This window comes from Xyrauchen texanus, chromosome 4 (assembly GCF_025860055.1).
Source record: "Xyrauchen texanus isolate HMW12.3.18 chromosome 4, RBS_HiC_50CHRs, whole genome shotgun sequence".
Lineage (NCBI taxonomy): Eukaryota > Metazoa > Chordata > Actinopteri > Cypriniformes > Catostomidae > Xyrauchen > Xyrauchen texanus.
In genome coordinates, this window is record NC_068279.1 from 22,153,350 (window position 1) to 22,224,755 (window position 71,406).

At 37.9% G+C, this 71,406-nt stretch overlaps 4 protein-coding genes across 5 annotated transcripts in view; 3 read left to right on the top strand and 1 right to left on the bottom strand.

The window, feature by feature from the left end:
- Positions 1-8,240: 8,240 nt before the first annotated feature.
- tescb (tescalcin b) lies at positions 8,241-16,203 on the top strand. 2 transcript variants are annotated; one of them, XM_052124860.1, is made up of 8 exons: positions 8,241-8,597; positions 11,830-11,899; positions 12,334-12,414; positions 12,936-13,075; positions 13,219-13,280; positions 13,387-13,494; positions 13,645-13,692; positions 13,813-16,203. In XM_052124860.1, exons 1-8 carry the CDS (start codon positions 8,558-8,560, stop codon positions 13,888-13,890), a joined length of 627 nt encoding a protein of 208 aa, XP_051980820.1. In that variant the 5' UTR covers positions 8,241-8,557; the 3' UTR covers positions 13,891-16,203. The 2 variants fall into 2 exon arrangements, with proteins under 2 accessions (XP_051980820.1, XP_051980816.1); XM_052124856.1 differs by lacking the exon at positions 8,241-8,597 and adding an exon at positions 9,409-11,236.
- A 6,754-nt stretch (positions 16,204-22,957) lies between these two features.
- LOC127642142 (uncharacterized) lies at positions 22,958-26,360 on the bottom strand. The gene is made up of 3 exons (XM_052124849.1): positions 26,290-26,360; positions 25,739-25,887; positions 22,958-23,543 (listed from the first exon to the last, which is right to left on the bottom strand). The coding sequence occupies exons 1-3, from the start codon at positions 26,345-26,347 to the stop codon at positions 23,085-23,087; spliced, it is 666 nt and encodes a 221-aa protein (XP_051980809.1). The 5' UTR covers positions 26,348-26,360; the 3' UTR covers positions 22,958-23,084.
- A 3,767-nt stretch (positions 26,361-30,127) lies between these two features.
- On the top strand, positions 30,128-36,963 carry LOC127642085 (serine/threonine-protein kinase TAO3-like). The gene is made up of 8 exons (XM_052124822.1): positions 30,128-30,384; positions 31,429-31,665; positions 32,252-32,380; positions 33,263-33,466; positions 33,863-34,102; positions 34,336-34,548; positions 34,876-35,058; positions 35,252-36,963. Exons 2-8 carry the CDS (start codon positions 31,480-31,482, stop codon positions 35,411-35,413), a joined length of 1,317 nt encoding a protein of 438 aa, XP_051980782.1. The 5' UTR covers positions 30,128-30,384; positions 31,429-31,479; the 3' UTR covers positions 35,414-36,963.
- Positions 36,964-61,483: 24,520 nt separating this feature from the next.
- The window catches only part of LOC127640082 (myosin heavy chain, fast skeletal muscle-like), a 12,072-nt gene continuing 2,149 nt past the window's right edge, over positions 61,484-71,406 (top strand). The window contains exons 1-34 of the mRNA XM_052122479.1: positions 61,484-61,521; positions 61,605-61,641; positions 62,221-62,439; positions 62,537-62,680; positions 62,765-62,921; positions 63,021-63,048; positions 63,151-63,262; positions 63,372-63,464; positions 63,632-63,695; positions 63,780-63,878; positions 63,966-64,069; positions 64,148-64,286; positions 64,582-64,700; positions 64,795-64,944; positions 65,038-65,208; positions 65,292-65,592; positions 65,731-65,795; positions 65,877-65,964; positions 66,070-66,187; positions 66,275-66,398; positions 66,491-66,627; positions 66,701-66,956; positions 67,052-67,294; positions 67,388-67,564; positions 67,758-67,903; positions 67,991-68,081; positions 68,162-68,551; positions 68,632-68,758; positions 68,980-69,098; positions 69,192-69,388; positions 69,473-69,656; positions 69,754-69,919; positions 70,019-70,143; positions 70,280-70,588. Of these exons, the coding sequence (XP_051978439.1) occupies positions 62,233-62,439; positions 62,537-62,680; positions 62,765-62,921; positions 63,021-63,048; positions 63,151-63,262; positions 63,372-63,464; positions 63,632-63,695; positions 63,780-63,878; positions 63,966-64,069; positions 64,148-64,286; positions 64,582-64,700; positions 64,795-64,944; positions 65,038-65,208; positions 65,292-65,592; positions 65,731-65,795; positions 65,877-65,964; positions 66,070-66,187; positions 66,275-66,398; positions 66,491-66,627; positions 66,701-66,956; positions 67,052-67,294; positions 67,388-67,564; positions 67,758-67,903; positions 67,991-68,081; positions 68,162-68,551; positions 68,632-68,758; positions 68,980-69,098; positions 69,192-69,388; positions 69,473-69,656; positions 69,754-69,919; positions 70,019-70,143; positions 70,280-70,588 (4,950 nt within the window). The 5' untranslated portion in view covers positions 61,484-61,521; positions 61,605-61,641; positions 62,221-62,232. The remainder of the gene's footprint in view (positions 61,522-61,604; positions 61,642-62,220; positions 62,440-62,536; positions 62,681-62,764; positions 62,922-63,020; positions 63,049-63,150; positions 63,263-63,371; positions 63,465-63,631; positions 63,696-63,779; positions 63,879-63,965; positions 64,070-64,147; positions 64,287-64,581; positions 64,701-64,794; positions 64,945-65,037; positions 65,209-65,291; positions 65,593-65,730; positions 65,796-65,876; positions 65,965-66,069; positions 66,188-66,274; positions 66,399-66,490; positions 66,628-66,700; positions 66,957-67,051; positions 67,295-67,387; positions 67,565-67,757; positions 67,904-67,990; positions 68,082-68,161; positions 68,552-68,631; positions 68,759-68,979; positions 69,099-69,191; positions 69,389-69,472; positions 69,657-69,753; positions 69,920-70,018; positions 70,144-70,279; positions 70,589-71,406) is intronic.

The window sequence follows — 71,406 nt, forward strand, 5'->3', positions numbered from 1 at the left end:
ACAGGTGAGTTGCATGAGCTAAAACAACCCTTACATAATAGACTGTCAGTCAGACATTCTAATCAATGTGGCTTTGTTTAATTTCTACAAAGTAGCTTTAAACAGTGCTCAATTATCCATGTTTTTATCGGTATTGATGTTGTTCTAAATTAATAATCTAGAGATGAGGAACACACAAATAAGAGTTATATATTGGCATATCATTCTTGATTGGCAGAATTACGTGAAATGCACTGCATAAAAAAGGACAATCCTTCTTTTAAGCAGGCATTGTAAGTGGAGTTAATATCAGTGCCGAGTCTTAATTAAGTTATGCTTTTACATTGGCTGCATCCAAAACCAGGATAATGCTGCCTGCGGAGGCTGTATACGGAGGTAGGAAGGCATCAAGGCATGCCCGAATCCAGTGTTTGCATCACATCCTGTATACTGAGATACCTTCACCTGATCGATTTTGAAGGCAGCATAGATGTATCCTTCGCTGCCTAATATGAAATTAACTTTTTTTTTTTAGCAGTTTCTCCACTGATTTTGAGGGACAATTTGCAGAATTCCGTACCGTACAAACGCTCTGTGTTTGCATCAAGTGCGAGAAAGCGTAATTGAGCTCCAAATAATGATTGCGCCATTATTACAGATGGTTACATTTTGGTCTGTTCTCACCCAAAGCTGATTGTCTCACTTCAGAAGACATGGATTAAACCACATAAATCATATGGATTACCTTTATTCTGCCTTTATTACCTTTTTGGAGCTTTGAAGTGTTGGGCCCCATTGACTTGTATGCATTGTATGGATCTATTCACATCATATCTCCATCAAAATATCTTAATTTGTGTTCCGGAGAAGATAGTCATATGAGTTTGAGATGGCATAAGAGTGAGCAAATGATGAAAGAATTATCATTTTAGGGTGAACTTTAGGCTCAATCGACAGTATTTGTGGCATAAATGTTGATGTATGCATTGATTACCACAAAGATCCTTTTCAAATTGTCCCTGCCCAAAAAAAAAAAAAAAAAAAAAAAAAAGAGATTACAGTGGGGCATTTACAATGGGAGTGAATATGGCCAATATTTGGAGGGTTTAAAGACAGATATGAAGTTTATAATTTTATAAAAGCATTTTGATCTGTAAAGTTTGAAATTGCAATGTTTATGGTCCTTTTAGGGTTTATAGCGATACATCGCCATGGCAATGAATTTGTAAACTTGGATATAACTTTACAGAGAAAAGGCAAGTTAACAATTTTATTAAATTTAAATAATGTTAACAGGCATATTGTTTTCGTCTTGTTTTAAAGACTGGTCCCCATTCACTTCCATTGTTAGTGCCTCAATGTAACCCTGTGGAAATTTGAGAAGTCGAAATACATTTTTGTGGTACTCAACATTATGCCACAAATGCTGTAGTTGAACTTTAAATGCAGAATAGTACTTTAATACAGCGATAATGCATTAATGTATCAATGTAGCAATCAACCTGTTCAAGGGGACAACAAAATTATTCAAAATTAAATGAAAGCTCATGTTTAATATAGTGGACAAATCCATACAAACTTTAAAATAACCGACAAGTAGTGTAAAAGTATAGAAACAATTCCATGCCACATATATTTGCAAAAATATAAAGTATTACAAAATAAAATAAAGTTTTGCAAAAGAAAAAAAGTATTGAGCAAACAAAAAGAAAATTTTTTAAACAAAAATTAAGTATCACAAACATAAAATAAAGTATCGAGAGAAAAAAAAGAAAGTTTTGCAAACAAAAATTAAGAATTGCAAAATATAAATAAAATATAGCAAAAATCAAGATATAATTAATTGCAAAAATCAATGACTGTTGTAAAAGAAACTAAAGAACTTTTATCCTTTTTTATCTTTGCAACAGATTTTTAGGCAGCAATTATTTTGCCACACATCTTTTTCTTTGCAATGCCTACTAATTATATTGCAACGCTCCTTTTAATCTGCATTTCCATCACGTGTGAGCTCGTGATACCGTTTTGCCGTTGCGCTTCACTTTTCTCTGCGTTTCACTTTATGGCACTGTTTTGACGTGGGGGTGGAGTCAGGGGATTGGGGCGTGTACAACGGGCTCAGTGATGCCTCTCTGGAAGTTACGTCATTAGCTTGAGACACGGATCAAACATCATGGCTGAGCACAGGCATGCAGGTGGATCTCAGGTATATAAAGTTGATTGTTTAACCTGTTAACCTGCACCCCCACTCAGGGGCTCACAGCTGAAAATGACATACCTGAATTAAAATAAATATAGCTCCTGAGAACAGTGTACCACAGGCACAATTAAGGTCTCTTTGGAAAGAAGACACTTGGCACTCTACTAACAACAAATCAGAGTTGATAATGCTCAAACAAATAAAAAGTTATAAAAGTTGAAGTGCCTCATAAGTAATGTGAACTTCAAAAAATGTTTTATTATTTCATGTACAAATATATAAAAATAGACCTGGAGGAATCCAATTACGTAAAGGATTGAAAGCCACAAGTCTCATCAGTTTATATTTCAAATTTGAGGAAGATATAATGAAAAATGGGGTTCCTGCAAGCTTTTTTCCAAGACTATGTCGGTTCCCTTTCTACCTCCCCTGCCTGAGGCACATCCCCAGAAATGACATCCCCAAACTAAAATAATTGTAGTTACTGAACAATTTGCTCTACATGCACAATTTAGACATATTTAAAAAGAAGACACTTTGGAGTTTATTACCCAAATGTAAAAGTTGAAAAAACTTACACAGACAAAAATTTATAGAATTTAAAGTGTCTTGAAGATAATTTGTACTGCAAGTAACATTTCATTATTTTATGGAAAAATCAATGAAAACAAACCTGGATGAATCCAGTTAGGCAATTGATTGAAAGCCACAAGTCTCATCAGTTTATATTTCACATTTGAGGAAGATATTATGAAAAATGAGATTTCTGCAATATTTTTTCCAAGACTATGTCCAGGTACCAAGAAGCCTCCTTGGATACCTCAAAAAGCAACCTAATGATCAAATGTTATGAAGGGTACTGCAAGCTATTTTAGTCATATACACTATTCATACCGATAGTCGCCCATTCAACATTCAATGGCTGGTGATGGCCAGTGATACAGACAGCATTCATATGGATGGTCAGACATAGAACCAGCAAACAATCACACTGATGGCCAGCCATCAGACAAGCCATTTGTTTTATATTTGGTCTTTTCAGACCACAATGCATTTACCATATAAATCAAATGGGAAAACAAACACACACACACACACACACACACACACACACACACACACTCTCTCTCTCTCTCTCTCTCACACACACACACGTATAATGTGTGCATGTTACATAGCAACTCACCGATGTAAAATTGGACCATCTTTTCCGTCCTCAAGTATATCACCGTCGTCGCTGTATTCACTCCTCAATTTCGTCATCGCTGCTTCGAGTGATCTCAAATAAAACATCTTCAGCAGAAAAAACTTCTTTTGACGATCCATTTGATGAGATAATCCGTCCAGTAAGTAAGACGCGAAAACAGATGTTGACTGGGGAACCGTCTTTTTACTATGGCTCGTTTGTTGTCAAATGACGGGGTGTGGTCACAGCCTAATTCGCAGGTTAGAGTGGCTGATTCAAATAAATAAAAAACATCTTGTTCGCGAGGAATTTAAACTTCCCGGATATCGTTGGAATCGTGCACTGCTTGGCTACATTTCCTATCAGTCATATCATTTCAATTCTTTCATTGGCTTTCGTTGTAAAGACAAAACAATAGGATCAGCATATCATGACGTCAAAAAACTGACCGCAGTGTTTGGATATTTCGACCTATATATTGCCTATCTTTGTATTTGTGTGTGTGTGTGCGGTCTTAATTTGTTCATTACACTCTAAGCAACACACCCATATAACGTTCGGCTACCGGAGTCTGTTTTTATGCATAATTTTATTGCATAACCGACAAGTATGATACTTCACCCTGAAGAAACTTCGATGTAAACAAAGGAATAACCATCAATGTTACAACGTTATTGTTTCTTTGGACTAAAAATGCTCTATGGGATGTTATTCAGTGGACCCTCACCTTTCCATCCAATCTGGAACTTTTAGCAGTGGATGCGTGTGTGGCTCGTTATTACGACACTACTGGTAAGTACTCCGTTTTTGATTACGTTTGTTTGATCTGTATTGCTTACATAAATGCAAGAAATACATTCGTTATAAGCTTTTCATCGAAAAACAGAGCTCTATCATCGATGCTTGAGGCTTACACCTTTAAAATGATATATAGTTTGCCAAGATTAATGATGTTCTTTCACGTTAAATCTATTCATAAACATTAAACTGGGGGGACTCTTCGGTGCGACTGCGCACTGGTGCAGGTTAACAGGTTAAGGAAACTCATTTTAAAATATTAAATGGGGTATACCAGTCAAGTGAATTTTTAAGACAACGGTTTAATTTTGAAGAAAATGCCTGTACTTTTTGTCAAATTGATAGACAACTGATCATATTTTTTTTTCCTTGTTTTTCTTCAAATACTTTTTGGGAAAATATGTCTTATTGGTTGAATCTAAGATTCACTCACTGCCCACTTTTGCTAGGAAACATGTTATGTTTGGCGTGCTGTTGGACGAGAAAAGAAATTAATTTCTTATTAATGTAATGTTGATACTGGGCAAATTTTTCATTCGTAAGTCCAAATGTATGAAGACGAAACCTTATTTTTCTGTATTTAAAGGTGGGGTATGTGATTTGCAAAACGGCCGGCAGATTTTGAAAATACACAACTCATAAGGTCCTACCTTCTCTCCTCCAACGCTGGCCCTGACTCCACCCATTCGAAAAACATGGACGCGCAATCATGCACGAGCGAAAACTCAGATGCGCGAGAGCGAGCCAGGCTAGCATAGGTTGGAGTTTCTGCATGACGTCACCATTTACCTGCTAAGACCGACAACATGGCACAACATTCAGCGTTAAGTTGCACCAGATATTATTAACATTCAACAGTCACATAAATCATTAGTATTGTTAGAAAATTGATGTTTTTGAAATGTAAATATATATTGTATAAATATAAAATATATAAAAATATATTGGACGTCCTGGTTGTCACCGAAGTTTATGGCTAAATATAGGGCTGACCGATATAACGTTATCAGATGAGATTGTTATGCGCATCTCGTCAGTAAAGCACATAACATAAAGTGCATTCATTGATTAGTAAATCGCCATCAGCTGCTTTCAGATGGAGCGGCGTATACTACACAGATCCGTAGTTCACTAACAAGCTGGGCCGTGATAATGAAGGGTAAATTGCCCAGCTTGTCAGTGATGAACTACAGCTCTGTGTAGTAAATGCCGCTCCATCTGAAAGCAGCTGATGACGAACGGGACACGCGCGCCAGGGTGGTGGGGGGAGGGGGGCATGGTACGACCGTTTGATTGACACATTTTCTGTCCAATGATTCTAGATGGTCTTGAAAATGATCGGCTGGAGTTTTTCGAGTCCTGCCCGTTCCACAGATGATTAAATTGCTTAATTTTCATTTCAGTGCTTCTAATTTACAGCCAGTAAGTGGGTTAGGAATAGGATTTCAAGTTATTTTGAAAAAATGGTAAAAAAGAAAATCACATACCCCACCTTTAAAAGAGAATTGATTTGTAATTTCTTTCCAGCGTTGGAATGTATGTAAAGTAAAAAGGCCCAGAAATTGGCTGGAATAATAAGATACCTTGAGCTCTTAAGAGGAATAAAGAGACCCCTCTGTATTTGTGTTTTTATTTTATACATTTTATTTATTTTATTTTAACTGATATGTGCCTTAATACTCATTTACCTGTACTTACCAATGCCGTTGTAGATGTACATTCTGTTTTTTGTTCTGTTCTTGGTGTTCAATAAAAATAAAAAAATGATTGTTTCCTTTTATTTAATTAGCATTAAATGTGCTTTAACAGCGTTTGCTTCAGATAAAGAAGCTAGAGATCAGTTAAAGTGGTGGATTTATTAGCCATACTCGCTAACATAGCCAGCATCTGCAGTTTTTTCTCTCAATTGATTGATTCCTATGTTTACTTTATAGATTATAATTGTCTATACCATAGTATGTTGTCTTCTAAAAAAAAAAAATGTAAACTCCATATTTAAAAATATATAAATAGATGTTATATCATCACTGTTAAAGGAGACAATAAATAGATTACAAATAAAAAGTTAAACGATCGTAACAAATAAGCATCCCAGGAAACGATCTACAAACAATAAAAAGAACATCACTTATGTTAATTGTGCAAAAGCAAAACAAATTTAACAGATTGATTCTTTAGAGTAGGTGCTGATAACCTGGTTATATCCTGCGGAGTATACTCGAGGCAGAGAAACAGCAAGAGAAAGCTGTTGTTGTTGCTGCTGACCCTGAGCTGCCTGAATATGACCGAAGCTTTGAGTCAGAACACTAATAAGATTCGTCACGACATCTGGATATTCTCTCTGCTAAATGTGACAAGGCAAATCATTACATGAGATTACCTAGATACACCTACATTTACTGTGAGCATTGTAAGAACTTAAGTAGCTTGTGAACAGGTTAGTTGAGCAATGGAGGAGTCAGGAGACAGCGAAGCAGGTTTGAAATCAGCACTTTAATTTCTTACACGAACATACGACGGTCACCGCCGTAGAAATGTAAACAAACAAACCAATATCACACTCAGTCTGTGGAGCTTTCTGGATCCACTCTCCCTCTCGACACTTGGCGTCCCTTTAAATGTCTCTCTCCATATCACTACAACAAGACACAGGTGTTAGAGATAATTACAAACCAGGTGACAAGCCTTACCGCTCTCTCTCTCTCCCGCAGACTGACACACGACCACGCCCCCCATGCCACATAGCTGTATAACGCAGGGTTAAGAATATAGGGGATGTGAACATTTTATATTTCAAAACTTTATTTTTAAATACAGAACACATGCACGTTTGTTACGATCGTTTAACATTTTATTTGTAATCTATTTATTGTCTCCTTTAACAGTGATAATGTTACATCTAAATATGGAGTTTACATTTTTTTTTAGAAGACAACATACTATGGTATAGACAATTATATTCTATAAAATAAACATAAGAACCAATCAATTGAGAGAGAAAAAACTGCAGATGCTGGCTATGTTAGCGAGTATGGCTAATAAATCCACCGCTTTAACTGATCTCTAACTTCTTTATCTGAAGCAAACGCTGTTAAAGCACATTTAATGCTAATTAAATAAAAGGAAACAATCAACTTTACATACCTGAGATCCACCTGCATGCCTGTGCTCTCCATGGCTGTTCCATCAGTTTGCTGTCGCTGTTATGAAAAGCCCGCGGAAAGAAGGCACTATAATGCGCATTTGTTTTATGTCATGGCCACGCCCCTTGTGCGTCGCTGTACTGAAACCCCTGTACTTTAGTGAATGCCGTGCTCGGCAATGATGTTTGAGCCGTGTCTCAAGCTAATGACGTAACTTCCAGAGAGGCATCACTGAGCCCGTTGTACACGCCCCAATCCCCTGACTCCACCCCCACGTCAAAACAGTGCCATAAAGTGAAGCGCAAAGGCAAAACGGTATCACGAGCTCACACGTGATGGAAATGCAGATTAAAAGGAGCGTTGCAAAATAATTAGTAGGCATTGCAAAGAAAAAGATGTGTGGCAAAATCATTGCTGCATAAAAATCTGTTGCAAATATAAAAAAGGATAAAAGATCTTTAGTTTCTTTTACAACAGTCATTGATTTTTGCAGTTAATTATATCTTGGTTTTTGCTAAATTTTATTTATATTTTGCAATTCTTTATTTTTGTTTGCAAAACTTTCTTTTTTTTCTCTCGATACTTTATTTTACGTTTGTGATACTTAATTTTTGTTTAAAAAAAAATTTTTTTTTTGCTCAATACTTTTTTCTTTTGCAAAACTTTATTTTATTTTGCAATACTTTATATTTTTGCAAATATATGTGGCATGGAATTGATCCCATACTAAAGCCTTATATTTGTTTAGTCAAAGTGCCTTTCATTGTCATGTAGCCTAATATGCATTCTGTTCTTGCAAAGTCAAGAAAAATGGTATTGTTATCGTTACCATGATGAGGTAGTTTAATGATCTTTACTGCCATCATGTGGTATACATTCCGAAGTGAACATCAGGCGTCAAACAAAAGAAAGCAAGCTGTACTATTTGTCTCTAACTTCCTTTTCTCTTTTTCAGCTGTAGTAGCCTATGCTTAGGATCGTTCCTCCTTTTTAAGCATTCTGGCCTATCATTAAAACAGCAAAGTTTCTTACCTCAATTTAGAATACGTATTAAGATAAGAATTCAGCTAAATGGCGCTACTCTGAATAAGGTCTTGCTTCTCCTTAGGGTGCTCAATCGAGAGGGGTAAAGTTGGTTACAATTTCGATATTCGTTGGATATTTGCCTATGGTGTTTAAGGGACCGTCTAAAAACTCCACACTCTGCGCTAAAACGTCACGGGCGTCCGAGCATTCATTCAATTGACTTGAATGTTCTATCGTGAAAAACTACTGTTGGAGATTACTACAGGTGAGATTACAGTATGCCTTATCATATGAGTACAGTATTCAATTATTTTGGGGAAAAAAATCACAAAAATTAAACTAAATGATATTTTCACATTTCAAAGGTTGTAGTAAGCTGCTATTGGACAGACTTATTATAGTATTACTTATATGAAGTGAGAAACAGTTCATGCTTCCTGTTCTACAGGCTCAAAGGTAGAGGTGGTATAAAGAATTCTGATCGAAGTGGACAGGAAAGATCTCAAATATAATTTCCAAAAGCAATGTGCTCTAAGAAATGTTGTTCAGAGGATGCCGTAACAACCTCTTATCTTCCACTGACTCCAGTCAATTTAAGTCCAATTGTGCAGTTGTCTTTCCTCATCATGTTCTTCACACTTTCTGAGTCATCTGCTCTGATGTACTGTTGCCTCCTGTGTCTGGCTAATAATCAGACTCAGGTTGACTTTTTCACTTCAAAATCCACCACCAGCACTTTTATGTTTATGATATTCATCTACTGGTGGTTCAAACTAAAACACTAGACATAGTAATCTATCTACCTCGTTTTTGTTTTCAGAGTCGGCTCCATTTTCAATCATGCATCCTGTTGAAGTGTAATATTAATACAAAACTTAATACAAGAGCTTACTCTTCAATACAACAAATAAGTGTTGTTGTACGATTAGTATCTCTGTATCTGGATATTTCACAGGTCATTTAATTTTACTTCAAGTAAGATTTCACATAAAAGTTATTTTACCGACCGAGCCAATGCGGCCAGTGCCCAGGGGCCCTTGGCTTTAAGGCTGCGCAATCTAGTTTGGTGACCCCCTCTCTTCTTTTTGGGCATGAACAACGAACCTTTGTGATTTTTTCCCCTAAAGTTAATTATTATTAACATTCAGTAATAATTTCATCTTTAGTAAGTCAGTCTGTCCAATAGCAGCTTACTACGTTTGGAATGAGAATTGTTTTTTTTTATATAACGTGCACGTTAACGGAATGAACTATTAGACAACACCTATGTTTTAGTGTATGGGGGGAATTTGCAGACGTTCCCTTATTTACGCTAGGCAATGAAAACGCATTGGAGCGTTTTTAAGCATAATTATCCAGCCACACCAAGCGTTGACTGTTCCGAGTGCAATGATTTATGAAAGTATAGTGTTGTTATATACCCTTTAACCCAACTGTGCTAGTGATATCTTTGTAAGATTGTCGCCTTCAGAGGTATACGGAAGCTCAAAGAGGCCTTGCGTTATCATTTTTCTGTCTAGTTTTCTCGTGATCTCGACATAACAAAGGTAGTTTTCTCGTTATCATGACTTAATTTTCTCGTGATCTCGGCATAATAACATTTGTTTTTCCTCTTGATCATGACTTAATTTTTTTCGTGATCTCGACATACCAAAAAGTTGTTTTCAATAAGGCTATCTGGAGGCAACAGCTAAAAGCACTGTTGCATAATGGATGACTGAATACGTCAGAAAGCACAGAAAGACGTGCTTCTTGACCACTGATCTACATAAATAGATCAGTGTTCTTTACACCTGTTGAGTGCAGAAGAAAGCGAGTCTTACTATTGATGAAAAAGCGTTTATTACGTGGTTGTGACGTGCTGGTGTTTATTAATATGTTTGATTTAGCCTTTGTGAAAGGTGACTGGTTTAGAAGAGGATAGGACAGGCGAATATTTTATAACCAAAGTGTAATGAATTAACATAACTTTTTATACAATAAATTGTACTTTTCTGCCTAGGATCTCTCATTGTCCTTCATACCTTGTAACTTTGAATGGTAAGTCCGGTAGGTTAATTAAAACTATAGTTTAAAGGCAAAAATAACTTTTTGTTATGTCGAGATCACGAGAAAATGAAGTCATAATCACGAGAAAACCTTTGTTATGTCGAGATCACGAGAAAACGAGACAAAATAATAATAACGCAAGGCTCTTGAGCTTCCGTACGGGTAAGAGAACCTTAATCTAACTTTACCCTGCTGCTCAATCGGTCATACTAATCCAGTTTATGGGTTAATTATATACCAACGTGTTTTAAAATGAGTTGTCAAATACTCAGAGCAATCATTCTGAATGATAAATGGTTTGAGTGACAAAATAAATGGATCCCCTCCCTTTGCAATTACCTTGTCAGATCATTTTAAAAGTATAGTTTCTGTGGCTTCTCAGAAACTCCAGTGTCTCATTTCTGTTTTTGAGAAAGCTCGCGGGTGTTGTTGCAGTGGCATGTATTATGAATGAACGACGCAGAGATGGCTGCCGTTTGAAATAGCCTATATTCAGTCTGAATAAAGAAAATGTTCGACATTTTAATATCTGTTTTGGTTCGTGATCAACTTCAAGAAAGTGGATTATCAAAATAGGAGTGGGTTGCATAAGCAGCTACGCGCCGGTTGTTTATTTGGCGCTAGGACCCCGGGGAGATCTTCTCATGCTCCCTAAAGCACAATGCGGATTTGCATGCTTTTGTTCAGCAAGGCAAACACGGGTGTATGTGAGTGAAACCTAAACCACCGGAAGACTACACACTCATACTCGCTGTGCAAGAAGCTCTTATTGGTGCAGAATCATTGCCGTGATGGGAAGCTTTCAGTCTTTGCCCGATGATCATCAATACAGAACTCTGTCCAAGAAGACAGGCTGTGAGTATAACTATTACGAGGAGAGGATTCAGTTAAATTGGTTTATGTATGGTTTTGATAAATCAATTATATTGTACTGTTTAAGAAACGCAGAACAACTCAATAAAAGTATAGTCGGACTCAAATGGTGGATGAATTATCTTCTCTTCATAAATAAATAATTAGGCTACACATTTTAGTTGTTAATGTCACCTTAGTTTTATATTAAAATAAATGGTCTAAATAAGAGTTCATATCAATATGAACGTGTTGATGTTGAAAAAACAGAGAATAAAGCAGATGCTATTAACATTCATAATTTCTGATGTGGACAAAGGATGACAAAAGTAAGGTAACCTGCTTGGTCCATTTGCCTTTACGAGTGGTTATGAATGTTTGATTGAATAATAATAATTAAAATTAGTTTGAGTTTGCTGCATGACTTATATGATCATTCATAATTTAGTTAAGTCATCAAAAACAACAAAAGGTTATTAGAATTTCTCCACCTGTGTGAAGTCAAAACCATGTTTTAAAACGTAACACAGTGCATAACAGCCAGTCAGTGAGCTCATCTGTTTAATGAATACCTCCATTCTTGTGCTCTATATCAGTTTCACTGGAGCAGATCACAATCCTCCACAATCGTTTCAGGCAGCTCAGCCAAAATGAGGAATCATTAAGGTAAACCAACAGTTTCATCTGCAGACTGTTTTGTTTTGACAGATCTTTCTTTAGAGTTGTTCCAGACAGAGTGTTTCAAAGAATGATTCTGGCTTTTGAGAATGAAATCAAACCAGTTGTGCGGGTACTTACTATTAGAAGAATTACTGCTCTGCTTGTTTTCTTGGTTATTGGATGGGTGGTTTGGTTGGTTTCATAACATATAGGCTTAAATGCTACTATACGGGTTCTCCCCTCGGAAAAAAACCCCATAGAAGATGGTTCTGCCATATGAAATTGTATTATAGGTAAAATAAATCACAAGTGACAACAAGTACAACATGCATTCACACTCTTTATATACATACAGTAGTATACAGTGCACAATCGCACACAATAATGTCTGCCTTTTACTGTTCATATCACACCTGATCATTTTGTGTTCTCATTTAAAGGAAAGATGACTTTAAAACAATCCAAGACCTAGAAAGCAATCCTATTCGGTTCCAGATTGTAGAGGCCTTCTTTGATAAAAGGTTTGTAATTGTCAGCATTTAGTCTAGAAGCTTGAAATCATCTCCCAGTTGATACATCTTGTCAAAGATGAGATTCCATTTGAAACCTAGGTCAATTTTTTTAGTTTTATTAGAAAGTCACAAATGTCAGTGGCAGTGTCTTTGTTCAGTAAGGATATGAAACTAACCTTCATGGTAAAGGGAATCTTTTTTAACTACCACAAACAAAATCGGTTACACTTTATTTTAAAGTACGTGTAAGTATACTTATAGTGTACTTAGCCAAGAAAGTATTGAGTAATATTATGTAAATACATGTTAAATACGGTTTAAGGTTAGGTTTAGGGTTAGTACCAAGTAAGAACTATAGTTATTGTAATTATATTGTACGTAAATGTAGAACAGTTCTGAAAAATAAAGTGTTACCACAAAATCTATGTAAGATGAGTAGTGGAGTTCAAGCCGTTTGTTAAACAATTCTGTAACAAAGCAGTTGATATGGAACAGTAACCACTTTTAATCTTAAGTTAGTATACTTCCAGGAACTTCCAGAAAAATGATGTTGGATCTGTGGAAGAAATTGGTTTTGAGGAATTCCTTACAGTCATGTCATACTTCAGAGCACCAGCCCTTCATATAACAGAGGAGAAGAGAGAAGAGATACGGAGAGCCAAACTTCGTTGTAAGAGCATGTTAAAACCTGAATGAATCCATGTGATATTCATAACATTCTCTGGATCTTTATCACTGCCAAGAAACATGGAAATGAAAGGTTCCAGTGAAAAAGCATGCATTAACAATAATGTATATTCTCTTTCATGGTAGTCCTGTTTAACATGCACGACACAGACAATGATGGTACCATAACACTGGAAGAATACAGACATGTAAGGCTCTACTCCAATTTGTTTAATGACACCATCTGAATAAATAGTTCATGATTTGCATAATTCTAGAATTTTTTTCCATCTACGTTTGATATCTCTTTTCTAGGTAGTAGAAGAGTTGTTGTCCCGTAGTGGAGCACTTGGAAGGGAGACAGCCAAGGGCATTGCGGATGCTGCAATGCTGGAAGTTGCCAGTATTTCAGTTGGTCCAATGGTATGTTATCTAGAGGCTAAATCACCAACATGGTGCTCAATCAATCAATCAATCAATCAATCTCTCCTGTCTTTCTTTCTTTCTTTCTTTCTTTCTTTCTTTCTTTCTTTCTTTCTTTCTTTCTTTCTTTCTTTCTTTCTTTCTTTCCAGGCACCTGATGAGTTCTATGAAGGGATCACATTCGAGGATTTTGTTAAGGTTTGTACATTTTTACAATTTGGATTTGAAAGCCAGAAGGTCAAATTTTCTTTTAGGCAAATATACTACATTAAAATTGATCACTTACCATATCTCTGTTTCTGAATCTCTGCTCAACAGATTCTTAAAGGAATTGAAATAGAGACGAGAATGTACATTCGCTTCTTGAACATGGATACAACTGTGATGTGCAAGTAATGTTCTATCTAAATATTGCTGGTTACAATTTTCTTGTAAAAAGAGCTCTCTTTGCACTTTAATGGATGAAACCAGTTTAGGGTTGTTTGAATAGATATTTAGTTCTATAAAATATTTATTGGATCCAAGAGTGTTAGTAAAAAATAAAATAAAAGTTAGCACTAACAAAAGTGTCCATTGATACCAGCTCTTGATACTCTATTTGCAACTCACCTAGCTTTACGTGCACATTTATAATTGTGGTACTATGCAGACGTTTAATTATTTTATTTTATTGTTTTTTAAAGTTTAATTATTAATTTATTTAATTATTGAGTTGTTTGTAGTCATTTATTCTAAAAGCATATGCTTATCAATACAATAATCAAATGTAATCAAAATTTATTTTCACTAGAAAATACTAAAATGAGCAATCATATTGTGACCACTGTGTTTTATCAATATTGTCCTTTTGTGTGCTCTTTTTCCTCATATTGATACGCAGTGATGGGTAGTAACAGATTACATGTAATCTGGATATTACAAAATAGAATACTTGCAGTCGTATTACATTACATTTGAAAATAATCGTAATCAGACTACAGTTACTTTTTATAGAGTCCATGATTTCATATGACAAGGCAACAACATTAAATAGTTTATTGATCATCCTAATCATTCTCTTTTTTCAATCTTTTAAATTGTACATTCTAAATCAGCACCATACGTTTGGTAAATCTTTGTGTATTTTTGGAAGTGGGGGGGGGGGGGGTATTTAATTCAGAACTGATACTTACTAGCCAGTCAGGTGGTGATGGAGTGGTCTACCTCAGCATTTAACCACTGAATCTATAGAGATCATTTCATTTTTAAGAAGACATGGGGCAAAAATATCACTGTGCAATGAAAACTATTCCTTCCAAAAGTTAATATCATGTCAACTGGGAATGATTCTATGTCAAATCTAAAGAAGCATTTGGAAACTTTGCATCGCAAATATAACTAACTCAAACACATTTTTTCAATTATTATTTGAATGATCACTCAGTGTGCAATATAACCATGTTGCAATGTCTTTGGAATGGTTTTGTTCATCAAATGCATAAAAATGCACAAATATACGTAATTTCATATTCAATTGGATTAGCGCCATAAAAATACTTTTAGTTTCTTAAATTGCTTTTGTAGTCAGCTTTAAAAATGTATACGATTGCACACAGTGATAACTTTGAGACGTTTTTGTGATGCCAATTCTCAAATATAACAGGTTTGATCTCTAACCATACGTGAATGGCATTTGTAAAATGGCAAAATTGCATGACTACATTCGTGTTAACGTGCCCTGGGAACTCCAATAAGAAAATGCCTTTTAAACACAAACTTATTTGTGTCTATTATTGATGGAGGGCCTATACTGCTATCAGCATCACAGGGGAAAATATGAAAACTTCCTTCATATTTTTACATTTGATATCATTAATCTGAATTTGTGGACATTAGCACCACTCAAATGATTAAATCACGCAGAATTCGGTTGAATGTAATCTGAAAGTAATCCAAAAGTAATCATATTGGATTACTCAAAATGTAATCTATTAGATTACATTACTGATTGCATTTTTTTTACATGTAATTAGTACCTGCTTACAATTCACAATTAATCCACCCAGCACTGTAATGCTAATAAAATAAACGGTACTTGAAACCATATTCACAAATAAAGAACTGCAGTTACTTCTATCAACCAGCAGATATCACTAATGTCATGGTTTTGTCTGTGGGTAGAAATATACTCTACCATTTAAAAGCAGATTTCAGCAGCTTTAATGGGCAGTTATAAATATATTTATCAACAAACATTACAATAAAACAATACAAAGGTACTCTATGACTATGACCAAGTGAATTAGTATATCAATGATAACCATATGATACACAATGTTAATCTGTAATTGCTAGTGGAAAAAAAACTAAGACATACAATGTCATGCATAATTATGTAATAATAGATTTTATATGTTGATATACAGAGCTCACATTTGAAGTTCAAGTTGTGTCAGCAGTTATGGATTGTACTTGTATTGTACAAGCACTATAATATAATCGGTGTACTTTATTGAAGGGGAGGAATATGCTTTGCATAGAGCATTAACAGCTGTTTTACTTGCAAAAATTAACCTACCTGCTGTATGTCCTATGTAAAGGGGCCAAATATGTCCCAAAAATAAAAATTAATGAAAGTTTCTACTGTTATCCTTAAAATAAAAAAGACTGCACATGCAAACAATGTATTGAATTTGTAAGCTGCATATACCACAATAAACATTTTCTTGTAATGCACTGGTGTTTTTTTTCTCTGCTTTTTCTTGAAATAATTCAAAGCACTTCTTAGATCTCTTCACAATTTGACGAGAAAAAGAAAGTAATCACTTTCCTATTTCGTGTGAAGGTGCCATGTGAGGTTGCCACACAAGACAGGAAAGAAGCTCTCACACAAACACACAGACTTTGATTGCACATAATGTGTAATGTGATTAGGGGGTCTCCCCCACCACAGGCTTTTGTTTTATTTCATGATAAAATATGCCACTCCCTTCTGCTTGTAAGCAGTGCACTGCTTCAAATTCCCCATCTGTGTTTCTACAGAAATAAATCAAGCAACTTTTCAGATATCAGTAAGTTTGATGCAAAGCCTAATTTCAAATATCATTGGGCTTTTCTGGAAATGTTTTGTTTTAAAAAGCCAAGTCTAAAAACAGTTAAACAGCTGGCACACATTCACAATTACATATAAACTTAATTGTAATAATAATATCATATATATATATATATATATATATATATATATATATATATATATATATATATATATATATACAAACAAGTTTGAAAAAACTGTTTCACAAATTTTCCATGGTAGGCTATTTGTTCCAAAATGACAAGATTGCCATGTCTTGTGTTGGTTGGAGAGATGTAAAGCCCCTTGCTGTTAGTTCTGGGACAGCAAGAAAATTCTCTCTGGATGATTATGCTGAAGACCTGCATAATGGATGAATGGGTTGAAAATTCTGCTAGCTAATCGTAACTTGTCTTCAGTGCCAATATGCTTAATAGGAGTTATTACAATAAATGGTGATGTTACAGAGTGGTAAACACTTGACTGTCACAACTTTTTGGCAAAAAAAGTTAAAACATCAGATAATATGTTGTTGTAATGCTTTCAATATAGCACGGGGAGAACAGAATTTACAAATCACTCCTTTTTGTTTTTATCAACATTTTCTATACTGTCCAATGTGTATTGGGAAAAGCACAAATAAAAATTATTTGACTTGATTTTACTTAAATGTTACAATGGTTTTTTTTTGTACAATGGAAACAAATTCTCAATGTTCTCTCTTTGCACTGTCAAAGTGCAAAGAAAGTAAGGACTATCTATGAATTCATAGCCAGTGCTTAAGTATTTTATCAATCAGAAATTAGCATAATTAATGGTGATACAATTAATGGCCAGCATCATCCAGTCACTGCCAACCATACTAAAATAAAATGATACATAATACATTCTGAATCTACAGTGTGTACTGATTACCATTGTCCCATGTCTGCCAAACATGTTGAGTGGTCCAAACAGCATCTGCAGCCTGAAACTGAACTTTTGGTCAGATTTAAGTAGTGAAGGATCTTGCTTGCATGGGAAAGCTATAGGATATTTCCTAGCTCCATATTAAGTGAATGACTTAATCTCCAGTGTGCTGTCTGTCTGCACTGGTCTCAGAACAGTTTGAAATGCGCATTATTTTCATAACATCATATAAAGCCTCTGAAAGCTACATTTTTCAGCTTTTGGGTGAACCCATTGATTCTCAGTGTGATATTGCACAGTAAATACATTATAGTGTTTCTAAGGAAAACTAGCACTATAGCCCACTATAGTAGTCATTGTGTTTCATAATGTACTGTTTCACAATATATTGCTCAAAATTTCAAAGTAGCATATCGCGTTAAACAAGAGATTCTGATCTTTTGACTCAAACAGGTTTCAATGAAAAAACCTAATTAGGTTTCTCACCAGATTTTGTTGGCGTTTCACTTAAAGACAAACTTCACTGAGATTGGTGCCATGTTGTTTTGTCACATGATTCGGTGCGTAAAAAGATAAATCCTTCAATGACAGCCCAGAGTGTCCTGAACTGATATCAGTCAGTCTAAATTAAATTAAATGATGCATAGCGTATAGCAAAGACAAAAAACACTGTCTGCACAGAAGGACATGGGGTTGCACGAGTTTAAAGGTGCCCTCACAGATGTGCAAGTAACCCATGCCATGGGCACTTCCACACACCCATACCATGGCATTAAAGACACTGGCTTTTGGACTAGACGATGATAACAGCTTGGATGGTCCTTTTCCTCTTTGGCCCGGAGATCACAATGGATATTTTTTCCAAAAACTGTATGAAATTTTGACTCAAAACCACAAAACACGATTCCAATATTCTACTTTCAATCTCAGATGAGACCAAGCCCAGAGATGTCGGCAGCACTTCTGAACAGTGTTGATGTAAGTCTACTGCTTTGCATAGTAAAGTCTTAACTTGCACCTGTGGATGCAGTGGCAAATGGTAATGACTGACAAAGGTTTGCAGAAGTATTCCTAAGCCCATGTCATAATATCATTACAGACACATTACAGTGAGGTCTGAGGGATCAGAGATCAGGCGCATTCAGAAGTTGTTTTTGGCCTTGGCCTTGCCCTTTACACACCAAGAGTTTACAGGATTCATTGAATCTTTTAAATATATTGTGCACTGTAGAGGGTGAAATGCCCAAAATCTTCTAATTTGACTTTGGGGAACATTGATGTCAAAGTGCTGGATTATTTGCTGATGCATCTGTTGGCAAATTAGGAAGCCTTGACCCATCCGTGCTCTTAATGAACTAGGCTCTTTTTGGAGGCTCCTTATATACAATGACATGATTGCTTCACCTGTTAAACATCTCCTGTTCACTTAACCCTGTTATTTCAATGCATCAATTTGTTATTAATCCTAAATTGCCACTGTCTCAACTTTTTTGGTGTTTGTTGCAATCATCTGATTTGAAATGAGTGTATATTTTAAAACAACAACAACAACAACAAAACAGTTAAATTCACTAAGTAAAACCTAAATTAATGTGTTGTTTTAGTGCTTTCACTACAGCACAGGGTTAATAAGATGTACAAATCACTACTTTTGTGTGTATTTTCCATACTTTCCCAAGTTTTTTTGAATTGGGGCTGTGCTTTGTGATTACATTGTCAACAATATATATGGATTTTTAAATAAACGTTGGGGAGGATCTTTTTCATCTAATCATCTCAAGCTGTTAAAACTCAGCACTATCAAACATTCATTACATTTGAAATATTCATGAATGAAACTGTTTACTTACGGTTTTGCGATCAGGTCTTAGTCTTAGAAGTATTCATAACTGCCCTTTCTTCAATAACTGTTCCTTTGCTAATCTTGAACCATATTATGACTGGTTCACAAGCAATCCACACTGATATGAGCAGAACGCACATACATAGGCCTAGTCTAAAGCACGGTGAACTAGATGCACACTCATAGGTGCACTGAGGCGAACATCGCCGGAAACCAGGGGTGTATTATGACTAGCAAGGGCCCCGGGTTCAATTTTATTTTATACAAAGAATAAAGCTAAATCATATAAAGTCTAAATTAAATAACTGTCATAAAATTATGTTTTTAAACCTGTTTAAACCTGTTTTTCTATAACATAATGAAAATTTAAGAACCAACAACATGTTGTTGAATTCAATAAATACTCATTTTGAAATATAAGTAACAACATAGATTTTCAATTTTTTAAACCTGTTTAAACCTATTTTTCTATAAAATAATGACATTTTAAGCACATGTTTCTTGAATTAAATAAATACTTGTTTTGAAATATCAATAACAATATAAAAATTTTTGTTAAATTTACTTGATCAAAATCAGCAAAGATTTTTTACAGTGTATCAAAATATGAAGGTAGCTATTTTGGAAATTACTTTACAAGGTCTTGTACTTCCAGATGGGCATGGAAACTTTCACCAGGCTGCGTTATAAGATTAAAGAGCGGCTCAAAAAAGTCAAAAGGGTCCTATGAAAGACCTGGGTCCCCTCAAAGTCACAGGGCCCTATTGAGGGGGCCTTTATATAAGCATATACAAACATTTGTTTTCAAAGTTGATGGTCTGCATGCCGTAAACAGAAATGGTCAAAGTCATCCATCTAGTACATATTTACATACACCAGCAATTAAAAAGAGTGCATATGGGTGCTAGAAGTTGTCCAGGTTGTGTTTGAGCTCAAAACAGCAAGAGCAGAGCAGCTGAATGAAATAGAATAGAGTCTCCTTTCAGAGTTCTAACTTGACAGTGCGTCTTTTAAAAGCGGTGCGAGATACATGGCAATGGTCAAAAACGTCTGTTTAGAGGATGTTTATATACAAAAATAATTCAAAACAGTCCAGATTGGTCCCCTTTAGTGTTCAGGAATAGTTAGGCCACACTAGGCCTGATTGCTCTTTCTCTCTGTTCATGAACTGAAGTACAAGTGGGCAGGGCCAAAGGTGTAATGATGTAAAGTAGGCATTGTTGTTGCTGTAGAGGCGGTCAAGAATTAATGGGCCCCCAAGCAGGGCTGGACTGGGAAGAGAAATCGGCCCGGGATTTGCTGGCCCAAAACTTGTTGATCAAAATATATGTATAACGCGGCAGCTCCTTTTTGCTTGTCGCGGCCCATTCGTTTCCCTGCATGTTTCACGGCCGACCCACCGGCCCACTCGGTTCTCCCGATGGCCGGTCCACCCCTGATCGGCCCCAAAATGCGTCGGCCCACCGGGAAAATACCCGGGATGCCAAATGACCAGTCCAGCCCTGCCCCCAAGTGATGTAGAGAAGTCACGGAAGTAGAGAATGAGGCATTTTTGCTGCTTGGCTACACTAATTTGTTTTTATTGCATTGGGGATTAAGTTTTGAGTTCTAAAATTAAAGAATCTCTCTACTTCCATTAACTGCATCCTTTTCTCCACACAATGAAAGTGAAAGACGACATTCTGCCTAACATTTCCTTTTGTCTTCCACAAAAGAAAGTTAGTAAAATAGGTTTGAAATGACATGAGGGTGAGTAATTTTTGGGTAAACTATCCCAGAATGTAAGACATTTAGATACAAAGAGTAACAGGTAAACAGGTAAAAGAGTCAATCATCTTTTGAATACAGAAATCACCTGTCAGTTAATTCAAGAACACTCATGCGCATTCGCTGGATCAGCCTGAAAAAATAGCCGTTTTTCTTGTGTGTGTGTGTGTGTGTGTGTGTGTGTGTGTGTGTGTGTGTGTGTGTGTGTGTGTGTGTGTGATCTGAGCAAAAGAAGCACAATTTATGATAAATTATTGTCAAAATGTACTACTGATTTGAACCACCTTTTGGATCTTAACCAATCATTTAGGAGATTAGATAGAAGTAGAAGTAGATAGGTGTTGTACTTGTACTCTATGCCACTTGTATCCATAAAAAATAGCAGCCTGGCAGCATTTCCAAGATGGTCGCTGAGTGGACTGACTTGCATTGAAAGGGACTTTGGTTCAGATTAAACAAACAAAATTGACCTCTAGTAGACAGGTTGAAAGAACAATGTATCTTACCCTCCAAAGAATATGATTCCAACAGGAAAACATGTTGGTGATTCTCTTCAACTGGGACTTGGGCACTAGTCGGCAAAAAAAAGTTGTTAATGGTACAAAATACTGGTGTATAGGAAACTTTCAGCCTGGAAATTGAAAATTTGATGATTCACCAAGATAACACTGACACACTGTTAAAGCTACTGCATTTGATGGTTTTACTTTTCTACAAAATTTTCAGACAACTTGCTTTCCTTTTCAAGATTAGTATTTGCTACAAGGTTAAACTTGTTTAACAAAAAATATAAAAAATTGAATAACAAATAAAATGCTGATAATGATGCTTTTGTCATTTCCCTATTTTTTCTGATAAACATGGTAGGCCTCACTTGACCGACAAAGAACCTCTCTACTTCCATTTCCATTTGCGACTAGGGCAAAGTGCAGGAGCTGGGATTTAAAAATTTTTTTTGGCGGTCATCCATTCACAACATAATCAACACATCAGATTCAAATATTAAATATTACTGTCTGTGTTTGATTTTGTAGTAACTGTAATCCGCTAAGCAGCTTGGTTCAAAGTGTTAGCAATAGGCCTATGCTAAATGGACACAGAAAGAAAGCCAGACGTTTTTAATTAAATACAGTAATGTGTGTCTGGTTTGCAACATTCAATGTGAGGACAAGAACTAAAGTTTCTTTCTGTTTAATTTCATATGTATTCTGACGTTAATATGATGGAATGCAATGTGATTACACGATGAGATGAGCATACAGTTTTCATAGAAAATACCTAAATATGTACATACATTCAGAAATGAAAGGGCGAACCTTTGAAAGTTGTGCTGAGCAAAAATAACAAGCCATATCCATTAATTAACAAAAGAACAGCTTGTGATTAACTCACATACACACGGACATAAACAAAGACTCATACCTTGTGACAAGGGAGACGGCTAGTCAGTATTTTTTTCTGATGTGGTGATATGAATGCGTCATTATGGGCTGATATCACAGTCTCTTGCACTTCCTGTCTTCTAAAATGCGCAAGGCTATGTCTCAGACAGTTCATACATTTTACTAGGTTATTCCATTACTACCATATGTTATAGCATTCTCCACAATGCGTAACATCACAGTCGATCACTGTAAACATAACCTCATAGATTGTTGTTAAGAAATTTGGAGTAACTAAAGTGGCTTTGAGCCTTCTTTCTAGGAAGTCAAAAGGCATCATATGTAATCAGATACAGTTTTTATTGCAGCTGATACTTCATAATAAAAAGTATTTTTACAGTCTAATAAATAAAAACACCAACAAAACAATGACAGTCAAATGAGATGATCCATTCTAGTCCCAATGGATATAACACAAATCATATAGTAAAACAGAAATAAATTACATAAATAAATATATCCACACTAAACATAATAATCTGGACATCTTTTCTACAGAAAAATATGTACAAAAATAAATAGTAATAAATTACATACACATAATTTTGTGTTGAGATTTTCACTGTACACTTTTTATTCAAACAATGTTTTTTGTCCTTTTTCTGCAGATTTTACTCCTAATAAACTTCTGTTCATGAACTGCTTGACTAAGGAGCTCCTGAAGCCGAGACAAGACAATGCATCCATAGGCCTTCTGCTGGAAAATATTTTGTGCAGGGGGAATTCCTATTGGACTTTCAGCTGGTTCAGGAACAGGTATATTTGGCTGCAGCATTTGTAAGATACAGTTCACTGTCACAGAAAAGTGACGGACATATTTAATCATACTGTGAAGTCCCTCAGCCACAGGGTTAGTTGGAGGATCTAAGTCTGTCTGTTGCTCCATCACTGTTCTTAGATGCGGAAGAAATTCATTCAGGTGGGTATAAACGCTCAAGATGCGTTCGGGTATGCTCTGGCCTGAGATGGTTGATTCTGGAACATTGTCCATTTGCATTTCACAGATCAGGTCTGTGGAGTCCCCTTGACTGGCTCTCTGAATGAGAGAAGACATGAATCAAGATGAGGCATAAACCATGTAAAAATGGTAAAAAAGCAAAGTTTTTAATTTCTTACAACCTTTCTTACAACCTTTTAGCCACAATTAACAAAAAATTATTGCAATTGTTTCTTTAATTGTTTATTAGATATGCTGTTCAAATTGCTTTCTGTACATCAGCTATTTCAGAAAAAAAAGTTAACTAAACAGACAAAAATAATGGTATTTTATTGCTCTGTTCTTGTTAACATGCATTGTCATAAACTAGTTTTGGACAAAATTGGACAATGTACATTTCTGTGAATGAAATGTCCATCATAAGATAATGGTAGATAGTTGCCCATAAAATTGTTTTTTGTATGGTAGGCCAAGGCTATTTTTCAGGGAAGCTGTCACAATGTCTGTATCTCAGTAATTATAAAGTGTTGGGTCAAAAGTCCAATTAGACAAATGCAGTGCAGTCTGTCACATTTACCTTGGGGACAATTTTATAATATTAAACAAATTATTTATTAAAATATTTCTATGCCAAAACAATGGTTTTATATTTTTGTATGTTACTTTTGAAATTTTTGATGATTTGTGAATTGTTTTGTTCTTTGTAATTGTTAAACTGTTTAACATTTTCATAAAAATATATTAAATAGCCTATTAGTGACATCCAACCACCTGTAGGGTGACAACATGCAATTCTATTGGGGTATGTTGTCACAATTGGTCAATGTGTGTTAAATGAACTATTTACTGTATTTTTATATGGCCACCAGCATTGGACATGATTATAGCTTTTTGTAGTCAAGACTTCAAGTTATATGCCTACAAACATTAACTTTCAGAACTAAATCTTCCCAAAGAAATATTCACTGCAGTACATAAGTGTGACTACTTGGCCCTATCTTCCCTATTTTAGAGTTGCCACTGTCTAATGTAATTATGGGCGCTTTCATTAAAAGAAAGGGTTTCTGTTTTTTTGTAATTAATTGATGTTTTGAATAAGGGCATATACAATTAAATACATATTTATAAGGATCTCTTAAAATTTATGTGAACGAGACAACATTTTTGCAATTCAAAATGTATGTGCTTTATAACACATTTGGCTGCAGTTTTCTAGTGAAATGTCCAGCTGGGGGCACCAAAAGCGAGTAAAATGGTGTCGTGTTCAGACAAGGTTTTACGATTCATTTAGATTATGTTTTTAAAACATACCTCCCTAACCTAAAACTTTTGCCTGAACCTAACCATTAGTGTTTTAAAATATAAATGAGACTTTAAAAAAGACATCCTTACCAAATCAATGCCTAAACCTAACCATTAGTGTTTTAAAATGCTGAAACAAAATGAAAAAGCACATTTTGAAAAACCAACCACATAATTTCATGCTACTTCTATGACATTATTATTTTACATGTCAGCTTGAGTTCATGGCTGAACTTGAACCACAGTCCTTTAATTCTAAGATCAACACCCTATCAGGTGAGCTACTGCACAAGCTAATCATTTTGGAATAGGTGTATATATGTAGGTGGGTCTTAAAATTTATAGTTTTTCAAAAGATGCATTAGAGTAGACGTGTATCGATATCTTAAAATAGAAGGGTCTGAGTAATAGAGAGAAAAATAACTATTTATGAAGTCATAATCAGCCATTAAAGTCATGATTTGAGTGAAAGTAAATAAAGCACACAGTTGTTGTAGCGCCTCTAGTATTCATTTCACGTGGTAACTGCAGGGAATTGTACCTGGAGACACGTATAACAAGTTTTGCAAAATTGTATATAGAGTCACGTTTTCAATATGAGACCAGGAATCAGCTGATATGTGTTTTATCAAATGTTCTTTAAGTCTGAATTCGTCTGGCTCATATCTAAAATTAGATATTTTTATGAAAAACAAAGTATGCTCATTTCCACATTTTATTTCTGTTCACGTACAGTATACACTGTCTCAGAGCTAAATTTACAGTTCCCACATACCCACAGACACCCACCCACATCAGTTTCGTCAATGGGAGGAATCACCACATTGAATGTGGGAGCCACCCAAGCAACTGTTGTCCATATTAGGCATATCTTGTCAGAGCATCTCTTTTCATGTACCAATCACAACTAAACTTAAGCAATAGAATCAATGACTTTAGATGTCATCTGCGTGAATTCATCCAAAAAAGGTAACTACCAAGAGTGTACTTACATAAGTTTTTAAGAGTTCTGAGGCGCTCCAGTTCATGAACTTGGTGAACTTCAGACTTCTGTGAAGATGGCTGCAGTCTTGGTTCTTGCATGATATTGTTGGCTGCATTAACTCAATGGCAATTACAAAGAGGATAAGAAGGAATATTCCTGAAAGAGCAAACAAACAAGCAAACAAAATAATTACATTGAAATTAAAGCCGCTTTCTGCAAATCAACTAAGCTGAGGTCAAGTTCACAATCAAAACAAGCATAACTTAATTATATGAGAAAAAATTCAGATTACACATAGTCTATAGCCCTGTCTATTGTTCCACACTCTGACTGTCTACAATTCACTGGGGCCATGTTGACCAGGTGCAGTCCCAGTGACAGAACACTCTTTGAGTGCATGTAGATCAATTATGTGCAACATACTTTCACAAATATGTTCATTTCTTGTATGTACATTGTAATTTGGTCACTAATTGAATCACAACATTAACAAAATTCAATTTTTGACCATTAAGCATGACTGTAAGGTTATGTGTGCAGTGTGGTTGTAGTACTTACTGCATTTTTCTTGTGATCTCTGAGGTAGACAAATCATGTTCCTAACATGACAATTCATTCTCCGTTCACAAAGTTTCATACTGGTCATGATCACAACTCTGAATTACGTTTTTAAAGACCGAAACCACACATTTGTCACTAAAGGAAATGACGTGGCATTCTGTAGCAACAAGATTTCCCAGAATTAATTTTTTCTTTTTGCGTCTTCAAATCACATGTACTATGTGTAATGTTCCCTCCTTCTGTAGTTGCCTCCCAAACTTTATTTACAGTAGATGCACGCCAGTCCTCTTGCAAAGCAGGGTCTGTTTAGATTGAGCATGTTTGCATGTTCATTTGCTCAATTGTCCTTACATCTCCTTTCAAATAAGTTTATGAATAAAAATGCCAAAAGTTTGTACTGTTGCCTTTCAGCATAAATAAACATATATTTTTATATTGCACAATGCCATGAATCAACAATGTTATCTATATATCTATAAGTGCAGACTTTTTAAAATGTACAGTAGAATACTTGTATTTGACAATAAATTGTAAGCATTTATATGCAAGTGTATATATTGAGATCACCTTTTAATGACATGTTTTACACTCTGTTACAATCACTGCCATGTTCAGGCAATCATATTGCTCAAAAGTCGACAATGCCATGCTTAAATCATGAATAATAATAATAAAAAGAAGAAGCTTGGAATATTAGAAAGGGAACCGCAATCCAGCACAGCACCCTTCCACTCATACACTGAACACTGTGCCTTTTGGTTCAACAGGAAGCTGCCTTGTAATAGGAAGGCAGTTTCTCAACATTAGATTTTCACTGACACATTTAGATCTTTTTGATGCAAAAGCACAAACTTGGAAATGTTTCTTGCCTGGTCACCCTCAAACAAGGAAGGAAATGACAGAGTTTGCTGCGTTTTGATTTTAATGCACTTTAATTCAACTTTTGTGTGATGCAATTGTATCTTTATTGCTATACATGCAGGATGATGTCTTAAGTGGACCAAAACATGCCTATGATGTTAACCATGAGCTAAGCTTTATCTCGCCCTCTTATGACCCTGGCACAAGGGAAATCCCCAAGCTAAACATTTTTAACATGCACAAACTTAATAATATAGTCCCCCAACTGATGTCACAGCTGATTTCACAGCCACATCTGTAAAAATACATTAACAGGCTTAGACAAATAAATGTAATTTCATGTCATGGGTATGCATCCTGTCTGTTTAAGCAGCTTGATGCTGACATAAGCAAGGGTAGTTTTGGCATCACAGGGGAAATCAGTGTCATCTCAGCAAAACACAGGTAGGCCTAACAGCAGTTCAGTACCTGGTACTTTCCAAAATTCTTACCAAATGCATGCTATTCATGGTATGAGGGAATGAGGATAAACTGGGAGCAGTGCAGTTGCCCTTTCATGCTGACTGTGGTCATTTTCTCCTTTATCTGTATTTTAGTTTTAATCGCCAGAGGCCAAGATGTGGCTGAGCCTGTGATGGCCCAGAATAAGAACAGCATAAAGAGGGATCTTTGCCAAAGAATTCCCTTTACTTGTTTATCAATCATCAAAATTTCAATCAAGTCTAGGAATTGTGTCTGCGGTAATTCAGCAGCATTACTGCTTTCGCGTATCAGACAGGTTTTATCTTTATCTGGGGCAAAAAGATAAAAGACACTTTTTCTTATCCTCCAAACCACAAAGGAAATGCTTTGTTTGAAAGTCTAAGGAAATCCCCCAGTCTCCTTTATGTATTTCTCATAATTATGAATATAGCTCTTTAGAAGTCTTGGTCTTACATCACCTTAAAATTCAATAGAATCTGATACTGCTAAAAGTGAGCAAAGAATGAGGACAACTGCCACATGAACAGAGAAACACAAAAGCTTATGTATTGTTGGACCATCATATCATAATTCCATAAATGAAATATTTTGATAATGTTTAGGAACTAAAAATGGTTCTACAGAGAGTTCGAGTTTTAAGAGGTGTATAGAAAAAATAAATAACAGTTCAGATCGAACGCATTCCTGCGCGTAAAAAACCTAGACTCAGCGGAATGAATGCAACAGAACATTCTCGAGACGCGTTTGTAACAGTAGAAGTTCTTTTTAACTTGATACGCGCCTAAAAATGAGGCGCTCCGCAAGACGATGAAAACCAGCGATCTATCTATCTATCTATCTATCTATCTATCTATCTATCTATCTATCTATCTATCTATCTATCTATCTATCTATCTATCTATCTATCTATCTATCTATCTATCTAGCTATCTATCTATCTATCTATCTATCTATCTATCTATCTATCTATCTATCTATCTATCTATCTATCTGTCTATCTCTGTCTGTCTGTCTGTCTGTCTGTCTGTCTATCTATCGTAAGAAAAATTCTGTTTTTTAAGTATAAAGTATGATTTTCCTTCAAATGTATGAACCATCACAAGGCTAAATTTTATGGGAATAGTAGGTCAAAGTTCCTTCATATTTTTAATATGTAGGATGTTCTGTGAAATATTTTCGTTTAGTTAATGTTTATTGCATTATTTTAGTGTCACATGATGTGTTACCCTGATGTTTTTTGTGTGCTTGGGTGAGTGACACTGTGTATTTCTCTCAGTTTATTAATTATTGCTCCAGGAAGGCCCACTCTTGATGAACTTTAAGTCATCATGTGGCCTTTTGTTGTACCTACAGTGATTAACAATACATTTTAAAGTGAAAACCAGACTATTATAGTTCCAGAAGTTTACTATATCAATATAATTTAATAATATAACAGTGTATAACAGTTTTTACAGTGTGGCGCAATGGTCAAATGTGAAAAGTGCGCAGACGTGCACTTTTCGGTGTGAACGGCTCCTTTCACACACACACACACACACACACACACACACACACACACACACACACACACACACACACACACACACACACACACACACACACACACACACACACACACACACACACACACACACACAAACACGTAGTGTTTCCATGTTTTATGGGGACTTTCCATAGACATAATGGTTTTCATACTGTACAAACTTTATATTATATCCCCTAAACCTAACCCTACCCCTAAACCTAACCCTCACAGAAAACTTTCTGCATTTTTACATTTTCAAAAAACATAATTTAGTATGATTTATAAGCTGTTTTCCTCATGGGGACCGACAAAATGTCCCCACAAGGTCAAAAATTTCGGGTTTTACTATCCTTATGGGGACATTTGGTCCCCACAAAGTGATAAATACACGCTCGCACACACACACACACACACACACACACACACACACACACACACGTTGGTGTGGCTATCCTTATGAGGACTTTCCATAGACATAATTATTTTTATACTGTACGAACTATAGATTATATGCCCTAACCCTACCCCTTAACCTAACCCTCACAAAAAACATTCTGCATTTTTACATTTAAAAAATAAAAATAAAAAACATCGTTTAGTAGGCTATGTTTTTAAGCTATTTGAGGGACACTAGAAATATCCTCATATTGACGCACACACACACACGCACGCGTCACACACACACACACACACACACACACACACACACACACACACACACACACACACACACACAGTCGGTAGGCATTGCGTAACTCACTCTATCCCACCGGATCTGTTTGCTTCCTCCTCCTCCTCTTCCTTCTGAGGAAGTGCAGGCGCTAGTAGTCTGAAGAGAGCCTCCTGACTCCCGCTCTCCGCGTCATCCATCGCGATGCCCTGCCCGTTCGTGCAGGGACCTGTGAGCATCATACGCCAGTAGCCTAACAGATGCACGACGTAAACGATGAGCTGGAAGCAGGCGGCTTTGTGCGGGCAGCAGGGAGACGCAGCGGCATCATCCTCATCCTCAGCAGCAGCAGGGCGCTCGGTTAGCGCCCACCCCCTCTCACTTCGTTTTTTCCTCCCCCCTGCAGAAGCATGCTTGCGTGAGGGATGAGGCTGGAGACAGGGACATCAGGCCAGAGCTGCGGCCTTCTTCTTTTCACAAGAGCCGGGCTCGCCATCATCGCAGCAGCAGCATCCGCCAACTCTTTGCCATCATCACACCAGCATCTTTGGTAGGCAGCCTATCTCTCCGCTTCTCCTCTCCGATTTTGCATAAGAAATGCAGGCCTGCCATGGTCATCCACTCAACCCCACATCAGTAGCCATGGCAACCACATCTTGTTAATAAGCTCTTTTCTCCCCCCCACATCTTCTACTAATGTGAACATAACTGAGACATCGCTTCATTTTGAATGTAGTAAAAGCATTCCTTTTGTTGTGATGTACATGATGTACAGTTTTTTATAATATAGCCTAATCTATCATTTCTTTTTTTTAGAATGCACGCTATGTCAGTCCATTTTAATGCAATCTAGTATATAAAAAAAAGGATTTTTCTTAATAATGCATAGTAAGTCTTCAACACTGTAGTCGAAATAGAACAGCCTATAATGTATGTCGATGAAGCACAGTGTATTCACCATATCAGCTCTGAACTTCTCGTCAATGAAAAGAGATATGAAGCATGCTAAATAGTATAAGCCATCATACTGTATGTATTCTGTAGCTGTTTCAGAAATGTTTTTTAATTTTGCCATCATGTGAATTGTGGACAAGTAGACAAACTTTAAAACAATTAATAAAATAACAAATGTATTCAAGCAATGGGCTTATACTGTATATATCAATCAGCCCAGATCATATATGCCAAAATGCTCCTATACACTTATTATTGCTATATGACCATATTAGTGGCTAGGTCCAAATTATACCACCATTATACTAGACCTATATGAAATACACAGTTCTAAAGTAAAGTTTTAAATATTAATCATTAATATTCAATTAGTTACAAAAGTCACTTACTTTACAGTTTTGGTTTGCTCAGTAATGTTAATGATAACTAAAAAACAATGCATATTACAGCTTTAATTTGATATCTATTAGAATCTTTGCACATTTCTGAATTTAGATTTATTATACATCTAAAAGTACCCCACAACGATCTCTTGGACTGTGGTTTAGTGAGAAAAAACAGAAAAAATTATACATTGTATTTGTTTAGTCTGTTTCTTGGCTTACCTAATCTTTGACCCCAAAACACTGTGTGTGTGCAGGTCAGTGGGCAGATCCAGGAGCATGAGCAGGAAGCTGTGTGGCACGAGCAGATGTCAGGGTATAAGCGCATGCGGCGGCAGCACCAGAAGCAGCTGATCGCCCTGGAGAACAGGCTAAAGGCCGAGATGGATGAGCACAAGCTCCGGCTGCAGAAGGAAGTGGAGACACAGGCCAATAACACCTACATTGAACTGGAGCGGCTGGCCAAGAAGCAAACTGCACAACTGGACAAGGAGGTGTGTGGTCCTACTTTCCACCAGTGCCGGCACTATGGGGGGGACATAATCTCCCAGATTTTCACTCTCACTCACAAAAGTGCATACATTTTTTAATAAACCAAGGTAGAGCAAGAGCTAACAAGGATAGGATGATGAACAGGGTTCTATATTTACAGATAAAACACAGTTAAAGCATACAGAATAGAGTTAATAGCCAACGAATTCCAATGACAGATTAGTCCTATTTTCTTTAATTTGCAAACAGTCATTGAAATGTAAAACAGTTGTGGTCATTATATAGTAAATTAGAGAGTCTGTAATGCTACCTTTTTATTATTCTCAAACTGCCCCTCCCCAACATACACACTTCACTGTGTAAAATACACATCCTGTACTTTACATTCAATGGAGTGTAAAAATACGATGACTTCATTTAACATGAAAAAAACAAAATTCCCTGATGACAAAATATTGTTTGTGTTAATTTACTAACTACTAACCACATTCTACTCATTGGGATATTCTTCCTGCCCTTGGTCTAGATCATTAACCTTTCTGGTAAATATTGTTTTGCAAAACCAATTTCTATTTTATCTCTCAAAAGACAAGGGCCTCGGCATCAGAGGAGAAGCGAATCCAACAACAAATGTTGGTCCAGCAGAAGAAGGAGCTGACCACCTTCTTGGACACACAGAAAAAGCAGTACAGACTATGCAGAGAAAGGATGAAAGAGGTGGGACTCAGTCAAGATAAGTCTTTCATTTTTGTTTCAGGGCCAGCCCTAGCATTTTAGGGTCCCTAAGCAGCACCCCTACCTTCAAATACACTTATCAAAACACACCCAACATTAATAAATAAGCAAGTTTAAATTGTGCAAATAAAAGCTTAAATCTTAAAAATACAAACTTATCAACTAGTTTATCAGCACAGCTCTAACTAATTCAGAAATACATAAAAAAGAACATACTTTTTTAAACAAACAAACACACATGCTCAAATTAATAAATATATTTAATCAAATTCTGTGCAAATGAATAAGAATTAAATGACCAAATTAATGTATGGTACAGTAGATCATATTTGAATTTACTGTAAATAGTGGCATATGCTATTTGCACCCCGGTGTATAATAAAACAGTATTTAATCTAATAGTATTGTGATGGAACTTAACTAAATCCTTGGCAGCAGGACAAAACGCACCTGATGCACCATGTAATATTCGTACCTCGTCACTGCTGTCTTTATCATGACAAGAACACCACGTTAAATTTGAGTGATATCACACTCCCCTTAGACACTTTATTTACACCTTTTGTCTACACAAAATGTGTAAGCATATGTTGCTTAATAGGTAGGGCCGGCACTTCTGTGGTTGTTCGTTCAACACCCACAAAGAGCAAGCTATGAACTATCCCCATTGTGCCCTTAAACAAGGCACTTTTCCACAGATTGCTCCAGGGATGATTATCCCTGTAATAGATGTACTGTAAACCGTTTGGATAAAAGCATTACTTATTAACTTATGATGCTAACTGACTATATTAGATTGACATATTTTGGCTTTCTCAATTCATTGTGTGTGAGTGTTTTTTCATGTTGCTCTATATACATTAGGAAATGAATGAAGACTCTGACACACCAAAAGAGGAGAAACAGGAGTGCTTGTCACGGCATAAGGAAACAATGCAGCACTCCCAGGCAGAGGAGGAGGCCCAGCTGTTGAACCAGCAAAGACTGGTTTACGAAAGGAGCTGCCGTGCTCTGAAAAGGAGAAGCCTGATCAAGAAGCACGAATTTGAACAAGAGCAAATGCGGGAGGCAAGAAATAACATTAGTCACCACAAAGAATGTCTCAAGCACATTGTTTTGTTCTTGGGAATTTGGGGTTTTTATTTAGACATTGGATCACAGTGATTTCCAGATTATTTTTTGAAAATAACTAATAAAAAATGGAACAAAATGAAAGTACAAATCTACACACAAAGAATGTAGTGTAACAGGTGTAGACAATATAGAGGACTCACACTATTGTGGTAATGCCTCTGAAGTCTGGAGTCCATCTCTTCCTGTGTGTTATAAAAATCTTTCCGAAGTATGAGTTTTCATAATACTGTAATTTACACGTATCCTATTTAGACACAGTGAAACTGTTGTTAATGTCACACAAACTATTGAAAAATGTATCATATATGTACTTCTCTTTCTGTTAAAAAGGAGCTTAACAAGAAGAAGACACAAAAAGAAATGGAGCATGCCTTGATGATCAGGCAGGATGAGTCCACCCAGGAGCTGGAGCGGCGGCAACTACAGGTCTTACAAAGGCTACGTTTTGAGCTGATGCGCCACCAGCACCAAACAGAGTTGGAGAACCAGGAGGAGTACAACAATCGACGGCAGAGGGAGCTACACAGGAAGCATGCTCTGGAACGCCGACAGCAGCCCAGGAGCCTTAAGGTGAACAGCACACGCTTGTAACTAGAGGTAGAACCAAACTAGAGAAAATTGTTAGGTTAGTTGTTATACAATTGAAAGCAATGTAAACTTGTCTCTGTTTGTAACAATCAAAGTACACCCAATAGGACAATGTATTAAATGGTTTAAGACCACAATTTGAAGAAAGAAATCATCATACCTAACCATTACATGATAAATTATAAATTATTCTTTTTAATCTCATCTTCTTAAAGTCATTGGAGATGCAGATCAAAAAGCAATTCCAAGACACCTGTAAGGTGCAAAACAAGCAGTACAGAGCTCTGAGGAACCATCAGTTGGAGGTCTCCCCCAAGAGTGACCACAAAGCCATCCTAAAGTCTCTGAAGGAGGAGCAGACCCGCAAGCTCGCACAGCTGGCAGAACAATACGAGCAGAGCATTCATGAGATGATGGCCTCTCAATCGGTAAGGGGCATCTACAGAAACAAAACAGCTCGTCTTTGTTGGCACCACACCCCTAAATGAACTGCCTATTTAGAATGTCTAGCACAACCTAACCAAACTGGATATGGACAGTTTTTTATGGATATTTGGAGGTTTTGCTCACACTGTCCCCTCATCAACGTTACCTGTGGCATTATTATTAATCCAAATACAAATCTTAAATGACTACTTAAACTGTATATGAATCCTTGTTTTTATACAGGAGAGAAAACTTTGTTCAGTATTATCTACAGTATAGTAAACTTCCTCAGTGTTTTGGGTAGTAATTGCAACATGCAACTCTCTCAGTTACGTTTAGATCAAGAGCAGGAGTCCGAATGCCAGGCTTTAAGGCAGCAGCTGCATCAGGAGATGGAGCTCCTGGATGCCTACCAGAACAAAACGAAGGCACAGATGGAGGCCCAACACGAGCATGAGGTGCAAAAGTTGGAACAGAAGGTGTCCTTGCGCCGGGCTCACTTGGAACAGAAAGTGGGTTGTTTTTTAGATTAACCTATAATTCATAGGTTAGGCCCATTTACTGGTCCTGCAAGCTTGGTATACCAACATGATAGTGCAACTAGCTGTTGAAAATAAGGTGTCCTGTCTGAAATATTTAGTGAACTATCTATCCAAATCTCTGGCTGTAGGTACAGGCCTATGAATGTCTCTATTTTGTTTACAGATTGAAGAAGAGATGGCCTCACTTCATAAGGAACGGACTGAAAAAATCAAGCATTTATTTGAGCGTCAAGAGCGAGAACTGGAGATGTTTGATTCAGAGAGTGCACGGCTAGGATTCGGAAGCTTAGCCTCATTTGACTTTCCCAACGAAGAGGCCAGATGATCCAAAATATGTTAAAGGGACCGTTTTACACTGAAGTCTTTGGACACGTTGTGCCTGCACTGTCCCTGATTGTTGGATTTACCATGATCACACAACAGTGGCCATGCTGGATCAATATCTTTTAACTCATATTGGCTGTGAGATCTTCACTGAAATACTGAGAGGAGAAACTAAACAGCCACAGACACAAAGTGGTTTAGTGGTGCGTCACGGAGCTCATGAACCAAGAAATATCTAGACAAATAGACCTTTTCTCCATGCCATTGTCCAACTTTTGGTATTAAATTAGTAATTCAGGATATTTTAGTACAAGTAAGCACTTTGATAAGTTAAGTATGACCCCATCATGTAAGGTGGATATGAAGTGTAAAATGCCTGTGGTGTCATCAAAGGACATTGCGACTGTAGAATGTGTCCTGTGTCTTCGCCGTGGCTATTAGCTGTTTTGTATGTATCACAGAGAATGTGAATGTGAAAATGGTTGATGAAATCTTTATGCAGAAGCAGATTGTAAAGCAGTGTCTGATTTTAAAACATGGTGAATACATTAAGAGGATGGAATTAATTTCATATTGTGAAACCCACGCTTTATTTATTTTTTACTTCAACAAAAAATGTATTCATCGTTCAGTATCCAACATTAATTGGCATTAGTTTTATGAGGATGTGGATTTATTACATTGAATCAGTTCTGTCAGAGTTACTGGTATTATTGCATGCACTTTAAAAGACAAATTCAGGCTGTGAAGTGGAGCATGAATCTGTCAGAGATTTTAGCCGTGTAAAAATAAAAGTGGTCATAGCAGATTTGATTTCATGGCTATCGATACTGAACATAAGCTTTATCTTTGATATAAATACCCGCCAAATTGCCAAATGCCTTTAAGTTATGTTGATGAATGTTTTTGTTTTCCTTATTTTGCACAATTTGTTGAATTGTGATTCATTCGATGTGGACTTATCACTGCTCTTGTACAGGGAAAATGTTGCAATTTGTGTTTTTTATATAAATATTTGTATATGATAAACTAAATAGGGTTTACATATGTATTGGTTGATCATTGCCAACAAAAATCTATGGAACTCTTATTCAGTGAAGGCAGAGGAATGCTTATTTTTGTAAGTAAATTAGAAAGAATAGAAGGTTTAACTTATATTCTCATGCATCATGTGACAGCCAACATGTCTGGTGGAGCTTTAATGCTGACACCTTTGTATAACAGAGTTCATGGCTTGCTTTTATTGAAGAAAGACACCACTCTAGCAACTAGCAGTTGTTTCTTAATTCACAAAAACATGTACTTTATAGGCAGATTTGTGGTGTGTAATAAAATGATTATGTGGGCCTGACCAACTACTATCTTTTATAGACCCTGACCCTTACCCTCACTATTCACAAGTGTCTCAAAATGTTTTATCAGTGAAAATCAGGATAAGAATGCAAAGAGATTTCCTGTTAATGTCATTTAGGGCCTCTTTTCAAACAAAGCTATTGTTAAAACTGCCATTGCACAAATTAAGTGATCTTTTAACAAATAAACAATGAAGTTTTGGTTGGCTAATGGCATGCTGAAAACTATTCATCAGTTTTCTTAAAATAGATTGATGGCAAGGATTTATTTATTGTGGTTGCTATGAAAGCATATTTATGTTTTCAAAAATTAAGAAAATGAATGTTCTTTGGTGTGTTTATACAGCCTTTATTGCTAAGGCATTGGTAAGCCTTATGCGAGGACATTAGTTTTACCTGATACAGATACAGCCACTTTTTGACCCATATAAATAAGAAATTTTGACCATGGGCTTGCTTTTTATTAACTTATTTTAAATTCACAAATCAATTTTCAACAGATCGGACTAATCGGATATTTTCCCAATATAAAATTAATATTCTGATGTGCAATCCCTCAACTGACCACAAGATGGTAATATTGCTTAGAGAAATATCCACAGGTCAGATCAGAACTACACTGTGTTACTACTCTACATCAGTGGTTCTCTACTGGTTTTGCTTCACGACAGATTTTACATGGGAAGTCAAGTAGCAACCCACTATAGTAAAAACATAACCTGTATTTAATGTATCCTGGGTCGCATTTCCTTTTATGTTTCACAGTTTTGTTCATTGTTCAGGGCATGCATCTTGACATTATTTTTGTTGTTTCTACAACAAGATAAATCAAATTGATCTTATTTTAAATATTTTAAGATATGTTTACAGGAAAACATAAAAAAAAAATAATTAACAAGAATATGATTTTTACCCTAATATCAAAGGTCTTACTAGAAAAAATAAATTATGATTCAATGTGAATTTTCTTGATCAAAAAATATGATCATGCCTGGTAACATGGCTAGAAATAGCATTTTAGCTTAGAGTAAAGCTGACAATTTACACAAGGTTTATTTCTATTTCTTCTGCTCCAAACTTAATTTAAACTTAGGCTACTTCTCTGTCTACTCGTATGAATGTAACACATCAGAAGAAAGTGTTTCACCGTTGTTCAAATGCACTTTGGATCGCATCATTTATATGTATAAATGTTTTCCATCTGAAAGGACGAAATATTAAATTAAACAAATGACAATAAAATGCAAAGTACTCTCTTCAGTAGGCCTAATCAAAATGCTTTTTTAAATGTAACTGTATTCTAATTACCAATGATTTAAATTGTAACTGTAGTGGAATAAAGTTACTCATATTTTGTATTTTAAATATCTAAACAGTTGTTACTGCACAACTCTAACTATAGGCAGATACCTCATTAGCAGCTATTCCTATGGGCCACGATACTTCGGCACGTCCGCCATGTTGGAACGGTCAAGAGTCGTCCATCAACACATGAAATTAAATTGACAGATATGGTCTGTATCTGGATTCTTTTCAAGCCAACTTTCAGATCATATCCTCTACCTTAGATTACTTCCATAAACATTAGGCAATATTTTAGATGATATAAAAATTCCTGACTTCATTTCTAAAACAGGGTTTTTTCTTCCCCACAGTAATAAACGGCAAATAAAGTCCTCTTCAAATGAATATATCATGGAAAACATACTGAAAGTTAGCATCCAGTCTGTCATTTTATTACATGATGAACTGTTTCCACACAAAAGCTTTTTATGTAGCGGTCTAAGGCTTCTTCTCCATTTACTTGCATTCAAACAGCTCTTTTTGTTGACCGCTTCACATTGGCGGACTTGGCGCTGCGGTCCACATATCCGAACCAGCCGAATGAAGCATCTATGTTCATGAGGTCATTAAATCTATGAGGTATCTATAGGCAGGTTGAGGAGTAACGAAATACATGTTATGGGATTACGTATTTAAAATACAAAATATAAGTAACTGTATTCCACTACAGTTACAATTTAAATCAATTAGAATACAGTTACATTCCAAAAGTATTTTGATTACTGAAGAGATTACTTTGCATTTTATTGTCATTTGTTTAATTTAATATTTCGTCGTTTCAGATGGAAAACATTTATACATAGGCTATAAATGATGCGATCCAAAGTGCATTTGAACAGTGGTGAAACACTCTTCTGATGTGTTACATTCATACGAGCAGACAGAGAAGTACATTTGAAGTAAGTTTGGAGCAGAAGAAACAGTTTTTATAACAGTGCAAAACGTTTATATCATGCTATATTATGTTTGTCATAGTCATATCATGTTTAATCATAAAAAAATGAAATAGAAAATACTGACTCCTTTTTGGTATTAAAATAATACAGGCTTTTATTATACTTTCTTCTTGTACACACAACAGGCACTGTATGAAGCAGCACATGAACTTGAAATTAAAAATGTTTGGTTATAGTCTGTAAAATTTAAACATCTCCGAATACCACGTCTGCAATAAAGAAAGCAAACATTGCGCAATCTTTCGTGACTAGCGTGGGTTCAACATGCGTCTGGAAACTTTCAACTTCTCCCCCGACTCCAACTGGCAAATGTGTTTTTATGTGTTACATAAGTCATTATTAATCAATGATCCAACTGATTTTTTTTACAAACAGAAACCACATAAAAACACTGCTGGTTTAGGCAAGCACTCAAGTGAAGTGAAAAAGTCTGAAAAAAAATGTCATGTAAAGTGTCAGAAACAGCCTGAACCACAGTGATCCTAGGGACTCTGGGGGCCCCAGGCAAAAAAATATATACAATTTGGGCCTTTCTGATTGCACCTAGGCCTACTCCCCCCTCTGGCTACATTGGAAGTCCGTGGAACTGAATGCTAAATAATTAATGTAAATAATTATATGAATGCAGACATTCAGATAAATATAGCTTGAATATTGTCATGCAACATGAATATTCTCATTGTATCACACAGAATTAGGTTAAATAATGTTTGAGAGAAGGCCATGTCAATATCAATAATACCACATTGTAATACATTTAATTCATATTCAATATGTGCTTGTCTGGGGTGTGGTAAAAACGTGGCATGGTGGGTTTAAGCTATCTTTCACTAACAAGCATTCATTTCTGTAACATACAGTTTAGGTTCAAAAGCTGGCAATGCCATCTCACAATCACTCTTTTGATAAAAAATATATGATCTAATCCATAGTAGAAGTTACTTATCTAGACTCGACAGAAATATAAACGAGCTGTGATGATGTAATAACTCTCTTCTATATGTGCCCCTCTCTTTCTGTACATATGTAATACATACCATGTTTACCATGTCACATAATTCAGAGGAAAACTGAATGGCAATCCAATCTTTTCTAAAGAGATGTGAAGTAAACATGATAATCCATAAAAGTGTCTCTAAATGCACACATAGTTGGACTACAACTTCTACAAAAAAGACGAGGTTACTCGCTTTAATGGACACGTGTGACTTTATTACATTTTATGTCCCTAACACTCGTTTTGATTTTGCATGTCAGATGTTTACTCCTTATATAACTTAAGGAATTACTCTTAATGTAAAATGTATATCATAAAATAGTGGTGAAAGATCAAATCTGGAGACTATAATTTGCAACGATATATATAGTTTGTTGCGATTAAATAAGAATTGCATGTAGATTAACGTAACATGAATTTAAAAATACCGATCGCGAATCGCGCGGCCGATGGCAATCTTATCATGAGAAGTGATCATTCAATAAACATTTCAGATTCTGTACCAATCAGTACTGTCATGCTTCTACTTCTAGGCTATGATTCCTGCCGCATCCCGCTCTTACTTGAATTAACTAAAGGGATGGGGCCCCTCAAGGGGGGTATCACAGGATTTTTAACATTCAAAGCATGCAGCCTGATCTCATTAACATTTTATGACTGTCGCAACATTTAAAATTCTGCTCTTACTTGAAGTTATTGCTAAATGGATGGGGGCCCTCTAGCCCCCACCACCCTCCCCTCCCCTCCCCTTTTCAGAAAATGTAATTCTAGTCTGCTAAGCATAGTCAATCATTGGTTTCAAGTGTCGTTGCAGTGAACTACTGTTATTGCCACCCTTGGAGGGACCCCAGATTGCGACCCCAGGTCCCTGGCCTGGCTTGCATGTCCCATGGGTACGCCTCTGCTTAACCGTCTAAATATACGGGACGCTAAGGTGATCCATTTATTTTATGTAAGTGTGTATACGGTTTTTTTTTTTTTTTTTTAATGTTAGGTGAGGGTTAGTAAACCAAGGGTTTTGGCGTTTCTTTCTCAATGGATTTTAGGTGGAATGTCCCACTGCAGACAAACGGAGAGAGGCTCATATCCTGAAAGTTTGAAAACGTATTTTGGCAGTTTCAATTGAAGGGAAGTAGGCACATCGGACCCGAGGGGCAGGCTAATTCCGAAACCAGGAAAATGCTGCCTTCGTTGGCTGGTACGGAAGCAGGATGAAAATAATGTGCTTTACAAGAGTTTGGAAACCAGTTTCATTAAGAGTTCCATTCATTCAAAACAGCTGTCAGTTAAGCCATCAACTAATTAAGCAGCAAGGCAGCTGCCTACGCTTTCGGATGCAGCTGTTGTCACATCTTGTCCTGCACTTTTCTCAGGGTTGGTCAGACTGGACATCGATTTTTTTTTTTATCACATTACAAAAACATCGGATGGTTTTCAGAGCCCCAATGTGTGCCATGGAGGAATACTGCTAGTAACTTTTTTTTTTGCCACCCAATGAGATGGACCCATTCTAATACATCCAAGGTGCGTTCCACTACGAAGTGATCATCCCTATGCCTAGACCCTTCGAAGACTTTGGAAAAATTACTTGGAAAAGTACTTGTACTTACTTTGGAAAAATTACTTGTGTTATGCACAAAGTAGATGTCCTAAACAACTTGCCAAAACTATAGTTTGCTAATATTAAATCTGTGGAGTGGTTAAAAAAAGTGTTTTAATTACTTCAATCTAAGTGTATGTAAACTTCTGACTTCAACTGTATATATATTGAATACACTCTCACCGGCCACTAGCCTATATTAGGTACACCTGTAAATCTACTTATTCATGTAATTGTCTAATCAGCCAATCGTGTGGCAGCAGTGTAATGTATAAAATTATGCAGATATGGCCTAGGAGCTTTATTTAATTTTCACGTCAACCATTAGAATTCTGAAAAAATGTGATCTCAGTGATTTCGACCGTGGCATGATTTTGGTGTCAGGCTGGTTTGAGTTTGTACCTAATAAAGTGGCCGATGAGTGTCTATACATTATTATTATTATTATTAAAACAATTAAAAACGAACTTTTGTTTAGCAAATTCAGGGCTTTAAGCATAAGCCTTCATATATTTTTTTATGATCACATGAAAAATTCAGGTGTCCAAACTTTATACTGGTAGGCCTACTATCCCGCATATAGTCTAAAAGTACATTCAAATAAGCTGATATTATTATTTCCTTAATGTATGCATTGTTTGTTTGAACAGCTTAACCTGCTCCCTCGTGTGAGCGATAAGTGTAACTGCATGACAACTCAGACTGCGTTCCAAAAGGCATATATCACCATCCGAAGGGCACACTGAAGGAAGAACAATCAGGCAATTTCCAAATGCCTGAAGGTACCGCATTCATCTGTGGAGGCAGTGGCTCAGTGGTTGAGGCTCAGGGTTACTGACCAGAAGGTCAGGGGTTCAAGCCCCAACACCACCAAGAAGCCACTGTTGGGCCCTTGAGCAAGGCACTTAACTCCAGGTTGCTCTGGGGGGATTGTCCCTGTAATAAGTGCACTGTAAGTCGCTTTGGATAAAAGTGTCTGCCAAATGCATAAATGTAAATGTAATAGTCATGCTGTAAGATCGCTTCAAACTGAATTTCTAATAAAAATTACTTAAAAAGGGAGTTCTGAATTACCCTTATTTTTTTAGTCTCCTTTAGCATTTCAAAGCTCTCAGACTGGATGGTATACAGACAGATTGTTTGACTATATCACAATTCCAGTTTGTCAGAAGTTTACATACACTAAGTTAACTGTGCCTTTTAAGCAGCTTGGAAAACTCCAGAAAATTATGTCAAGCCTTTAGAGTTAGCCAATTAGCTTCTGATAGGAGGTGTACTGAATTGGAGGTGTACCTGTGGATGTATTTTAAGACCTTCAAACTCAGTGCCTCATTGCTCAACATCATGGGAAAATCTAAAGAAATAAGCCAAGACCTCAGAAAAAAAATTGTTTACCTCCACATGTCTGGTTCATCCTTGGGAGCAATTTCCAAATGCCTGAAGGTACCGCATTCATCTGTACAACAATAGTACTTAAGTATAAACACCATGGGACCATGCAGCTTAGAGATGTTTCTTCGAGATAAATGCATTTTGTTGTGAAAAGTGCTAATCAATCCCAGAACAACAGCAAAGGACCTTGTGAAGATGCTGGAGGAAACAAGTAGAAGTATCTATATCCACAGTAAAACTAGTCCTATATCGACATAACCTAAAATGCTGCTCAGTAAGGAAGAAGTCAATGCTCCGAAACGCCATAAAAAAGCCAGAATACAGTTTGCAAGTGCACATGGGAACAAAGATCTTACTTTTTGTAGAAATGTTCTCTGGTCTAATGAAACAAAAATGTAACTGTTTGGCCATAAAGGCCATCATTATGTTTGGAGGGAAAAGGGTGAGGCTTGCAAGCCAAAGAACACCATCCCAACTGTGAAGCATGGGGATGGCAGCATCATGTTGTGGGGGTGCTTTGCTGCAGGAGGGACTGGTGCACTTCACAAAATAGCATCATTTAGAATGCTGGAAAATTATGTGGATATATTGAAGCAACATCTCAAGACATCAGCCAGGAAGTTAAAGCTTGGTCACAAATTGGTCTTCCAAATGGACATTGACCTCAAGCATCCCTCCAAAGTTATGGCAAAATGGCTTAAGGATATTAAGTCAATGTATTAGAGTGGCCATCACTGACCTCATTCCAACAGAAAATTTGTGGGCAGAACTGAAAAAGCATGTATGAGCAAGGAGGCCTACAAACCTGACTCGGTTACACCAGTTCTGTCTGGAGGAATGGGCCAAAATTCCAGCAACTTTACATTTGTATGCATTTTGCAGATGCTTTTATCCAAAGCAACTTACAGTGCACTTATTAGAGGAAAATCCCCCCCAGAGCTCAAGGACACAATGGTGGTGACTGTTGGGATTGAACCAACAACCTTATGATTAACAGTTATGTGCTTTAGCCCACTACACCACCACCACTCAAGTTGTTGTGAGAAGCTTGTGGAAGGCTACCCAAAACATTTGACCCAAGTTTAACAATTTAGTGTATGTAAACTTCTGACACACTAGGAATGTGATTAAAGAAATGAAAGCTGAAATAAATAATTCTCTACTATTATTCTTACATTTCACATTCTTAAAATAATGTAGTGATCCTAACTGACCTAAGACAGTGAATGTTTTCTATGATTAAGTTTCATAAATTGTGAAAAACTGAGTTTAAATGTATTTGGCTAAGGTGTATGTAAACTTCTGACTTCAACTGTATAGACACACTGTATAGACTGACACACTGTAGACCTATATATACATTTATAAAAGCCACCAACAAATGCCCAGTGTATATAAGGATTTCTTCAAGACAGCTATCTCACGAAACTGGTTGATAGAATGCAAAGAGTGCAACCAAGGCAAATAGGGGCTTCTTTGAAGATCAAAGAAATAAAAATAAAATAAAAATAAGAATGTAAACTCAACTGGAAACTTATCTAGGAACAGCTAGTGTCGGTAAAGTATTGAATACAATTCTCCTTATTTGGGCCTGAGCTCTAACCAGTTACTAAATGCTAAACTTTATCAAACAGCAGTCTATAAGAGACAAACTCTTGAGGCCCCTGTCATGCATAAATCACTGAATATGTTGGTGCACTGCATGTGTAATTGTGTTAGTACATGGGCATGGTTAAAAAGAGAAAAAAAAAGCAAGCCAAATGTTCTTAACTCCTTTCATTTCTGCAATTTATATAATCTGTGATTAAATTCAATGAATACTTCTCAGCTACTATGCTATCATACTCTGGTCAATGATCAAGATGACGATTTTTATGACTTTCTGATTCCCCTTAGATTTATAAATTTTGTTGAGGAACATTAAGGAAATAATATTCTGCAATTAAATATGAGTATGAGTTAGGAATTTATACATTCTGTTATAGAAAATATAAAATGATTCATGAGCCATCATTAGTTAATCTCATTTGCACTGCAGCTTTCCACTCAAAAAGTATTGAAGTAATGGTCTTTGAAATCTAAGTTTGCAGTTCTGAAACAAATTATTTAAGTCCTTGCATTAGATCTACCATTTAATTAAACTATCATTTTAGACTGAATATCAAGAACTTGAACTTGTGAAGGGCATGAGAAAAGTTATCATGTTATAACATGTGCAGCTTTTAATCATTTCTTTTAAAGATTAGCTAAATATAGACCGTTCAGTACTGCAGTTAACTAAATTATGCCATGCCCATGTATGGGAATTAGTTGGTGCTGAGCTAAGGTTGCAGCTGTTTGTACGGACTCCTTATGGTTGTTTTGGATGTTAGCAGTTGGCATGGTCAGAAATAAATGTTGCTTTGACAGCGAAAATGTATAGGCAAAGTTGGGTGTCAGGTTCAGAGGCTTCTTCAATTGTCAGGAGGTTTTTGATTGAGGTTCACTTCACCCAAGTGCCATAATTCAAGACCTTGTATGGAAAATGACCAATAAATGCAAGCCCTGGTCATCTTGCTGTGTTGAATAAAAATATATTAGACCTTTGCCTTCAAACATGCAACATAATAAAAAAATAAAAATAAATAAACATCTAAACTTGTAGAACATTTTTAACATTTACATAAAATGTAACCTGCACATGGGAATGTTAATGTTTATGCGGTATATACTCAAAATCAGGGCAGTTCATTTAACTTCTTGGTTTAAGCATTTCAATGAAAGTGATTAATTAAAAGTCCAAAATATTTATTTTATTTATTTATTTTTGCTATGTAGAAATTACAATTTAAATATTTAGCAGTTCATGTTTAAGGGCTGTCTGAGCCAAGTACAAATCCCCCTGATGGTATTTAGTACAGTGATTGATAAGAAGCTGGGGGCTGGTTTGTGGCTATAAATTATTGCTGTGAGGAAGCCCTGAAGAGCTGCAGATCTCTAAGTATGTACAGAATTAAAGCTATTCCAAAGCAGTGATAAACATAGTAGGTGTGAATTTGTCAAACGTGTTTAATAAAGTTTTAGAGTCTATGAAGCCAAGTTGACGAACTGGACACTTTTCCAATGATTTTGGCACGTTAGGGCACAGGAAAATGTGTGTGCCAGAGATCTCAGCTGGAGATTTACTGACATTGCTTTCATACACCGGGCTCATTACAGTAGGCACACAGGAGGGCATTAAAAAGTTTGGATATTTTTTTCCAAGTGTATTTTAAACAAGTCCCAGTGTACTGTCACAGAAATCTATTCACTTGGTAAAATTGCTTTTAGTCTTCTTTATTTACTGTTTAGCCTCAAACAAAGAATTGCATAGTTCCCATTAAATAATTTTTTTTTACCAAAGACAATACCACCAAAGACAAGGGCAATATTCAAAATTATGGTCAAGTTGATAACAAGGGCTCTACCTTCATAAATAATAATATGCAGTTCTTTAGTACACAAATCTGTACAAAATATGTGTATCTATGGGTCAAAACTATTTTATGGTTGTAATCCTATTGATAATAAATTGACAAGGATTCACCCCACCCTCCTACCCTTTTAAGGCACTTGCATCACGTAGACATATTTTAAATGGAGATCCAGTAAGAGATACTGGCCTGAGAGCATGTATATAATACTGTATGTTTCTGTAGACTGTTTGGCTCAGACATGACTGAGCAACAGGGTACAAGAATGTACCCAGCAGTTATGATCCAACAAAGGTTGGCAACATTTGCAGGAAGGTGCAAATAGGATGCCAAGCAAGTTTTGTGCATTTTTCTGTTTTGCTTTGAATGTGGTGAAGAGCTTAATGCATGGGAGTTTATATTTTTTCAATAACATCTATTCAGCCTTTGTATGTATGACAAATGTGATTATTGTATTCTAATTGGAACCCATTATATTAATATTGTATGTGTGAGAAATAATATTATAAAAAATATATTTTATTTTATTTTGATTTTATTGTATTGGCAGTTAACAGGCACAATTGAAAATATTCTGTAACTGCATAGCATGAAAATATGCAAAAAAGGGAGACAAGGGAAAGTTATTATACTTTTTACTCCAGTTGATATTTCTCAGGGTAGGTTTGTTTTTGAAAGTCGATTTCTGTATAGACACATACCTAATTCTTGACAAAATTCAAAAGTATTGTACATTTCATTGCCCAGGATGAAAGATACCATTAATTTAGCACATGGTGACCTTTCATGACATCATGCCCCATGTTAACTGTATGGGGTAGTTGAACCTTCACAAGAACCTGTTGTTTATTGTCACTGATTGGAGGAAATACCAATCCTAAACCAATATTTTTATATAAAATATCTAAAGTAATATTTTGTTTGGCTACTAGGGTGTACTGGCTAAAGTTAAAACAGCCCACCCCCAAGTCTCTATGATATATTCAGCCCAGAGTATGGCTCGGGTCAGAGTCTATTCTTGTAGGAGATTTTTAAAAAAAACAAAAGCAATTAAACCCTAGTACGCCTGAGCATGCACAATTTAAATAGCAAATCATTGTTTTGGACTACAGAAATTGTAATTAAAGAATTTTATAAAATGACAACATGTAAAACCGCAACAAAAAAGAACAAGTAAGAATGGGAAATAAATGTGACAGCCTGCCCCAAATTTTCACACTTGTGAAAAATACCCTTGTCCTGAGAACACTTTTCAACATTTCAGTTCAAATCTACTTTCATAATATAGTTGAGCCTTACCTTAATGTATGTAGTCAAAAGTAAATTTGTGCAAAATGAACATTGGATTTAAAAACCTAGTTCAAAAGCCTCTTATTGAATTCAACCCTGAAAAGCTTTTTTTTTTCTTCCCCCCAAAATAAACCTATACGTTTAAAATCTAGCCCCAGTATCCCTTATAGGTAATATTTTAATGTTTGTTTTGAGGATGGAATTGAACAAAAATGTAAGGCTAGGTATAATAAATGTAAGACTAGGTTTAGAACTAGGTCAAAGACTATTTAGCCAAAGACGGAGCAATTGTATTAAAAGGAATGGGAGAAATCGGAGCACCCAATATGGCGGGTGTAGAAAAAGAAGCCCTGACTTACTGATAAAAGAGCCAATCAACTTTTAGACACAAACGTGGCTTATCAGTCTCAACTTGAGAACATGCATAAACTAGACTAGGGATGGGCGATATGGCAAAAAATATTATCATGATATTCTTTTTCATATCATTCGATATCGATACTTATCACGATATTGAATCACATTTGCACATTGCACATTTTTTTTAATTTCCAGAAAACTAAATCCTAAAAAGTCTAAATAGTCTTTACAAAACTGCGTTGGGGGTCCAGACACAGCCAATGCAGTGGTGTCTGAGGGATCTTCTATGAACATATTACAATATTTTATCGAGTTTATCAATTGAGTGCAGTTGGATATGAATGTTATAAGATGATCTATACATTTTGAATCATAATGACAGTATATATATATATATATATATATATATTTTACATTAAAATTATTTTCATATTTCTTAACATACAGATATCCATGTATGGGGGCATAGAAGCCCTTGAGACTGAGGAATGATACTGTATGGGGGTTCAGAGGTATCTCCAAAGAGAAACTTTTGAAAATGTAAAGGTCTGAATGGACCATTTCTCTATTTTCATTAAAGTGAGAAAGACTAGGCTACAAACTATTAATTGTTTTGTCTTTCATCCTTGTCAAAGTTTATGACATCTGAATAATTTCACAAAATTAGAACAGAAATCTGTTTGTTTATTATTAAAGGCTTGGAACATGCTGATTAATAAATAATAAACTAAACTTAGAAAGAAAAAACTTTATGGTCTAAAGGCGCTCTGGAATCACGCACCTCATGTTTAGTCACATGTGGCGAAAAGAGGATGCGGCCCGGGACAGGGGATCAGTGCAGGGTGTTTCAGTGCTAGAGAAAAACATTCATGAATACAGCGCAGAAAGATCAGATATGATGTAACCGGCGCTGTAGTTTTGTCGCACTGCTCACTAGAGACGAGGAGATGGTGTAACCATCGTCATGATGTCTTGCAGTCAAGATGGAATCAATATTAAATATTGATATTGTTTTACTGTTTTGTTTATACAGCCTGTATTTATTTATTTTATTTGTGTGATCTGAGCTAAAAAGTTCAATTTATGTAAATATGTCATTTAAAAAAGTTAATTGATTGTAATCTTGACCAACCTTTTTGGAGATTTTCCCCATTCAAGTAGATGGAAGTTGTACTGTTATGTCCCTTGTATCCATGGAAAATAGCTGCCTGGGAGTATCCCCAAGATGGTCGCAGAGTGGAATGACTTATCTTGAAAGGGACTTTGTCTAATTATTCAAAACCAACATAATCACTGTAAGAACAAAACAAGCATTTGACTCATAAACATATAGCCCAGTTTCTGACATATAGCCCTTGTGACAACTAGCCCTGTTCTCCCCAAAAATTTACCATATGTGCATGTGTTTATTAATTTAATGCATGCAAAACCTCTTGTAACTTTTCAAGATTCACCTCTCATTCATACATATGTGTATTTAATTTAGTATTGCTACCTTTAACCTTTGCTGCTTAACCTACTCTACTCTAACACTTCCAAACTATATTTGACGGATGCTTGCGTCATTTGCTTTTATCATTATTTTTTACAACTATACTTTACAACTATGAACAGATCTCAACGTATACAAGCAATTTTCATATCTATCTGACTGACAGACTTCATATGTGATCTGTCCCTGCCTCTGTCGCAGACAGAAAATCAGTAGAGGATGTGATCTAAGACTGCAGTGCCCAGTGAAATCAGCTGGGGGGCATGAAAAGCAGAATCTTTGCCAAGTGTGTGTGCCCTTTAGCGGTTCTTCCTTTTTCTGTTTTAAATGTTCACTAAATCAATAATTTCAGGAAATGTAAGTGCAGCGTAGTTCTAGCGGGAAGACTAGCGGCGGTACATCATCGCACCATTAGCTGGGTAATTCCCAACCAATCACATGTAAGCCGTTGCTTTATATGTCTGCTCACATTCTATCACATTGCTATTTCAGTGTGCTAACACGGCAACCTCCACCACCCCATATGACGGTTCCGAGTACAACTTCTTTGGACCGCCAGACTACGCCAAAGAGATATTACTTTTCTGTTTAATATTCATCAAATAAACGTCATCTTAAATTTCACTCAAGTCTGCAAGTCTTCCTGATAGAACAATACATTATGTGTACTTGGCACTGAATGAAGTCAACATTATTTTATACAGTAAGCTGTATAAGCTAAATAATTCAATAATTTACTGAAATTTGTATTTTTACTTTGTCTTGGCTCAACTGGGCCTTTCTGTGTGGAGTTTGCATGTTCTCCCCATGTTCACGTGGGTTTCCTCCGGGTGCTCCGGTTTCCCCCACAAGTCCAAAACATGCAGGTTAAGTGAAATGGAGACTCTAAATTGCCACGTAGGTCTGAGTGAGTCCCCAGCTATGGAATCAATTCCACGCCACATATATTTGCAAAAATATTAAGTATTGCAAAATAAAATTAAGTTTGCAAAAGAAAAAAAGCATTGAGCAGAATTTTTGATTTTTTTTTAAACAAAAATGAAGTATCACGAAAGTAAAATAAAGTATCGAGAGAAAAAAAGAAAGTTTTGCGAACAAAAAGAATTGCAAAATATAAATAAAATATAGCAAAAACCAAGATATAATTAATTGCAAAAATCAATGACTGTTGTAAAAGAATATAAAGAACTTTTATCCTTTTTTATCTCTGCAAAAGATTTTTAGGCAGCAATGATTTTGCCACACATCTTTTTCTTTGCAATGCCTACTAATTATATTGCAACGCTCCTTTTAATCTGCATTTCCATCACGTGTGAGCTCGTGATACCGTTTTGCCTTTGCGCTTCACTTTTCTGTGCGTTTCACTTTATGGCACTGTTTTGACGTGGGGGTGGATTCAGGGGATTGGGGCGTGTACAACGGGCTCAGTGAGGCCTCTCTGGAAGTTACGTCATTAGCTTAAGACACGGATCAAACATAATGGCCGAGCAGAGGCATGCAGGTGGATCTCAGGTAAGTTGATTGTTTCCTTTTATTTAATTAGCATTAAATGTGTTTTAACTGCGTTTGCTACAGATAAAGTAGTTAGAGAGTTAAAGCGGTGGATTTATTAGCTATACTCGCTAACGTGTCTGAAAAAGCCAGCAGTTTTTTTCTCTCTCAATTGATTGATTCTTATGTTTACTTTATAGATTATATTTGTCTATACCATAGTATGTTGTCTTCTAAAAAAAATTAAACTCCATATTTAAAAATATATAAATAAATAGATGATACATTATCACTGATAAAGGAGACAATAAATAGATTACAAATAAAAAGTGAAACTTTAGTTTCTTTTACAACAGTCATTGATTTTTGCAATTAATTATATCTTGGTTATATTTTATATATATTTTTTGCAATTCTTTAGTTTTGTTTGCAAAACTTTCTTTTTTTTCTCTCAATACTTTATTTTACTTTTGTGATACTTAATTTTTGTTTAAAAAAAATGTTTTTTTTTTGCTCAATAATTTTTTCTTTTGCAAAACTTTATTTTATTTTGAAATACTTTATATTTTTGCAAATATATGTGGCGTGGAATTGATTCCATACCCAGCCACTGGGGATTGTATCAGGAAGGGCATCCAGCATAATACCTGTGCCAAGTCAAATTTCATGGATCAAAGAAGTATTTTTGCTTTATTTAATTTGCCCCCCTATTTCAAGCATATACCCCTTGCCTTGGCTCATAAAACTGACTGAGTAAGTTTCCAACAGCTGAAGACTAAATGTAAATGAAGTAGATAAATCATTATATTCACCCTTAGAGCTAAAACTCTACAAGGCAATGTCTTGGTACACTTGCAGAGTACAATTTCAAGTAGTATTACCTCATTTTCTAACATTACATGCAAGTCTAAGTTCCCCTGAGTATTCCTAATTTGAGGATTACATTCCACAGTCAAACTTCATCCATGTCAAGACATGGACTTGCTGTTTGTTGCTTTAGCTACTATAATATTTAACTAAAACTTTATTATCTTTATCATCTTCCCTCTTTTTTCATAATAATAATAATAAAAAAAAAACATCCACAGAGTACAGTTTCTCATTAATATACAAATAGGAGTATGTTGTTCTTTAGAGCACCTCATTGAGTCTGCACCTGTTTAGTGAAAGTTTTTTCACTTCCCTTTGAACCTAAAAGGAATTTCTCACAACAGCTGACTATCTTCTGAAAGTCTGCACTACACCCATGCAACACTGGTACTGCTTAACTTTCAGCACATCTTTGAGGTTTCTTTGAGAGCACATAATCAAACTCTCAACATGAATGTTGTGTTTATTATTATAAAGATTACACATATTTACTGATGAAAACTTCACCATCCCACTCTATGCTAGAAAAGTTAACTTTCATTGTCACATCACCATTTACTTTTACATTTAATGCCTTGTACACATATGTTAAGGCAGCCAGTGTTTGTTTATTGAAATTTTATCCACAGGTTCAATGCATTATGAGCAAAATGTGCATGAATTATCAGCATAGATCTAGCTCCCCCGGTGAGCTTAGTTTCCCCAAAGGTTATTTTTCTACATTCTCTAACATCTTATGAAGACAATTGTATTTATAAGGCATAATCGACAATCACGTTGTTTATTTCAATAGCACCATGAGGACTTTAAGACATTACAGATATCACAGCTTTATTTTAAGTTATGGCATTATTTTTTGTAAAGCTGAAAGTGATCTGTGTTGTAAAAATCGCTACTTGACTATTGACTGTTTTGCTGTGTAATTGTTTTTACATGACCTTCAATTTACTTGATTATTTTCACTATCATAGGCAGGAAAGCTTCATCAGAGTTGAACAACGATGATGCTAGCTTAACAAAGCCAGCAAGATTAATGAAATGTATGTACTCTTGTATACTCTGGATTTCAATGTTCTCCTTTGAAACTTTGAGCCTATGAATTTTGAGTAGTTTGTGGTTTTCCTGCATGGCACAGCCTGGGTGTGATAGGCCAATGAAATGGCGTCCACCACCCAGTGGGAAAGCCTCTGTTTGGAGACAGCGTTCCCTTTCCGCTGTCCACCAAAGCAGACAAAGAGCTGCTCAGAACGTATAAAGCTCTGCGTGCGGTTCAAGTAGGTACGCAAAGCATGTACCAGACACAGCAACGAAGGGGCTGGGTCTGCCTCCTCCCGGGGCTTGCAGGTTCACTACCTGGTCTCTGAAGGGCATGGTAGGAACCTTGGGCACGTAGCCCGGTCGCGGTCTTAGGATCACATGTGTGTCTACCGGACCGAACTCCAGGCAAGTGTCGCTAACAGAGAACGCTTTCAGGTCTCCGAGCCTTTTGATGGAGGCGATCAGCAGGGCAGTCTTTAGAGAGAGGGCCCTGAGTCCAACTAATTCTAGTGGCTCGAAGGGGGGTCTCTGAAGGCCCGCGAGGACCACTGAGAAATCCCAGGAGGGGAACAGGCTTGGCCGGGAAGGATTTAACCTCCGGGCTCCTCTTAGGAACCTGATGATTAAGTCGTGCTTACCCAAAGACTTGCTGTCTACTGCATCGTGGTGGATAGCAGCAGCATACACCTTCAAGGTGGAAGGGGACAGCCTCCCCTCCAACCTCTCCTGCAGGAATAAGAGCACTGACCTAACTGTGCTCCTCTATGGGTCTTCAGCCCGGGAAAAACACCAATTCGCGAACAAGTACCACTTCAGGGTGTAAAGTTGCCTGGTAGAGGGGGCTCTGTCTTGGCTGATCATGTCTACGATGGCAGGTGGTAGACCAGCTAGATCTTCCGTGTCCCGTCCAGGGGCCAGACGTGGAGGTTGCAGAGGTCTGGGTGCGGATGCCTGAGCATGCCCCGTCCCTGAGAAAGAAGGTCTTTCCTCAGGAGAATTCACAAGGGAGGGGCTGTCGCAAGGAGTACGAGGTCCAAGAACCAGGCCCGGGTGGGCCAGTAGGGAGCCACTAGGATGACTTGTTCCTCGTCCTCCCTGACCTTGCACAGCACCTGTGCAAGAAGGCTCACTGGGAGAAATGCGTACTTGTGCAGCCCCGAGGGGAGCCTCTGTTCGAGCATACCAGAGCGGGCAGTGGGAGGTCTCTCGGGAGGCAAACAGGTCTACTCGAGCCTTGCCGAATCGTTCCCAAATCAGCTGAACCAACTGGGGGTGAAGCCTCCACTCTCCACCGGGCCAGTGTTGTCGTGACACCACATTGAGGTCGCCTGGGATGTGACTGGTGCGCAGAGAGTCGCTGCTGGCTCCAAAGGAGGAGACGGCGGGCATGTCGCGACATGTGGCGGGAGCGTACGCCGCCTTAGCGATTTATGGACGCTACCGCGGTGGTGCTGTCTGAACTGACTAGGACATGTTTGTCTCAAACTAACGGAAGAAACTTCCACAGGGCAAAGAAAACAGTCAGCAACTCTAGGCAATTGATGTGCCAGCACAGCGGGGCCCCTTTCCAACAGCCCGTGGCTGCGTGTCCGTTGCACACGGCACCTCAACCAGATCTGGAGGCGTCGGTCGTGACCAGGACACATCGGGACACCTGCTGCAAGAGCACTCCTGCCCACAAAAAGCAGAGGTCTGTCCAGGGTTTGAATTTTTGGTGGCAGGCGGGGGTGATCATCACCCGGTGCGTGCCATGGCGTAATGTTCATCTCGAGACTCGAGTCTGAAGCCAGTGCTGAAGCGGTCACATATGCATCAACTCCAGCAGTGCGACCGCCGCGGAGGGCGCCATATGCCCCAGGAGCCTCTGGAAAAGTTTTAAAGGGACCATTGTGCCTGGCCTGAAGGTGGCGAGGCATTCCAGCACTGACTGCGCACGCTCGTTGGAGAGACGTGCTAACATTGAGACTGAGTCTAACTCCATGCCGAGAAAAGAGATGCTCTGAACCGGGAGCATTTCTCGTTTGACCTGAAGCCCCAAATGGCTGAGGTGCCTGAGCACCTGATCTCTGTGAGTGCATAGTAACTCTTGGGAGTGGGCCAGAATGAGCCAGTCGTCGAGGTAATTGAGTATGCGGATGCTGGCTTCTCGGAGCGGGGCAAGGGCTGCCTCTGCGACTTTCGTGAAGACGAGGGGACAGAGACATGTCGAGGGGGAGGACTTTGGGGGAGGACTTATACACCTGGCCGTCGAACACGAACCGTAGGAATGTCAGTGTCGACGTGAAAGTACGCGTCCTTCGGGTCTACGGCTGTGAACCAATCTAGATGCCGGACGCAAGTTAAGATGTGTTTTTGCATGAGCATTTTGAACGGGAGTTTGTGCAAGGCCCTGTTGAAAACTCGCAAGTCCAAGATCTGTCGTAAGCCGCTGCCTTTCTTGGGTACGATGAAGTAAGGGCTGTAGAAACCCTACTTCATCTCGGTTGGAGGGACAGGCTCTATCGCATCTTTGAGTAAGAGAGTAGCGATTTCCGTGGGCAGGGATTTGGCATGCTCGCTGTGTACTGCCATAAAGCGGATGCCCGCGAAGGGGGGCGGGGGCCTGTTAAACCGAATTGCATAACCGAGTCGAATGGTCCGGGCCAGCCAGCGTGACTGGTTGGGAAGTGAAAGCCACGCATCTAAGCGCCGTGCTAGGTGCACCAAAGGGACGATTATTTTTTACGCACCCGGCAGCAGGGCAGAGCAGGTAGTATGGCGTCAGGAGGCACAGACGCGTCCCGAGGCTCTGGTTCTGAGAAAAGACTCAAAGCACTTACCTTGCTCCGCACACCCGGCGTGGGGTGGGTTAGTGACTGAGGAGGAGGTCCTGTAGCGGCATCCTCTGGACTCGTTAGAACCGGACGGCCGGGGAACAGTCGTGGGGCTGAGGGTTTGCGTCCAGCGTGCCGGGACTGTTGAGGTGTGGCGGCAGAGTACCGTGGGAACGGCATGTGCGGGCCAGGTGACCCAGAAAGAGGAAATTGCTCTATTAGTGAAAAACGTGAAAAAATACCTTTAACTAAAGGTTCTCTTCCCGGCCCTCCACCGGGGGATGGAATGGTCTGTTTACCAACTCCGGAGCAAACGTCTCGACCTCTGGGTTGTATGTCTCATTAGCGCTTGAGACGGAGTCCGTGAGACAGGGGGCGTGCGCTTCCTGCGGGGTGCTCAATGCTGGGGCTGAGAGCTGGGCCCACTCTTGGTTGAGGCAGAGGTTTTTTTTTTTTAAGCCGCAGGAGGACGCCCTCGGTGAGCAGACGGGGCATGGCCCCTGGCGGCAGGCTTGCGGCGGGGCAGGATGTGTGAAATGGCATCCGTCTGCTTCTTCACCGCTGAGGACTGCAAGGCGGGTCAACAATGGTGCCGAATGGACGGAGCTGGGAGACAGGGCCGTTCGAGAAAGCGTGCTTTGTCTATCTCCCGTATTTCGACCAGGTCCAGTCCATAGATCACGTTTCTGGACCACAAGGGTGGCCATCGCCCATTCGAGTGCCGGCGCTTCTGACCTTCGTGGCCCGGGGGGCGCGATCGGTCATTGAGCACAGTTCCTGCAGCACATCAAGAATAGGACTACCCAATTGCAAGTTTTGAAGTACCTTGGCCTGGTGTTGGTTGCAGGAGGGGCCATGGCATGCAGGGCGGAAGAGGTCTGGGACCGCTCCACTGTCGAGGGTAGTGAGAGCAGAGGAGCGAGGAAGCTGGTGGCTTACTCCACTCATCATGCACGTGCGGGAAGAAAGGGACCGGCTGTGAGCGGCGCACATGCCCGCGAAACCAATCAAGTAGCCGTGAGGGGGGATGATGGGGTTTTCCGGTCCCGCCTCATGCTCGCGGTACCTGGGAAAGCATAGCAGACCTCTGTGCGTCAGGCTCAGACTGGGCAAGCAGACCCGAAGGTGGCGGCCCAGACGAGTCATCAGCATCAGTGATGTCGTCAACCAATTCTGGGAGCTCAAAGGACCGGCTGGCCGGCTGTGAAGCGGGCTGCACTCATCCCGAGCTCTGACGGAAACAAGCAAGCGTGCCGGGGTGGCGGGTGGTTCGAGGGGATTTACCCGGCGAACAGAGCCCGTCATTATCCCCAAATCACCTCCATTGCCCGCGGCGCCTGCCTCAATCCTGTAGGAAGGAGATGAGGCGCGGGGGGCGGCTGAAGTGGCTTTCTCTCATGACAAAAGAAAGCCGAGACCGCGATGCTGCCATGGCTATGTTCTCGCACTGAGAACATAAACCATTGGAGACAAATCACTCATCCTGAGCTCGGACGGAAGCAAGCAAGCGTGCTGGGGAGGCGGATGGTTCGAGGGGATTTACCCGGCGAATGGAGACCGTCATTGTACCAAATCGCCTTCATCGCCCGCGGCGCCTGCCCCAATCCCATAGGAAGGAGGCGAGACGCGGGGGGCGGCTGAAGTGACTTTCTTTCATGACAAAAGAAAGCCGTGACTGCAATGCTGCCATGGCTATGTTCTCGCACTGAGAACATAAACCATTCATAAAACGCTGCCTGCATGTAATCGTAGCCCAGGCACACAAGGCAGCTTTTATGACAGTCAGAGGTGGGGAGAAATCAACCGCATCCAGAAACTATACAGAGGCAGAAAGACGTCTTTGAAAGACACATCCTGAAAAGGACGTTCAACGCCAGCTGTGTATTTGCTCTTTTAGAGAAACTAACTGTTTTTGGGAAAATAAATCTTTTAACTGCGCTGTCAAAGCGCCCAGGGGCAAACTGCACTGCCGTGCAGAGAAGGAGAAAGCCACTGAAGTGCGCCATAGATCTAACAGCAGCAAAGCGTCAGAGGAAGAGGAAAGGGTGTGTAACTCGCAGCTGACTGCATACACGACCATCGGCTCCGAAGAAAATTTCTGAATGAACTCGACGTATTTCCCCACTTTTATTCCCGTATGTCCGGGGGCGGGGTATGCAAATACTGTCTGCCTAATTCCCATTGGCCTTTTTTCATAGATTAGAAGCATATTCTGCACTCAAGAGAGACCACTAGTGTCGCTTCTTCGACACAACGTCGAAGTGAGCGGCAAACGGGGAACAACACCTTTTATGCGCCGCTTCAGATTAACTATTGAATGAGACCAAACATAACAGAGGAATCTAAAGTCGCAACCATTCCTAACAATGATTAGTATTAATTTCTGCAAAAATCATTCAGCAGAAGCTCCAAACAACAACAAATCCTCAATTCGTAGGGTTGATTATTGGCCCATGACCATGGTCTGTGACACGCATTTAAGACAAATATACTTTTCCCTTAAAAGAACTACTAAAAAGAGAAAAGACCTTGAGAAAAAATAAGACATTTGGTGTCTTATATAATGCTTAGGTGAGTTTAATCATCACTCTTTCTTGCTCATTAATCGTTCCCCAATAAAACTCGTTACAAAAGTCCCCCCTAAACAGTTATGAGAAACTGACATTCAACATAAGTTTATTGAAATAAAAACACTGGGGTGTAAAAAAAGATATAACCTTTAGTAAATATCACTTACATATGTCAGGGGCAAACAGCTGATAACAAATGTTAAGACTGATATAATCTCTCTCTTGAGAACAGAAGGCACTGACAGGACTATTTGTGTCTTGCTGGCTGGAATACGATTGAAATATTCTGGTATTAAATCTCAAATATGCATTCAATAGTGTGCTAATAAATAATAAGTGAGATATATGCTCACTGGATTTACATTTTTAAAGGAAAAGAATATTGAGGAAGACGAGGGAAGCTTGCCAACAGGATCATGTAAAGGAGGGCATATACCATTTGTGAATCATTCTGAAAATGAGCATTAATTCAAACACTAACAAGGGAGTTCCTACACTAAACAGAGGGTCACAGAAGACTCAATGACATGTGACAAATTACGAGGTCACTTGTTAAAGTGTAGCCGATATTTCTCCACAAGATTGCTGTATAACATGCCGTTGTGCATCTTCTGAAGCACATAACTGGTAATCAGAAGGACGCTGGTTCGAGCCCCACAGCCACCACCATTGTGTCCTTGAGCAAGGCACTTAACTCCAGGTTGCTCTGGGGGGATTGTCCCTGTAATAAGGGCTCTGTAAGTCGCTTTGGATAAAAGCGTCTGCCAAATGCATAAATGTAAATGTAAATTTAATAAATATAAATTTAAAATAATCTGAAAGGTAAATGATTAGATGCCGTTCCAGCAGTTATGTGGATCAAGAAATCAAGTCAATGTTAAAGTTTAACTTAAATGGATGCAATTTAAGACCATAGGACCATATATTCTGTGAACTGAGGGTTTAGGAAGACTTGAGCAATATAGAGAGATGATTATACTTATTTCTGTGTCATTAAGACATTATTAAACAGACACCAAGGAAGATGAGAACTGTTGCCAGTAAAACAGGGATGTTGTTTTCCTCTGATGCTTGGTAGTGGCATAAAACAGACACTTATCTCTCAGGTGTCTTAGCAATCAATGTCTCTGACATGAATAGGCCCAGTTGCAACAAACCCCTCAAGTTAAAAAAATATTTTTAGTTATAATTTTAAGGGAATAATCACAAAAGGTTTTCTTAAGGTATTTGTTGTGACTGGCACCAAAAAAATTTGCTGTTTGTCACGTCTGGAAAGAAGGGAAAGCAAAGGTAAACAGAGTCCCGTGATGCCTGTAATGTTATGTTCAGTTTCTCTCCACGGTTTCTATGATGCTTACTTTTTGAAACACTCTTTGTGGAACAATAGTGCTGAAATGAATGGATGCAAAGCCTGGCCTGTTTTCATCATGGAAAAGAATGTCCATCTTTAAGCTTAATATAAGATACATTCATTTGTCATCATTACAGATGGCAATTGGCTTTCATTTATGATTCCTCTCAGAGACCTGCACTTTCCCTTCTGCCCTAAATCTCAGGCTCCATTACTTTTATAATTCTACAAATGTCTGTCACTGCACGAGGGTCACTACAGGTGCAGTATCAATGCAGATACTGGGATTCAAAATATATGTTGGATATGTTTTAAGTAATATGGCTAGCAGCCTTTCACCACCTAAGGATGAATATATGGCTCTAAATCTCAAACACCAACCCCATGAAACTCATTGTAGTCTCCCTGTGACTGAGACTTTCATTGTGGTTGTTGATAATGTGTACAGTTTAAACCATGTGCAATATAAATCTGTTGATCAAATGCACAACTGCAATGCAAAGGTCCATATATGGGAAGTAAATACATTCAGCTATTTCAGCAACATAGACCGAACATTTGCAAAAATAGTAGCAAAAGCATTTTGACCGAATGGGGAATATGCATTTTAAGACTTTCATCACTGGGGCTTTCTCTTTAAAAAATAATTGTGTTTACACATTCTGACATGTTACTCGCCTGTCCTAAAGATTTTTTTTTGCAAGCTTTAAATCTTCCAAAGTCACATCTTTCTTTTCAACATTATCAAGAAATAGTACTCTATCATGATCATTTTTACACACTTTACTTTCCACAAAATATTTTATATTCTTCCACTATTCTTTTTTACCATATCTGTCTGGCATGCTGATTTCCTGACAGATTTATCATATCAATGATTATATATAGTGATATAGATATAGTGATTAGTCCTATCGTTGTCATACTTGGCTGCTACAGGGGAAATTAAACTTCATGAAATGAAGTGAAGGTGAGATGTGTTCATATTCAAATAAAACAGAATAAAAAAATATATTTTCTAGAATAAAACACGATTGAACTAAAACATTCAAGGATGGAACTTAAAAGAGTCACTTTACTTTAACATAGTAAGGCTGAATTTACATTAATGCCTAATACATAACAGCAATGAATCTGCCAGTACTTATGACTTCAGTGTGCCCATTAAAGTTTTTACTACCTCCTCCAAAGAAAGGACTCAGTGGCTTCAGTCATATGTTCAAGTAAGATATTAATAGACTTCAAATGAAAAGTATTTTTTGACATCTACTATGGCATATATATATGGTAATTGCCAGCTGCAATTATGCACTTGATAAGACTACAAATATGGCTACAAAAGTGTATGCGTCTGCTAAATGTAAACGTGACATAAGTTGTGACCTTAGTTATTAGAATGACGAAAGACATCTTTTTAACCATTAAAGTGATGACTGTTCAATTCTGTGAAGCGGTTTATATATAACCCAGCCATAAAATAGGTTGACACAAAATACAATAGCATAATTGAATCAATAAAAATGTTCACATGTAATTTAAATAAAAAATGACATTGCGTTCACACCAAAAAAGCATGCCATTTCAGTTTATGACTTTGCATGCTAGGGAAACCTACACATATATCAGAATGTATGGGCTTGCCCATGTATGGATTCTGCTTAGTATGCAAGTCTACTTCAATAAAAGCCAAGAGTGGAGCCCAGAGGAGATGCAGAGGAGACCTGGGAAGCTACTGCTCGTGGTAAGAGCCTGTGCTGCCTGTGTTTGTATTCTAATCAATTATACATTTGTGCTTGCAGTAATTTTGTTTATTTTTCATTGAAGGTTAGTGGAAGTTTCATCTGGTCTCATAGAACAAACGGTGAGTTGAGGATTCAGTGTCATTATATGAGCATGAGATCAGAGAAAAACATTTGTTGGAGTGAGAATTAAAGAAGACAAATGGCTTGTTGCATTTTCGGCATCAACTTACGAATAAGCTGTTAAAACATAAAAAAGTGAAAAACAGACAAGTGTACATTTATCATTAATTTACTTTAAAACACCGAAAAAAGAGAAAAGTGTACTTTTGTAATGTATTTACTTAAAAACACTTTGGAAATTTGTTCATTTGTGATGTATTTATTTACTTTAAAATGTAAAAATTTAAATACTTTCAAAAAACAGAAGTGTACATTTGAAATGTATTCACGCTATTTACTTTAATTTGCATTTAAAATTAAGTTGATTTAAAACAGTTCTAGAAACAGAATGGATTTTGTCCTGAGATTTTACACGTCTCCATAATGTGTGCCTGTATGCGTTGGCCAAAACATATTGATATGCCTCGATCATGAACATAATTTCTGCAACTCCATGAAAGTCTTGTCTTTATTTATACATGAAATGTTTTTGAAATTTTAAATGGACACCGTAGTTATCTCTTGTCCTATCTCTTTAGTAAGTTGCCACCATGAGTACGGACGCAGAGATGGCCATTTATGGCAAGGCTGCCATTTACCTCCGTAAGCCTGAGAAGGAGAGAATTGAGGCTCAGAGCAAGCCCTTTGATGCCAAGACTGCCTGCTATGTGACTGATTCCAAGGAGTTGTATGTTAAAGGAACAATCAAGAGCAAAGATGGTGGCAAAGTCACCGTTATTGTGCTTGACACTAAGGAGGTGAATTTTCCACTTTTCATGAAAACTAGATTCTCATTTCATACAAATAAATGAAATAGTCTTAATTAATGTAATATCTGCTGGATGATATGTATAGGAGAAAACAGTTAAAGAGGATGATGTCAACCCAATGAATCCACCCAAGTATGACAAGATTGAGGACATGGCCATGATGACCCATCTCAACGAACCCTCTGTGCTGTACAACCTCAAAGAGCGTTATGCAGCATGGATGATTTACGTAAGTTAAGAAGCAAAGAAAAACAGAATTCAAGCTGACTTTGACTGTGTTGCTGTTATCTGACCACTTCTCTGCTCATTTCAGACCTACTCTGGGCTGTTCTGTGCTACTGTGAACCCCTACAAGTGGCTCCCAGTATATGATGCAGAAGTAGTTGCTGCCTACAGAGGCAAAAAGCGTATGGAGGCCCCACCCCACATCTTCTCTGTCTCTGACAATGCCTATCAGTTCATGCTTACTGGTAAGATCTTGATTTATACAAGGTGATTCTGATTTTGTGGATTTTGTTTTTAGTTTCTATTAAACAATTACTTAAACATTATTACATTTGAACTTACAGACAGAGAGAACCAGTCTGTCCTGATTACGTAAGTGCATACTGTTATGAGATGTTGAGAACAGTTATATTTTCTTCCTATTGAACTTGCACATGTCTGATCATCTTCTGTCTAATCATCTCTCATAAACAGTGGAGAATCTGGTGCTGGAAAGACTGTGAACACCAAACGTGTCATCCAGTACTTTGCCACAGTTGCAGTGCATGGTGACAAGAAGAAAGATCAAGGTTCCAGCAAAATGCAGGTATGAGATACACAATTATATTTATATCTATGTTAAAAATACCACAAACTATTTGCAAATGATGTTTTATATGAGACATGAAATGAGTTCAACCCTTCACACAACACAGGGATCTCTTGAGGACCAGATCATTGCTGCCAACCCTCTGCTAGAGGCTTATGGTAATGCCAAGACTGTGAGAAATGACAACTCTTCTCGTTTTGTAAGTTTGATCTCATCAAAATGTAAATTCAATTATAACCAGCTGTGTTTTTACGTTTTTACAATATGGGCATTGTGGCTTTGGACATATTCAAACAAACCAACAAATTGAAATGTCCAGTAACAAAAGCATTTATTTATCTTTATTTATTTATTTACACAACACAGGGTAAATTCATTAGAATTCACTTTGGAACAAGCGGCAAACTGGCCAGTGCTGATATTGAGACATGTAAGTTGATGTGTATTAAACATGCTATGTTCCATTCTGATATTGGTGATATGTTCAGATCTTTTTACTTAATTACATGACCAGATCTGCTGGAGAAGTCTAGAGTAACATTCCAGCTTCCAGATGAGAGAGGCTACCACATATTCTACCAGATGATGACCAACCATAAGCCTGAGCTGATTGGTAGGTGGACACATTTCAATCAAATCTGTTTTCAAATGGAAAATATATTGTAAAATACTCTGTCATAAATGCTCTGCATTTTTACAGAAATGACACTCATCACCACCAACCCCTATGACTTCCACATGTGCAGTCAGGGTCAGATCACAGTGGCAAGCATTGATGATAAAGAAGAGCTGGTTGCAACTGATGTGAGTTTTAAAAATCAACTGAATATATATGTCTCCTAATTTCTTCGGGATATACTGAAACTAATATATACTTTTTAGACTGCTATTGACATTCTGGGCTTTACTGCTGAGGAGAAGATGGGCATCTACAAGTTCACTGGAGCTGTGCTGCATCATGGTAACTTGAAGTTCAAGCAGAAGCAGCGTGAGGAGCAGGCTGAGCCTGATGGCACTGAGGGTGAGTGGGAAGAGCTTTTATTTGATCATGTGTGCTTGAGACCTTTCGCATTGCTTCTGTTTTAGCTTGGGCTTTAAAAAATGACATTAAATCTCAATTGACTACGGAGATACTGAAATAGTGTGAACAACTGAGTATGGAAAGGAATTATTGGAAGGAATCAGTTCCTTTGAATGTGGTGCATTTATTAAGAGTGTCTTGCCATGCTTATAAAATTATAATTTAAATATAAATAAATGAAGAATGAATGAATAAATAAATGAAGAACAATTTATTTTTTAAATGTATTTATTAGATGCTGACAAAATTGCTTACCTTCTGGGCTTGAACTCTGCTGATATGCTGAAGGCTTTGTGCTATCCCAGAGTGAAGGTCGGAAATGAGTTTGTGACCAAAGGTCAAACCGTGCCACAGGTATGCAGTATGTCCAGCTAAGAGTTGCCAGCAAAGAAACATTTTGGCAAAATCAGAGCAAGTTTGAGTAATATTTTCTGTATTCTACTCACAGGTGTACAACTCTGTTAGTGCTTTGGCCAAGTCTATCTATGAGAGGATGTTCTTGTGGATGGTCGTTCGTATCAACCAGATGTTGGACACAAAACAAGCCAGACAGTTCTTCATTGGTGTGCTGGATATTGCTGGCTTTGAGATCTTTGATGTAAGAATGATTCTGTTTTCTGGTTCTCTTTTATTGCAAGTTAACTGATTCATATTCAGTATTCAGTGAATGTTTCTCTCTATCTCTTTCCAGTTCAACAGCATGGAGCAGCTGTGCATCAACTTCACCAATGAGAAACTACAACAGTTCTTTAACCACCACATGTTTGTGCTGGAACAAGAGGAATACAAGAAGGAGGGCATTATTTGGGAGTTCATTGACTTCGGCATGGACTTGGCTGCTTGCATTGAGCTCATTGAAAAGGTTTTACTGTCTTCTAAATTTTTTTATTTGCTGTTGTCAGAATGTGTAACTTTAAGTAATACTCTTTCTTCATTTACGAATAGCCCATGGGTATCTTCTCCATCCTTGAAGAGGAGTGCATGTTCCCCAAGGCTACAGACACTTCCTTCAAGAACAAACTGTATGATCAGCACCTTGGCAAGTGTGCAGCTTTCCAGAAGCCAAAGCCTGCCAAAGGCAAAGCTGAGGCTCACTTCTCCCTGCTTCACTACGCTGGAACTGTGGACTACAACATCGCTGGCTGGTTGGACAAGAACAAGGATCCACTGAATGAGTCTGTTGTGCAGCTGTACCAGAAGTCTTCTGTAAAACTTCTGGCTACTCTCTACCCACCAGTTGTTGAGGGTAATTTAATTTATTTAATTTAATTTATATATATTTTATGATGATTTATTTATATAAAAAAATCACATTTAATTGACAGAAGGATTTAATTAGCTAATTTGAACTGGAATTTGTCTCATTATTTCTATGTTTGTAAAGAAACTGGCAAGAAGGGAGGCAAGAAGAAGGGTGGCTCCATGCAAACTGTGTCCTCCCAGTTCAGGGTATGTACAGAGGATGTTGAAGTTGATATGAAAACAATATTGCTATATTTGGAATATAAAAACTATTTTTATTCTCCACAGGAGAATTTGGGCAAGCTTATGACCAACTTGAGGAGTACTCATCCACATTTTGTGCGTTGTCTGATTCCCAATGAGTCCAAGACTCCAGGTAATGTAATGAAGGGCTTAGAGATATTGTGACATTATCGCAATAAATCATTATGGTCATGTTAAGTGTTCATGCACTGAGCTGAAGATGTAAATTGTTCTACAGGTCTAATGGAGAACCACCTGGTTATCCACCAGCTGAGGTGTAATGGTGTTCTGGAGGGTATCAGAATCTGCAGAAAGGGCTTTCCCAGCAGAATCCTCTATGGTGACTTCAAACAAAGGTAAATGGGCTCACATGAAAATACAGTTTCGGGTCTGAGGCTTATCTTCATGAAAACATATGAAGCATTTTGACAAATCTTCCACAGATACAAGGTGCTGAATGCCAGTGTTATCCCTGAGGGGCAGTTTATTGACAACAAGAAGGCCTGTGAGAAACTCTTGGGATCCATTGATATTGATCATGACCAGTACAGATTTGGGCACACAAAGGTTCATATTCTGCATTACACTTCAAAGATTCCATATTCATTAGTTATGAATAAAACTGGAAACAAACATCTTTATTACACCCACATATTCAGGTATTCTTCAAAGCTGGTCTTCTGGGTAATCTTGAGGAGATGCGTGATGAGAAACTAGCTGCTCTGGTCACAATGACTCAGGCTCTCTGTCGTGGTTTCCTGATGAGGAGGGAGTTTGTAAAGATGATGGAGAGGAGGTTAGTTATAACATTTTAAAGATGGCAACAATAATAACTGTGACAAGAGTAATTCATGACAAATTATTTACAGGGAGTCCATTTACACCATCCAATACAACATTCGTTCATTCATGAATGTCAAACACTGGCCATGGATGAAGGTTTACTACAAGATTAAGCCTCTGTTGAAGAGTGCTGAGACTGAAAAGGAACTGGCAACCATGAAAGAGGACTATACAAAATGTAAAGAGGCTTTGGCCAAGGCAGAAGCCAAAAAGAAGGAGCTTGAGGAAAAGATGGTAGCACTGCTACAAGAGAAGAATGATCTGCAGCTTCAAGTAGCCTCTGTGAGTGTGATTTGGTGAATTTACTGAAATTTGGTTCCATTTAAAAATGAAACATAATTTTAACAATAATATATAAAATCTCATTTTCCTGTCAGGAATCTGAGAATCTCTCAGATGCTGAGGAGAGGTGTGAGGGTCTGATCAAGAGCAAAATTCAGCTTGAAGCTAAACTCAAAGAGACAACTGAGAGGCTGGAGGATGAGGAAGAAATCAATGCAGAACTCACAGCCAAGAAGAGGAAACTAGAGGATGAGTGCTCTGAGCTGAAGAAAGACATTGATGACCTAGAGCTCACCTTGGCTAAAGTGGAAAAGGAGAAACATGCCACTGAAAATAAGGTCCGTGAGTTGGTCTTATTTTGACTCTTTATACCATGTTGAAGAATATGAAAATGGCTGAACAAAATTTATTTAGTAACATACATTACACAGGTCAAGAACCTGACTGAGGAAATGGCAGCACAGGATGAGAGCATCGCCAAACTTACAAAGGAGAAGAAAGCCCTTCAAGAAGCACATCAGCAGACTCTGGATGATCTCCAGGCAGAGGAGGACAAAGTCAACACTCTGACCAAAGCCAAGACAAAGCTTGAGCAGCAAGTTGATGATGTGAGTTGTGGTACAGAGATATGATTAGGTGATACTTTGAATATTTTGGTTTGTCACAGAGTAATTTCTTCAAGTGGTGGTATGTAAAATAAAGGTAAAAATGCAGGAATGTGTATTACAAGTAAACCATCAACTAATTATGATGATACATATTAACACATTTTATTCAAATTAATAATAATGTTTTGCACAGCTTGAGGGTTCCCTTGAACAAGAGAAGAAGCTCCGCATGGACCTGGAGAGAGCCAAGAGAAAGCTTGAAGGGGACTTGAAACTTGCCCAAGAATCTATCATGGACCTGGAGAATGACAAGCAGCAATCTGAGGAGAAAATAAAGAAGTGAGAATTCTTTCTAATTTATCACAAATTATAGTGAAGTTATAGTTTATTTCAATTGACTAATTTGATTTCTGATTTTACACACAGGAAAGACTTTGAAACAAGCCAGCTTCTCAGCAAGATTGAAGATGAACAATCACTTGGAGCTCAACTCCAGAAGAAGATAAAAGAGCTGCAGGTATTTAATTGAACTCTTTCGGAACATTGTTAAACACTGTTAAATCAAGATCTATAAAGTGTCACTAATTGCCTCTGTAGGCTCGCATTGAGGAATTGGAGGAAGAGATTGAGGCTGAGCGTGCTGCTCGTGCAAAGGTGGAGAAGCAGAGAGCTGATCTATCCAGGGAACTTGAGGAGATCAGTGAGAGGCTTGAGGAGGCTGGAGGAGCAACGGCTTCTCAGATCGAGATGAATAAGAAGCGTGAGGCTGAATTCCAGAAGCTGCGTCGTGATCTTGAAGAGTCTACCCTCCAGCATGAAGCCACTGCTGCTGCCCTCCGCAAGAAGCAGGCTGACAGCGTGGCTGAGCTGGGAGAGCAAATCGACAACCTCCAGCGCGTCAAGCAGAAGCTTGAGAAGGAGAAGAGTGAATACAAAATGGAGATTGATGATCTCTCCAGCAACATGGAGGCTGTTGCCAAAGCAAAGGTTGAGAATTGTATTTCCAAAAAAATATCAACAATGATTGTGCAAGATGTTTTATATATCTAACGACTTTGTATTTGCAGGGCAATCTTGAGAAGATGTGCCGCACACTTGAAGACCAACTTAGTGAAATAAAGTCCAAGAATGATGAGAATGTTCGTCAGATAAATGACATCAGTGCTCAAAGAGCAAGACTTCAAACTGAAAATGGTAACAGATTACAATTATTGATATATTAATAATATGTTGAGAATTATTGAATATAGTGTACTAAGATAATTCTGAATTTATTTTCTCTAACAGAGACTAATTATAAGAAACAAACATACACATTATTAAAAAACTTTATAAAGTCCATAGAGGTTTATATATATATAACTGATATAGATTGACTGACTTAGATCTGAGACAGTGAATCAAAATCTCAACAGGCGAATTTGGTCGTCAGCTGGAGGAGAAGGAGGCTCTAGTTTCTCAGCTCACCAGAGGCAAACAAGCTTTCACTCAGCAAATTGAGGAGTTAAAGAGACATATAGAGGAGGAAGTGAAGGTAAAAAATTTTTTTTAAAGAACTTTGTGCTGAAAAGTAATCTGAGGAATCAGTGACTTTGAAAATGCATTGAACATATACTGTCTTTTTTAGGCCAAGAATGCTCTGGCTCATGCTGTGCAGTCAGCCCGTCATGACTGTGACCTGCTCCGAGAGCAGTTTGAGGAAGAGCAGGAGGCAAAGGCTGAGCTGCAGCGGGGAATGTCTAAGGCCAACAGCGAGGTTGCTCAGTGGAGGACCAAATATGAAACTGATGCCATCCAGCGCACAGAGGAACTTGAGGAATCCAAGTATGTACACTTTGATCAGAATTACTCTTTATTCTCACAACAATTATGGTCCGTGAGTGTAAGATAATGTGTGCTCCTAAACAGGAAGAAGCTGGCTCAACGTCTGCAAGAGGCAGAGGAACAAATTGAGGCAGTGAACTCTAAATGTGCCTCTCTGGAGAAGACCAAACAGAGACTCCAGGGTGAAGTGGAGGACCTCATGATTGATGTGGAAAGAGCCAATGCTTTGGCTGCCAACCTTGACAAGAAGCAGAGGAACTTTGACAAGGTTAACAATTTGACTAATTCTGTAATATGATAATTTCTCTTACAAGCTAAATTGAGTAATAATAGTTTAACCTGACCCTGAAATGTCTCTACCCAAGGTTCTGGCAGAATGGAAGCAGAAGTATGAGGAAGGTCAGGCAGAGCTGGAAGGTGCCCAGAAAGAGTCTCGCTCACTCAGCACTGAGCTGTTTAAGATGAAGAACTCCTATGAGGAGACTCTGGATCAGCTGGAGACACTCAAGAGAGAAAACAAGAATCTGCAGCGTAAGATGTAGATTAATGAATAAATGAATATCTTTACCGTCATACATTCTGTTGTAATTCACATCATATTTATAATGATATTTCCTTTTTCAACTGTAGAGGAGATTTCAGATCTGACAGAACAGTTAGGTGAGACTGGTAAGAGCATTCATGAGCTGGAAAAGTCCAAGAAGGCAGTGGAGACTGAGAAGTCTGAGATTCAGACTGCACTGGAGGAGGCTGAAGTGAGAATCTCAAAATTAGGATTTCTTACTGAAATTCTTGTTAAAACAATATATTACATTGGCAATAAATGCTTTTTAGTGCCAAGATATTGTTTTAATCTATTGTTGGTAATTTTTTATATTATATTTTTCACAGGGCACCCTGGAGCATGAGGAGTCCAAGATTCTTCGTGTCCAGCTTGAGCTAAACCAGGTCAAGGGTGAGGTTGACAGAAAGCTTGCAGAGAAGGATGAGGAGATGGAGCAAATCAAGAGGAACAGCCAGAGAGTCATTGAGTCCATGCAGAGCACTCTGGACTCTGAGGTCAGGAGCAGGAATGATGCCCTGAGAATCAAGAAGAAGATGGAGGGAGATCTTAATGAGATGGAGATTCAGCTGAGCCATGCCAATCGCCAGGCTGGTGAATCCCAGAAACAACTGAGGAATGTTCAGGGACAACTCAAGGTATGTGACTTTACTCTAGCTTTTTGGAGTTTAATTATAACATGTACACTGTCTAATGCTGAATTATATAGAATAACACAATAAAAAAAAAGTAATTATGTGGGGCATAATATTTAAAAGTCTGACTGTGTGTCAGAGATGTGACTAACAGAAATCAAAATCAAAAGCAACAGTCACTATCTGGTGTGGCCATCAGCTGCATTAAGTACTACAGTGCATCTCCTCTTCATGGACTGCATCAGATTTACCAGTTCTTGCAGTGAGATGTTACCCCACACTTCCATCAAGGCACTTGCAAGATCCTGGACATTTCTGGAGGGAATGGTCCTAGCCCTCACCCTTCAATCCAACAGGTCTCAAACGTGATCAATGGGACTGAGATCCGGGCTCTTCGCTGGCCATGGCAGAACACTGACATTCCTGTCTTGCAGGAAATCACGCACAGCATGAGCAGTATAGCTGGTGGCATTGTCATGCTGGAGGGTTATTTCAGAATGAGCCTGCGGGAAGGGTACCAAATGAGGGAGGAGGATATCTTCCCTGTAACGCACAGTGTTGAGATTGCATGCAATGACAACAAGCTCAGTCCAATGATGCTGTGACACACCGCCCCAGACCATGATGGACCCTCCACCTCCAAATCGATCCTGCTCCAGAGTACAGGCCTTGGTGTAACGCTCATTCCTTCGATGATAAACACAAGTCCGACCATCACCCGTGGTGAGACAAAACTGCGATTCATCAGTGAAGAGCTCTTTTTGCCAGTCCTGTCTGATTCAGCGAAGGTGGGTTTGTGCCCATAGGCGACATTGTTGCAG

Coding starts and splice junctions, on each gene's coding strand:
- tescb (XM_052124856.1), top strand. CDS start 11,173: ATGGGAAGCTTTCAGTCTTTGCCCGATGATCATCAATACAGAACTCTG. Junction 13,281..13,386: donor CACTGGAAGAATACAGACAT/GTAAGGCTCTAC, acceptor TCTCTTTTCTAG/GTAGTAGAAGAGTTGTTGTC. Junction 13,495..13,644: donor GTATTTCAGTTGGTCCAATG/GTATGTTATCTA, acceptor CTTTCTTTCCAG/GCACCTGATGAGTTCTATGA.
- LOC127642085 (XM_052124822.1), top strand. CDS start 31,480: ATGTCAGGGTATAAGCGCATGCGGCGGCAGCACCAGAAGCAGCTGATC. Junction 34,103..34,335: donor AGCAGCCCAGGAGCCTTAAG/GTGAACAGCACA, acceptor ATCTTCTTAAAG/TCATTGGAGATGCAGATCAA. Junction 35,059..35,251: donor GGGCTCACTTGGAACAGAAA/GTGGGTTGTTTT, acceptor TTTTGTTTACAG/ATTGAAGAAGAGATGGCCTC.
- LOC127642142 (XM_052124849.1), bottom strand. CDS start 26,347: ATGAATTGTCATGTTAGGAACATGATTTGTCTACCTCAGAGATCACAA. Junction 25,888..26,289: donor GAGATCACAAGAAAAATGCA/GTAAGTACTACA, acceptor TTGCTCTTTCAG/GAATATTCCTTCTTATCCTC. Junction 23,544..25,738: donor CAGAACTCTTAAAAACTTAT/GTAAGTACACTC, acceptor TCTCTCATTCAG/AGAGCCAGTCAAGGGGACTC.